General features: G+C 46.1%; 2 protein-coding genes across 3 annotated transcripts; one reads left to right on the forward strand and one right to left on the reverse strand.

The window, feature by feature from the left end:
• Positions 1–33851: 33851 nt before the first annotated feature.
• LOC127347502 (uncharacterized) lies at positions 33852–41075 on the forward strand. Of its 2 annotated transcripts, XM_071819158.1 has the most exons (11): positions 33853–34006; positions 34799–34969; positions 35112–35297; positions 35403–35514; positions 35644–35677; positions 37177–37211; positions 37306–37340; positions 37416–37568; positions 37780–40214; positions 40600–40674; positions 40764–41075. In XM_071819158.1, exons 2-11 carry the CDS (start codon positions 34899–34901, stop codon positions 40835–40837), a joined length of 3210 nt encoding a protein of 1069 aa, XP_071675259.1. In that variant the 5' UTR covers positions 33853–34006; positions 34799–34898; the 3' UTR covers positions 40838–41075. The 2 variants fall into 2 exon arrangements, with proteins under 2 accessions (XP_071675260.1, XP_071675259.1); XM_071819159.1 differs by lacking the exons at positions 40600–40674; positions 40764–41075 and having other exon boundaries at positions 33852–34006; positions 37780–39613; positions 39705–39871.
• A 336-nt stretch (positions 41076–41411) lies between these two features.
• LOC127323406 (2,3-bisphosphoglycerate-independent phosphoglycerate mutase) lies at positions 41412–45110 on the reverse strand. Its single transcript, XM_051351552.2, has 9 exons — positions 44838–45110; positions 44612–44739; positions 43414–43564; positions 43137–43340; positions 42603–43027; positions 42307–42499; positions 42073–42168; positions 41843–41998; positions 41412–41751 (listed from the first exon to the last, which is right to left on the reverse strand). The coding sequence occupies exons 1-9, from the start codon at positions 44988–44990 to the stop codon at positions 41554–41556; spliced, it is 1704 nt and encodes a 567-aa protein (XP_051207512.1). The 5' UTR covers positions 44991–45110; the 3' UTR covers positions 41412–41553.
• Between the last annotated feature and the right edge of the window lie 26979 nt (positions 45111–72089).

Here is a 72089-nt window from a genome sequence, read left to right on the forward strand (position 1 = left end):
AACACAAGCGTAACTTCAAGATTCTCAACATAAAGAGGGGAAACTTAATATTATTAAGATGCATATAACCATGTTTCCCTCTCTCATAATAACTTTCAGTAGAATCATGAACAAACTCAACAATATACCTATCACATAAAGCATTCTTATCATGAGTCTCATGCATAAAATAATTACTACTCCCAACATAAGCATAGTCATTTTTATTAATTGTAGTGGGAGCAAATTCAACAAAGTAGCTATCATTTATATTCTCATCACCATAATCATCAAATGTAGGAGGCATATTGTAATCATAATAAACTTTATCCTCCATAGTAGGTGGCACCAAAGTACCACTATCATCATAAATGGGAGGCAAAGTATCATCAAAGTAAATTTTCTCCTCCATGCTTGGGGGACTAAAAATATCATGCTCATCAAAACCAGCTTCCCCAAGCTTAAATTCTTCCATAGCATTAGCAATAATAGTGTTCAAAGAGTCCATGCTAATAACATTGCTACAACTATTTTGCAAACAAAGTTCCATGGGTTTTTTAATTTTTTCTTCAAACACCTCATGTCCTAACTCAAGATAAATACTATAAAGATCTCTAATATTTTTGTTGTTTTCCATTAAGCCTAACTAGTGAAATCACACAACTTAGTGTTCTCAGGAGTATTCATTTTAACAGTAGTAAATAAAGCAAACTAGATAAAGTAAATGCAAGCAACTAATTTTTTTGTGTTTTTAATATAGCAAACAAGATAGCAAGTAAAGTAAAACTAGCAACTAATTTTTTTGTATTTTGATTTAGTGCAGCAAACAAAGTAGTAAATAAAGTAAAGCAAGACAAAAACAAAGTAAAAAGATTGGATTGTGGAGACTCCCCTTGCAGCGTGTCTTGATCTCCCCGGCAACGGCGCCAGAAAAAGAGCTTGATACGCGTACAGCACGCGTCCGTTGGGAACCCCAAGAGGAAGGTGTGATGCGTACAGCGGCAAGTTTTCCCTCAGTATGAAACCAAGGTTTATCGAACCAGTAGGAGCCAAGAAGCACGTTGAAGGTTGATGGCGGCGAGATGTAGTGCGGCGCAACACCAGGGATTCCGGCGCCAACGTGGAACCTGCACAACACAACCAAAGTACTTTGCCCCAACGAAACAGTGAGGTTGTCAATCTCACCGGCTTGCTGTAACAAAGGATTAGATGTATAGTGTGGATGATGATTGTTTGCAGAAAACAGTAGAACAAGTATTGCAGTAGATTGTATTCGATTAAAAGAATGGACCGGGGTCCACAGTTCACTAGTGGTGTCTCTCCCATAAGATAAATAGCATGTTGGGTGAACAAATTACAGTTGGGCAATTGACAAATAGAGAGGGCATGACCATGCACATACATGATATGATGAGTATTGTGAGATTTAATTGGGCATTACGACAAAGTACATAGACCGCTATCCAGCATGCATCTATGCCTAAAAAGTCCACCTTCAGGTTATCATCCGAACCCCTTCCAGTATTAAGTTGAAAACAATAGACAAATGCATTAATTATGGTGCGTAATGTAATCAATAACTACATCCTCGGACATAGCATCAATGTTTTATCCCTAGTGGCAACAGCACATCCATAACCTTAGAGGTTTCTGTCACTCCCCCAGATTCACGGAGACATGAACCCACTATCGAGCATAAATACTCCCTCTTGGAGTTAAGAGTAAAAACTTGGCCAGAGCCTCTACTAATAATGGAGAGCATGCAAGATCATAAACAACACATAGATATAAATTGATAATCAACATAACATAGTATTCTCTATCCATCGGATCCCAACAAACACAACATATAGCATTACAGATAGATGATCTTGATCATGTTAGGCAGCTCACAAGATCCGACAATGAAGCATAATGAGGAGAAGACAACCATCTAGCTACTGCTATGGACCCATAGTCCAGGGGTGAACTACTCACTCATCACTCCGGAGGCGACCATGGCGGTGTAGAGTCCTCCGGGAGATGAATCCCCTCTCCGGCAGGGTGCCGGAGGCGATCTACAGAATCCCCCGAGATGGGATTGGCGGTGGCGGCGTCTCTGGAAGGTTTTCCGTATCGTGGCTCTCGGTACTGGGGGTTTCGCGACGAAGACTATATGTAGGCGGAAGGGCAGGTCAGGGGGCGTCACGAGGGGCCCAGACGACAGGGCCGCGCGGCCAGGACCTGGGTCGCGCCGTCCTGGTGTCTGGCCACCTCGTGGCCCCACTTCGTCTCCTCTTCGGTCTTCTAGAAGCTTCGTGGCAAAATAGGCCCCTGGGCGTTGATTTCGTCCAATTCCGAGAATATTTCCTTACTAGGATTTCTGAAACCAAAAACAGCAGAAAAACAAAGAACTGGCTCTTCGGCATCTCGTTAATAGGTTAGTGCCGGAAAATGCATAAATATGACATAAAGTATGCATAAAACATGTAGATATCATCAATAATGTGGCATGGAACATAAGAAATTATCGATACGTCGGAGACGTATCATCGGTATCACTCTATACCTTGTTCAACCTCGTCTCCTGACAAGTACTCTTTACTCGTACCGTGGTATGTGGTCTCTTATGAACTTATTCATATGCTTGCAAGACATTAGACGACATTCCACCGAGAGGGCCCAGAGTATATCTATCCGTCATCGGGATGGACAAATCCCACTGTTGATCCATATGCCTCAACTCATACTTTCCGGATACTTAATCCCACCTTTATAACCACCCATTTACGCAGTAGCGTTTGATGTAATCAAAGTACCTTTCCGGTATAAGTGATTTACATGATCTCATGGTCGAAAGGACTAGGTAACTATGTATCGAAAGCTTATAGCAAATAACTTAATGACGTAATCTTATGCTACGCTTAATTGGGTGTGTCCATTACTTCATTCATATAATGACATAACCTTGTTATTAATAACATCCAATGTTCATGATCACGAAACCATGATCATCTATCAATCAACAAGCTAGTTATACAAGAGGCTTACTAGGGACTCCTTGTTGTTCACATAACACACATGTATCAATGTTTCGGTTAATACAATTATAGCATGGTATGTAAACATTATCATAAACTTAAAGATATATTATAATAACCATTTTATTATTGCCTCTTGGGCATATCTCCAACAGGACCATGAGTCAAAATGCAAGGCATGGGCATTTGAGCATTTGAGTCATAATCACTTGATGGAGATGCATCCTTCCCCTTTGATGAGGTGTCAACATCCTCTAGATCCTTTTTCCGATGTGAATTTGTTGATTGCTCAACAATCTCAACACAAGGAAAAGAGTCGACTTGTGATGGGGAAATATTGACACCTCTATTAGTATCTATGATGGGGTTAGGTTTTGGAGTAATCAACTCCATCATCATAGCCTTCAATTGAGATACAATGGATGACTCCAATTTCTTGAGGTCATACAAAGTAGCCGGAGTATTATTGGCACTTGATGATGGAGACGATTGCTCACGGGGAAGAACTCCACTCACAACCACCTCTTGTTCGGCCATTTCTTAGGCGGTAAAGCCCGAGCAAGAAAACCTTGCTCTGATACCACTTGAATGGATCGTAGCGAACAAGAGGGGGGGTGAATGGCGCTACGACAAGTTTTAACCTTTTTCAATTTTAGCGCAACGGAAGGTAAAGGTGACAACTTTTGCAATAGCGGTGTTCCTACAATGATGCTAGAGCATGTGCAACAAGTAAAGGAATCAACAAGGTAGTAAGAGTAAGGAGCGAGACAACCGTAGGGCGCGGAGGCGAGGCGAGGTTTGTTTACCGCAGTTCCTTCCACAACAGGAAGTACGTCTGCGTTGAGGTGGTGCTAGTCTCACACAAGAGACTAGACGGCCACACCACGAAGGAAGGCCTCACCCTCTTCCTCAAGAGAGCTCCACGGAGGTGCTCTCCCTCTTCCACTAAGGCACCGGTCGAGGCGGTGATTCCTTCACAAGGTTGGGGCGAGCTCCACACACAAGGATGCTCCCAACACCCTATGGAGCTAGTACATCACCAAGCTAGACTCCATAGCTGCACATCTCCAATGCTCCACCATTGGAACCCATCTCCAATGCTCCACCATAGGAACCCTTCCAATACTCCACCAAGAAGCTCTTCCAGTGCTCCACCAAGAAGCTCTTCCAGTGCTCCACCAAGAAGCTCTTCCAGTGCTCCACCAAGAAGCTCTTCCACCAAGGAACCCTAACAACAAGATCCACTAAGGACTACCACGAATTGGTGAACTTTCTCTCGGTAGAATGGTAGATCGGGGTCTCCTCCACCACCTCACAAAGTATGAGCAAGATTGGTTGGGTGGATGAGGAGATCCCCTCAATTTTGAGCTCAGCAACAATGGAGGAGAGAGAGAGAAGAGCTAAGGCTGGCTGGAGAAGAAGGATCCTTTATATAGGTCCCTCCAAATCCAACCGTTACTCACTGTTTTTGCCTAAGCGGTACTACCGCTTCTGGAAGCGGTACTACCGCTCTGAGTTCGAATCCCCACTGAACTTGTCCACGTGGACACATTGCGGTACTACCGCTCGCGGTACCGCTTGCGGTACCGCAATAGGGTCCAGACCTTACTGGATCCCAAGCGGTACCCGAGCGGTACCAGAGCGGTACTACCGTAACGCGTTACGGTACTTAGCACGGTACCGTGGGCGGTACTACCGCCCTCAAGCGGTACTACCGCCCTCAAGCGGTACTACCGCTCAAGGTACCGTGAAGGTACCGCATCGTGTTCTGTGGGACGCTTCCATGTGCAAGCCTCAGAGCGGTATCACGGGCGGTACCAGTAGGGGGTAGCGGTACTACAGCTCCTGGTATCGGTAGTACCGCTATGGCTAAAACAGCTTTTCCTCTCTTCCTCTCCTACCAAGTTACCTCACGACACACACACAAAACCATAAACCCTAAGAACTACGCTTCGGTCTTCTGATCATAATGTGCTCAGCGAGGGTACCGTGCATCTTGCAAACCTATCAATGACAAACTTTGTGCACGGTTAGAATTGTTCGAGTGTTGTTATCAAACACACAAAACACGGGATATGGATCTTGCTCTTACAACTGTGTGGTGTGCTTCAGTCATAGAATGGCCATCCATACATATCGTTGATTTCCTTCCGATTGTGCCTTTTCCACTTAGTCTCCCCTCGTGCCGCGATCGAGGAAGACCAATCGGCTTAAGGTCAGGAACAAAGTCAACACAAAACTCAATTACCTCCTCATTTCCATAGCCCTTGGCGATGCTTCCTTCTGGCCTAGCACGGTTACGAACATATTTCTTTAATACTCCCATGAACCTCTCGAAGGGGAACATATTGTGTAGAAATACAGGACCGAGAATGGAAATCTCTTCGACTAGGTGAACCAGGAGGTGCGTCATAATATTGAAGAAGGATGGCGGGAACACCAACTCAAAACAGACAAGACATTGGACCACATCGTTCTGTAACCGTGGTAGAACTTCTGGATTGATTACCTTCTGAGAGATTGCATTGAGGAATGCACATAGCTTCACAATGGCTACTCGAACATTTTCCGGCAGGAGTCCCCTCAAAGCAATCGAAAGCAATTGCGTCATAATCACGTGGCAGTCGTGAGACTTCAGGTTTTGGAACTTTTTCTCCGCCATGTTTATTATTCCCTTTATATTGGACGAGAATCCAGACGGGACCTTCATATCGCTCGAGCATTCAAAAAAGATGACCTTCTCTTCTTTGGTCGTAGCGTAGGCGGCACGACCTTGAAACCATTCCGGATGCCGGTCATCAGGGTCTTTCAAACGTTGCTGGTCCTGCCGTGCTTCCTTTGTATCATTTGTCTTCCCATACACGCCCAAGAAGCTTAGGAGGTTCACGCAAATATTCTTCGTAACATGCATCACGTCGATTGCAGAGCGGACATCTAGGACTTTCCAATATTCTAGCTCCCAGAATATAGATTTCTTCTTCCACATGGCTGCGTGCCCGTCAGCTCCCTTCGGAATCGATTGTCCGCCGGGACCCTTTCCAAAGATGACTTTCAAATCCTTGACCATATCAAATACCTCAGCACCGGTGCGTTCCGCAGTGCTTCGGCCGGTGATATGCCTTGCCGTTGTAATGCTTGCCTTTCTTTCTTCTTTGGATGAAATTTCGGAAGAAATCGACGATGCCCAAGGTACACGTTCTTCTTACAATTTGGCAAATGTACACTTTCAGTCTCATGTAAGCAGTGCGTGCATGCATTGTATCCCTTATTTGACAGTCCCGAAAGGTTACTAAGAGCAGGCCAATCGTTGATGGTTACGAAAAGCAACGCTCGTAGGTCAAATTCCTCTTCTTTGTGCTCATCCCACACACGGACACCAGGTCTGCCCCACAACTGTAAAAGTTCATCAACTAATGGCCTTAGGTACACATCGATGTTGTTGCCGGGTTGCTTCGGACCTTGGATGAGCACTGGCATCATAATGAACTTCCGCTTCATGCACAACCAAGGAGGAAGGTTGTAGATGCATAGAGTCACGGGCCAGGTGCTATGGCTGGAGCTCTGCTCGCCAAAAGGATTCATGCCATCTGTACTTAGACCAAATCTTATGTTCCTTGCGTCAGCTGCAAAATCTTTGAACTCTCTGTCGATCTTTCTCCATTGCGTTCCATCTGCGGGGTGTCTCAACTCCCCGTCCGACTTACGGTCCTCTTTGTGCCATCGCAACAACTTGGCATGCTCTTTGTTCCTGAACAGACGTTTCAACCGTGGTATTATAGGAGCATACCACATCACCTTGGCGGGAACCCTCTTCCTGGGTTTCTCGCCCTCAACATCGTCACCAGGTCATCGCCTCTGATCTTATAACGCAATGCAGTGCATACCGGGCATTCATTCAAATTCTCGTATTTACCGCGGTAGAGGATGCAGTCGTTGATGCATGCATGTATCTTCAGAACCTCTAAACCTAGAGGGCAGACAACCTTCTTTGCTTCGTACGTACTGGTGGGCAACTCGTTATTCTTTGGAAACATATTCTTCAACATTTTCAGCAAGTTTTCAAATACCGAGTCATGCCTTCCATTTCAGCAAATCCAGTGTGTAGCCCAGCTTTTTCAGACCATTATCGCATCCGGGGTACAGCGACTTTCTGTGATCCTCTAACATGCGATCCAAATTCTCCCTCTCCTTTTCAGTTTCGCAGCGTCTCCGTGCATCAGCAATGGTCCGACCAAGATCATCAACGGGCTCATCACGTGCCTCTTCTTCACCTTCCCATTCACCTTCCCCTTCACCTTCAGCATCCTCCATGAAAGTATCACCGAAATGATCAAGATAGTTTTCATCGATGAAATCATCCCCTTCTTCATCTTCTTCCATTATAACCCCTCTTTCTCCATGCTTGGTCCAACAATTATAGCTTGGTATGAAACCGTGCCGAAGCAGGTGCAGGTGAACTTCTCTTGAGGAAGAGTAACCCTTCTGATTCTTACAGTCAACACATGGACAGATAACAAAACCCTTCTGCTTGTTCGCATTAGCCACTACGAGAAAATCTTTCAAACCCGTAGTGAACTCGCCGGAGAGTCGGTTACCGTACATCCATTGCCGATTCATCTGCATTATTATAATATAAAATATATAATTAACCATCATGCATTTGTTAAACTAACTAGCTATAAACAATAGAAATTAAACAATGAACTACACACATGCATATTTTATCAATGACACATATGAAAGGTTCAAGTCGCTAACCGCGATCGAGGAGGAAAAAATAAATGAGGAAGCTCAAGTGTGGCTCCGACACTTAATATCATGTTTGTTTCATGCTCTCGGGGCACTTCATCAAACACTGTGTGTGCATAAGAGGAGCCAAAAGCAAACCTAACACCCCCTTGTGAAGTTTGTGAAGAGAAGTGGCACCAAATGGCTAAGTGCAGTGGGCTGAACGGTATATATGGGGTTGGGCTTTAGTCGCGGTTGGCCTGGCCAACCGCGACTAAAGGCCTTCGGGCACCTTTAGTCGCGGTTGGCCTGGCCAACCGCGACTAAAGCCCCTCACGTGCACCAGCTGGCCACCGAGCGCCCTGGGCCCAGGCCTTTGGTCGCGGTTCGCCTCCAGAACCGCGACTAAAGACTCCATTAGTCGCGGTTCCTATAGTTTCGCGACTAATGGGGCTGGACGGAAGCCTCTTTTTCTACCAGTGATGGCTTTCAACGGTACCCATGTCCCAAATGTTTCATCTACGTACGTGATATGCACGCTAAACCTCTCAATGAGAGGGGTAGCTTCTGGGTCAGCGGGTAACAACAAAATGATGCTTCCTCCCCAGATATTAATTAAGCAAAACTAACGGTCATATTTATTTATGAATGGCATATAGAGTGGAGATTTCTGGCTCCAAGCTCCAAAAGAAAAAAAGTGAATTTCACTTTTTACCCTCTAGTGATGTATTTGTGACCGCAATTATTCCGCCGAGTGAAACTAAGAATACACGTTCTGAAATATTTGGATTCTTGTTTTCTGGTGCGTATCCATTTGGCAAGGCGTGTGGCGATGACTGACGTTCAAAAACGTCATTATGAGGACGAGGAAAGGAACAACTTGATAAGAGAAGTCTGGACATAATCGTCGATGACGCCCTCCGATTTTCACGCATTTTGTCACGTCACATCGACGAAACACGCCGGTCCTATCTTACAAAAACAAGAAAATGATAAACTCGGGTAAAATCATGTTCAGAATCTGCTATATGAGATGAGGTTCCACTAAATAGAGAAATATGCCATAACTGCACAGTTATAGGGTAAAAAGTGTAATTCACTCTTAGAAAAACGAATTAAAAATATTTTGAAAAAAATCCGAAGGTAGGCAATGATGTAACCCATAAGTCTGCCAAATGTACTCTATGCTACTCAATAATGCAAAAAAAAAACGTTGATCTAAGTACAGCGAACATGCACATTATTAAATCTTTAAAAAATGTATTCTATTATTTTTTTATAGTCCATAGTACAATGAATTTCGTATTCTACTTTTGCATACTTGAAAGATACATCGCTAATTACATCCAAAAATTGATTTACAAGATTTTTTGAAACATGTGAATTTGATTTTTTTATTTTCTAAAATAAAGGACCACTATAGCATTTTTTTACTTATATATACTCCTTCACGCTTACAACATTCCCATTGAGACTGCTTATAGTGGGAGTAACTTAGCTACTACTCCCTCCGTCCTCAAATAAGTGTACATCTAACTCTAAACTTTATCCACAAAAGAGTGTACTCCTACCTTTACAATGCCTTAATTGCTTCTCTCTTATCGCAAGAAAATCAAACCCAATAATACTAATCACATGTTTTTCTTGTTTTCTACATGCACTTAGCTCATTGAAGGTGAAAAAATTAAAGAGGAAAGATACATGTTTCCAATGTACTTTTCACTACACTTCATAATTTATCTTGGAAAATCCGCATGTACACTTATTTGTAGACGGAGGGAGTAACATCACACACTGCAAGGTATTTTGGTGACATGACATAACAATAAATAAAGGAAGAAAGAGAGGTGGTAACTATAGCTATGTTACATTAACATCACACACCTCAATATAAAATAAGTCTACAAATTAATAAATGAGATTTTGCATGATACCACATCTAAGTTTACTTTCCACTATAAAGATAGTAACATCGGAAAGTACCATGTGCACATGAGCACAAGTGCTCCTTGGACTTTTGGATTTTTGAAATTTTTCAAAACCTCGCTCTTTTATGTTTTTAAAAATTATGGCATTAAATATGTAGATAGATTTAGACACGAGGAGTGTAGTCAAAAAAGTCCCATTAAAAATACTTTGTATTTTGGAAAATACAAAAAGACAAATTTCTGACTATAAATAGTAGTACAATAGTACGTATATTTTGTCATTGTACTGTCAGAAATTTGTCTTTTTTGCAACTCCAAAAATATAACGTATTTTTTGACGAGACTTTTTTTGATTCCAATCCTCGTATACACATCTATCTACATATTTAATGTCATAATTCTTGAAAGCAGAGAAATATGAGAATCTGAAATTTTCAAAAATCCAAAAGTGAAGGGAGCACTGACTCCCATGTGCACAAAATCCTTGTCCTAGTAACATGGACTAATAACTTATGCATGACACCATTTTATGTTACTCTCCACTATAATTAGCCTAAAACTACAAGAAGAATACTTATGAGGCGCCCGTCCTCTTCCCACAACAGCCCCATATCCTCTTGTGTCCAAAAATATGCTACGTAGTAGTGTAGTACAATGCAATATGGAACACGTATCCGTTCGCCCTTTTGAGCGCACGTGCATGCATGAGTAGGACTCTTTTTTCGTGTGCGAGGAAATCTGATACGGTTTCATAATTTAGGTCGAATATATATTTAAGCCCTAGGCAAGACAAAGAGCATCTTACTAGTTTATGTAGCCGGGACCAAAGCAGTGGGGCCAATGCACCGTACGGGAGAAATAATGGGCGAGATAAAATCGATGCTGGACAGGCCAGTTTACTCGCTCCGGTTAATTAAGTCTGAAGTTTCGTTCAAAAAAGAAAAAGTCTGAAGAAAAAAGATTCATGTTGGCCGGCGGAAACGACAGCTTTTGTTTTCCCGATAAACCCTCCCCGGCTCCGGTGCGGATGCGTGCAAACAAAGGGCGGAACATGGCATGTGCGCACCGCGGCGCACGACCTACCCGATTCACGCTCGACTCCCAACCGGATTAATTTTTTGCTGTGTTTCCTTTGCAGAATTTTTTTTCACCCCTTCATTCCTTTCCACCGGCGTCCTCACACTCCTCGGAACATCTCCAGCCGCGTCCCCCCAAACCGCGCCAGATCGAGCGTTTAAGTAACGTGTTTTATTTGTGCCGCGTTTGGTGAACGTCGCTCCCCAGCTGTGTCCCCCAAACGCCCCCCAAATGAATATTGGTGCACGAAAATAAAGATTTTCATTCAATTTTAATTATATATTACAAAGTTTGAATGAAAACGGCTAGATTTTATCTAAACCTAGACTACTGACCGCCCGGCGGTGCGTTCTACGGCCCCGCCCCATCGTCGCCTCCTCTACGCCGCAGCTCCTCCTGCGCGCGACGGAACTCTTTGCGTTGGGGGTGGCCAGACGCCGCCGCTCCAGCCGCGCGTCCTCCTCCGCCCTCCCTGTTGCGTCGCCTGGAGAGAGAGCTCGACGGCGCAACGAATCTGCGCCTCTTCGCGGGCACGCCCTGGAGCTTCTTCTCCGACTCGAAGGACTCGACGAGCGCGCGTTACTGATCGGCCGTCTCGTCCGGGTGCGGCCTGTCGTCGTCGGACCACTCGAACTCGTCGTCGCGTCGTCCTCCACCTCGGCCTCCTCCTCCTCCATTGGCGCCTTCTCCTCCACATCTGTTGGCACCTCCATCATCGTCGCCGCCAACACGTCGGCCTCCGCAGTCAACTGGTCCGCCCGCCTCCCCCAGATCGCCGCCAGCGCCGCCTCCCGCTGCTAACGCTCCTCCGCCGCCAGCTGCTGCTGGCGCTCAATCGAGTCCCGCCGCCGACGCTCGATCGCCTCCCGCCGTTCACGGTACAACGCCTCCCGCTCATCGTGCTCGCGCCGGCGTTCATCAGCCCACCGCTGCTCCATATCCTCCGTCTGGCGCCGTCGCGCCTCTTCTCCCGCCGAGGCGTCGAACGCTGTCGAGGGTACTCCTCGCCAATGCCCTCCGATAGGGGCTTAGGGTTGATGGAATCCTGTAGGCTGACACGAGACATCGGTTCACAGACAAGCGGGGAGAGCGATTTACCTAGGTTCGGGGCCCTCGATGAGGTAAAACCCTTACGTCCTGCCTGTCTGTTCTTTTATTATGAAGACAATGGGTTACAATGGGGTGCCGAATAGTTCGGCTGAGATCTAGGCGAGATTGCTGTTGCTAGGGTTACCTAGCTCTAGGCTTTTCCTGGCTAAGATTGCTAAGATTGTTCGTGTCCTTCGGCAGCCCCTCTCCTGACCTTTATATAGGAGGCCAGGTCTCAAGAGGTCTAACCGAATACGACTAGATTTACAGTAGTTTAGATCCAATCTTTCCTTGTTTGTTCGCTTCCTTGTCTTGCCCGTCAAGGAATCTTCTGGTTCGCCGACCTAGTGGCCCATCTAGCCTTCGGGTGTCTTCATGGGCCTCCAGTTGGTCAATACAGGATAGGGCAACGTCGGTTACTCGAAGGGTAATTCCCACGTCAGTAGCCCCCGAGTGTCTAGCCGAAGATAATTCGGGTAGAGACTAATGCATGTCCTCTCATGATATTCTTCTCCTTCATTATTCTTGTTCATCTTGATTTTACTCCATCTTCTTTTTATCGGGTGCGCGTCAGCGCTCCCGATGGGAGTAGCCCCCGAGTCTAGGTACGGATGCTTGCAATCCGTGCATAGACTCAAGTTGTACTACTCGAATACTTTCCTCTGCCGAGTTTTTTTCCGCAAGTCTTCGTAGACCATCCGATACATTTTCTTTACGCAAAGGATAATGAGTAACGCGCCCAACTTTTGTTGGTTAACTGCCTGATGGCAAAACAACGTTACTCTACACAGAATCAAGTCCCCGGGCATGATCCTGGAGTGCAAAAAACTTTTATTGGATGTACATCATGCGCTCCCGATGGGAGTGTCTAGGTGTAATCACTTGTAATCAAGAGCAGACTCAGTCCTTTTTCCTTCGACTGCTTATTCTGTCGAGTCTTCCTTTTTATCGGATGCGCGTCAGCGCTCCCGATGGGAGTAGCCCCTGAGTCCAGGTTCGGATGCTTGCAATCCGTGCGTGGACTCAAATTCTTCATCCGATAACTTTTTATGTTTCCTTCGAATGCTTCCATTTTATGACGTCATTGCTGACGTGTAACTACTGCGGGCTGATTTGACGGGTCTCATCATGACGGGCTAGCCCTAGCTCTGTTCAATCAGTGTTTTAGGGCTTGACCACTATACGCGTAACGACCGAGGTGGCTCCTCAATTTTCGCGCAATCATGGGCGTAGTGGGCCATCAGTTCCTCCCCTTCCTCAAGCGCCACGTGCTTACTTAACTCTTAACTTCTTCTTAAAATCTCCAAAGGGCAAAAAATTCTCAATCTTCTCCACGGTTCCCGCAGCATCTCCTCATTCTCCCTCTTCTTCCTTCTTTCGCCATTGTCGCGCCGCCGCCACAGTTTCAATCTTCCCCAGATCTCGCGATGGTGAAGAAGAAAAATACCGCCGCCGCCGCTAGCTCCACCAGCGGAGGTGCCGCTGCCAAGTCCTCCTCTTCTCTTCCGAAGGGGAGCGCCCCGAGCGCCCCTCCCCCAGCTCCGGCGCCGCCAGCGCCGTCGAGCTCAATGGTCAAACCTGGGGACTGGGTAGCTTCAACCGTCACCAAGCGTGACGAAAAGAGGTCCCGAAGCTTAGGATTGATATCCTCCGACGCGGGAGATGTGATCCTTCCAGGTGCGATCTCTCGGCCTGATCCTCCTGCTGGATTTTCTGTGATTTTCTTATCCTTTCTTCACCGAGGCCTTTCGCTCCCCACTCATGGATTCCTCCTCCATCTCTTGCGGACGTACGAAATCCAATTATGGCAACTTACCCCCAACTCAATCCTCCATGTCGCTGTGTTCATCACCCTTTGCGAGGCGTTTTTGGGTATTGAACCTCATTTCGGGCTGTGGAAGAAGATCTTCTATGTGAAGAGATACAGCAGTAGTAATGGGTACTTTGTCACCGGAGGAGTAGGTTTTGTTGCTCGCTCAGAAGTTAATTACTTTAATTTCCCAATGAGAGAGTCCGTGCAAGGATGGAGGTTGAAATGGTTTTACGTCAAAGATTCCTCATCACCCGAGTGTCGACTCCCCTGCTATGCCGACGTTTCTGAAGCCAAGCCCAAGGACTCTTGGAAGAACATCCTCTCAGCCGATGAAAGGGCCTCAGCCGAAGAATTGTTCGCCAAATTCCTTCGAATCAAAGAGGCTGACGGCCAAACTATGATTGGTACGGAGGTGGCAGCAGTTTTCCTGAAGCGCCGAATCCAGCCAGTCATGGCCAGAGTTCACCCGATGTGGTTGTACTCGGGTCCAAAGGATGAGACCAGGATTAATGCTGCCGATCTATCAGAAAAAGAGTTGCTTGATGAAGTTCGTCGTCTTACTTCCTTCAACCAAGAAGATTCAATTCCGCTGATCTCTTCTTATGCTCCCCTTGACGTTGATCATCCACCACCAGGGGTATTTTCCTTTCTTCACATCTCTACTATACCTTCTTGTTTTAGTCGACATGATTACCTTTGTTCTTACTTGTCATTTTTCTTTGCCAGATCCCTATGGCTTCTGAAAATACACGTGATTCACCAGATGATACTTCTGAGGGGAGAGACTCCTCAATCCCCATAGATTTTCACACCACCGACCAAACAGGTCTAGAGGATGAATATAATGGTCCGATGAATCTTGAAGTTGCCCACGCTGATCTTCCTTCCTCAGCCGATAACACCTGTATCGCAGATGGATCAATGCGTAACGTCGACACTGATCGTGATACTTTTGTTGATGCAGCTGCGGAAGGGGCCAGAGCTTCTCCTGTGAAGAGATCAACCGGCGGCTTTGCCGATGAAGATGATCTCTTCGACATGTAAGTAGTTCTTTTCTGAAAGTTATACTGTGCCTTTTTCACCTTTCATACCCTTGTTATAATCACAATCGACTGTTTACTTTTGCAGTGACGAGGGCTTTATCGAGCCCCCTCCTAAAAAGGCCAAGTCTGATGCCGTTTCACCGGTCGTGGTGGCTTCCGAAGCTTCGGCTCCTAAGGCTGCCCCCATGGCTCAAGCATCGACTGCGTCTTCCCTTTCCAAAGGGAAGGATATTTCCCCAACTGCTGCTACTGCGGCTCCTTTTTCTGTAAGTCCTCTTCTGATCGCAATACAGATTTCTTGGAGCGTGCCTTGTTTAATCATTTTTCTTTCTCTCTTAAGGACCTGCGTGGCATTATCTCTTCTCTGGAGGTTTTCGCCTCCCGATTCACTTCCCTAGAGGCTGACAAAGTTCGGCTGCAAGAGGAAGTCGAATCTTCCTCCTCAAAACTCGATGACGCAGTCAAGATAGCTGCCGCGGCTCGCCAAGAGATTGATTCTCTAAAGGAGGAGCTGGCCAAACTGAAAGAGAAGCTGAAGGAGGAGGAAGCATCCAGGCTGGTGGCTGAGGCTCGTGCAGCCGAAAAGGATGAAGTCCTTCGTCAATCTTCTTTGGCCTTGCTTGGTAATCTCTAACATACTTCTGTCGAGTGACGTTCTTATGGATTAAACTTTTTGTCAATGACTGAATTTTTCCCTTCCTTTCTACTGCAGAGGCAGCAAACATCCCTGTTGATGCCCTGGAGAGAGTTCCAAATAACTCCCCAGCGAACGCTGTGTCAACGATTCTCGCTTCTCACCAGCTTACACAAGAGCTTCTTGTGAAGGGGAAGGGTGCTCTGGCGCGGATGCACTCGATGATCTTCCCCAAGATCAAGCAAGAGAAGACCCTGGGACAGCTGATCGATACATTCGCGGTTGACACCAAGGAGGTCATCGAGGTATTCAAGCGTACATCGCGCACTTTTGGTGCTGTCCTTGCCTTCCAGCTTATGATGGGTTACGACTTTAAGGGTGACATCAAGGAAATGACTAAGGGGCTTCCAAAAGAGCAAGACGGGTAGCCTGTTGATTTGAGCACCTTTAAGGCGTCTGCTCTTACTTGTGCCCGTCAGCTCCTTGAACTGGTTTCATCAAGGAAATCATCGACTGGCCCTAGTTCATCGACTCAAACTCAGCTCCCTTGATTCTTGTAACAAACTTGTGCCTTGGGCTGATGCGAAACATTGTTCTGCCGCAAAACTCATGCTTTGTAATAAACTCCGTGCTAGCATTGTTGTTAGCACACTTTTGTTATGATATCACTTTCTTGCACTTCTCCCGATAGGAGTTATTTTGGATATTCGGCTGTACCATATCCATCACTTCTTTATAACCAGTATTTTCTGCAGGTCTTCCCAGTACCGTCGTTTGCAGACGACTCGTCGGGTGCTCTTCCTGAAAGCGATCGGATCCAGCTCATGAAAGACCGGATCACGCAGATGGAAAAGGATTTACGCAGCACTTATGCCTTAGCTGCCATCATCAACAAAAAGAGCGAGATTGCAGCCGACGTGGAGCGGTACATTCTTGGCGAGCTGCATAAGGCTACCGAAAGTTTAAACTGTAAGTTTCCTGATCCTTTTGCCTGTTTGCTAGCATCTTCTTGTCTGAGTCTTTTACTAATTCTTTTTTGGCAGTCATAGCGTTGAACCATGCGGAAGAGAACAAACGGATACACGAGCGGGTGCATGCTTTGACTCAGCTTTCCTCATCCGAAGAAATTTTCTAGCGGGAACACTCGAAGGCCTCGGCTGTCGTCAAATTTCAAGATCGAGTGCAACAGGTCCACCAGTTCTTCGACAAGTGCTACAGGGCTATGAGGGTAGTTTGGAAAACAATGTTTCCTCTGAATGCAGTTCCCCCTACCCTTTTGACTTTGATGTCGGAATTTGGAAGCGCCAAGAAGGTTCGGGAGCTAGTAAGATCGCAAGTCTTTGCAGGGGCCAAGTGCACGCTTGCCCTTGTGCTTGCTTGTTATCCTTCAGCTTGCTTGTTGTCTATCGCCAATGCAACTGGCGATTTCGAGGAGCTGTACCCGAAGGTTTTAGCACCTGCCCATATAATTGTCGATAAGCTTGAGGAAATGTCAAAGGTACCTGAGGAAAAGGAAACTCCGCAAGGGTGATGTAAAGGTGTAAGATTACTTTTGTAAATTGTTTTGGTTAGTTCATCCGAGTGTTCGGATTTTTGAGCCGCAACTGTTTATCTGGTTGATACATGAATATGTATTTTTTACCATGCCGTTGGCAAATACTCAAAGGGGCGAAGCTTAATTGCCCGTTGGATGTATGTGTACTAGTTGGTTAGCAAATCATTATGAGTGATCAGCTCGTGTTGCAGGTTTTGCTAAACCTGTTGTATGCGCAACTTTGCTTTCAACCGTTTGTAAATTTCGACAGTCATTCCCGAATTTTTCGGGTGTAATGATTCTGCCGATGAGCCCGTTGCTCTCTGATATTTCCATAAGTGAAATATCGAGCTTGGGTTGTGTGTAAGTTTTCCAAACTCTTGCTTCGTACGACACTCGTAGAGGCATCTGAAGCAGAGGGGAGGATTAATGTCCTTGTTCTTCTTTGCAGTGCTCGTAGAGGTTTTTGCCCTGAGCGCTATCTTCTGCCGCGCGTTAAGTTATGCCGTTACTTGGCGGCAGCACGGTCATAGATGCTTTAAATTACTGCAATACTTTAACAAGAATCGAAACTTAAGTACTTATTGATAGGGTAAATATGAAACTAGAGGGCGAAAACAGGAGGCCCTATGTAAAGTAAAGGGGAAAAAATTAAAAACTAAGGGAGTGTTTTATCAAGGAAGGGGTTCTTCTCTTCTTCAGAGGCATCTTCCGATTTCTTCGTCATGCTGGTGGTTGCGACAGTGCTGTTGATTTCGCCAGATGCTTGGGCAGCGATTGTTAGCATCTTGCCGCCTCCTATCTCTTCTGCTTTGGCTACTGCCGAAACTTTTTCCGCTGATGCTTTTGCTGCTGGTGCTTCAGGAGTTGGCTTCTTCTTGATCTCCCTGTCGAGTTTTTCCTCCTTGATTTCTTGTATTGTCAACTTGGGCGGGGGGTCGACAGTCCCTTGCCGTAGCCCAAACTTTGCAGCAATCCTTTGAAAATCACGATCACAATTGTCCGAGCGCGAGAAGCTTCCGTAGACTGTGATGTTTGTCCCGTTGTTTCCTGGCATCTTCAGCTTGAGGTATGCATAGTGCGGTACGGCCATGAACTTGGCGTAAGCTGGTCTCCCGAGTATGGCGTGATACTGCGATTCCCAATTCACGACTTCAAACTCGATCTTCTCCTTTCTGAAGTTGTCGGGTTTGCCGAAAACGACGTTCAGGTATGCTTTGCCAAGAGAATACGCTGGTGAAGTGGGGAGTATCTGATACGTCTCCGACGTATCGATAATTTCTTATGTTCCATGCCACATTATTGATGTTATCTACATGTTTTATGCACACTTTATGTCATATTCGTGCATTTTCTGGAACTAACCTATTAACAAGATGCCGAAGTGCCAGTTGCTGTTTTCTGCTGTTTTTGGTTTCAGAAATCCTAGTAAGGAAATATTCTTGGAATTGGACGAAATCAAAGCCCAGGGGCCTATTTTCTCACGAAGCTTCCAGAAGTCCGAAGGAGAGACGAAGAGGGGCCACGGAGGGGCCACACCCTAGGGCGGCGCGGCCCCCCCCTTGGCCGCGCGGCCCTGTGGTGTGGGGCCCCCGTGCCGCCTCTTGACCTGCCCTTTCGCCTATAAAAAGTCTCCGTGACGAAAACCCCAGTACCGAGAACCACGATACGGAAAACCTTCCAGAGACGCCGCCGCCGATCCCATCTCGGGGGATCCAGGAGATCGCCTCCGGCACCCTGCCGGAGAGGGGAATCATCTCCCGGAGGACTCTACGCCGCCATGGTCGCCTCCGGTGTGATGTGTGAGTAGTCTACCCCTGGACTATGGGTCCATAGCAGTAGCTAGATGGTTGTCTTCTCCCCATTGTGCTATCATTGTCGGATCTTGTGAGCTGCCTAACATGATCAAGATCATCTATCTGTAATTCTATATGTTGCGTTTGTTGGGATCCGATGAATAGAGAATACTTGTTATGTTGATTATCAAAGCTATGCTTATGTGTTGTTTATGATCTTGCATGCTCTCCGTTATTAGTAGATGCTCTGGCCAAGTTGATGCTAGTAACTCCAAGAGGGAGTATTTATGCTCGATAGTGGGTTCATGCCTCTGTGAATCTGGAGGAGTGACAAGAACCACTAAGGTTATGGATGTGCTGTTGCCACTAGGGATAAAACATTAGTGCTATGTTCAAGGATGTAGTCACTAGTTACATTACGCGCAATACTTAATGCAATTGTCTGTTGTTAGCAACTTAATACTGGAGGGGTTCGGATGATAACTTTGAAGGTGGACATTTTAGGCATATAGGCAGTTGGCTGCCGGTCTATGTACTTTGTCGTAATGCCCAATTAAATCTCACTATACTCATCATGATATGTATGTGCATGGTCATGCTCTCTTTATTTGTCAATTGCCCAAGCGTAATTTGTTCACCCAACATGTCGTTCGTCTTATGGGAGAGACACCTCTAGTGAACCTGTGGACCCCGGTCCAATTCTCTTTCTTGAAATACAATCTACTGCACATCGTTCTACTGTTTTCGCAAACAATCATCTTCCACACAATACGGTTAATCCTTTGTTACAGCAAGCCGGTGAGATTGACAACCTCACTGTTTCGTTGGGGCAAAGTACTTTGGTTGTGTTGTGCAGGTTCCACGTTGGCGCCGGAATCTACGGTGTTGCGCCGCACTACATCCCGCCGCCATCAACCTTCAACGTGCTTCTTGGCTCCTCCTGGTTCGATAAACCTTGGTTTCTTTACGAGGGAAAACTTGCTGCTGTGCGCATCATACCTTCCTCTTGGGGTTCCCAACGAACGTGTGAGTTACACGCCATCAAGCATATTTTCCGGCGCCGTTGTCGGGAGATCAAGACACGCTGCAAGGGGAGTCTCCACTTCTCAATCTCTTTACTTTGTTTTTGTCTTGCTTAGTTTTATTTACTACTTTGTTTGCTGCACTAAATCAAAATACAAAAAAATTAGTTGCTAGTTTTACTTTATTTGTTATCTTGTTTGCTATATCAAAAACACAAAAAAATTAGTTTACTTGCATTTACTTTATCTAGTTTGCTTTATTTACTGTTGCTAAAATGGCCAACGCTGAAAACACTAAGTTGTGTGACTTCACAACCACAAATAATAATGATTTCTTATGCACACCTATTGCTCCACCTGCTACTACAGCAGAATTCTTTGAAATTAAACCTGCTTTATCGAATCTTGTTATGCGAGAGCAATTTTCTCAGTGTTAGTTACGATGATGCTGCTGCCCATCTTAATAATTTTGTTGAACTATGTGAAATGCAAAAATATAAAGATGTAGATGGTGATATTATTAAACTAAAATTGTTCCCTTTCTCATTAAGAGGAAGAGCTAAAGATTGGTTGCTATCTCTGCCTAAGAATAGTATCGATTCATGGACTAAATGCAAGGATGCTTTTATTGGTAGATATTATCCCCCTGCTAAAATTATATCTTTGAGGAGTAGCATAATGAATTTTAAACAATTAGATACTGAACATGTTGCTCAAGCTTGGGAGAGAATGAAATCTCTGGTTAAAAATTGCCCAACCCATGGACTGACTACTTGGATGATCATCCAAACCTTCTATGCAGGACTAAATTTTTCTTCACGGAATTTATTGGATTCAGCTGCTGGAGGTACCTTTATGTCCATCACTCTTGGTGAAGCAACAAAGCTTCTTGATAATATGATGATCAACTACTCTGAATGGCACACGGAAAGAGCTCCACAAGGTAAGAAGGTAAATTGGTCGAAGAAACCTCTTCCTTGAGTGATAAGATTGATGCTATTATGTCTATGCTTGTGAATGGTAGGCCTAATGTTAATTCTAATAATGTTCCGTTAGCGTCATTAGTTGATCAAAAAGAATATGTTGATGTGAATTTCATTAAAAATAACAATCACAATGATTCCGTGCCATACCTCGCTAATGGTAATTCTTATGGTAGATATGCTTCATCTAATGAAGAAAAGATGCTAGAAATTGAAAGATCCACTAAGAGCTTTATGCAATCACAACATGAGCAAAATAAACTATTTACTAAAACTATGAATGAGCAATCTACCTTGTTGAAGAATATAGGGAATCAACTTGAAAATTTGAATAGGGAGATCTCGGGGTTGCAAACTAAACTTGCTAATGCTGAAACCCGAATCTCATATATGTCTGCATCACAATCTTCTTTAATTAATAAATGGCTGCTAAATCTGAGGATTTAGATGATAAAATTACTACTACAGCAAATGCCATTCAAGTTAGAATTAATGAGAATATAAGATTAATGGCTGAACTGCGTGCTAGGTGGGATAGAGAAGAAAATGAAAAACTAGCTAAAGAGAAGAATATAGCTAAAGTTTGGACTATTACCACCACTAGTAATGCTAATGCTACACATGTTGCTGCACCTCCTACTCATACTAATAAAAGAATTGGTGTTAGCAATGTTTCCACTTCGAATGCAAAGCGCGAAAAACTGCTCGAAACTGCTAAAGCATTAAACTCGCTGTGATAAAGCTGCTGAAATTTTTTCCAACATTGGGGATGATGATCCCATTGCTTTAGATTATAATGGTTTGAATTTTGATGATTGCCACATCTCTGAAGTTATAAAGTTCTTGCAAAAACTTGCTAAAAGTCCTAATGCTAGTGCTATAAATTTGGCTTTCACGCATCATATTACAAATGCTCTCATAAAAGCTAGAGAAGAGAAACTAGAGCGTGAAGCCTCTATTCCTAAAAAGTTAGAGGATGGTTGGGAGCCCATCATTAAGATGAAGATTAAAGATTTTGATTGTAATGCTTTATGTGATCTTGGTGCAAGTATCTCTGTTATGCCTAAGAAAATTTATAATATGCTTGACTTGCCACCGCTGAAAAATTGTTATTTGGATGTTAATCTTGCTGATCATTCTACAAAGAAACCTTTGGGTAAAGTTGATAATGTTCGCATTACCATTAACAATAACCTGGTTCCGTTGATTTTGTTGTCTTGGATATTGAATACAATGCATCTTGCCCCATTATATTGGGAAGACCTTTTCTTCGAATCGTTGGTGCTATCATTGATATGAAGGAAGGTAATATAAAATATCAATTTCCTCTCAAGAAAGGTATGGAACACTTCCCTAGAAAGAGAATGAAGGTACCTTGTGATTCTATTATGAGAACAAATTATGATGTTGACACTTCATCTCTTGATAATACTTGATACACACTTTCTGCGCCTAGCTGAAAGGCGTTAAAGAAAAGCGCTTATGGGAGACAACCCATGTTTTTACCTACAGTACTTTGTTTTTATTTTGTGTCTTGGAAGTTGTTTACTACTGTAGCAACCTCTCCTTATCTTAGTTTTGTGTTTTGTTGTGCCAAGTTAAGCCGTTGATAGAAAAGTAAGTACTAGATTTGGATTACTGCACAGTTCCAGATTTCTTTGCTGTCACGAATCTGGGTCCACCTCCCTGTAGGTAACTCAGAAAATTAAGCCAATTTACGTGCATGATCCTCAGATATGTACGCAACTTTTATTCAATTTGAGAATTTTCATTTGAGCAAGTCTGGTGCCATTTTAAAATTCGTCAATACGAACTGTTCTGTTTTGACAGATTCTGCCTTTTATTTCGCATTGCCTCTTTCGCTATGTTGGATGAATTTCTTTGATCCACTAATGTCCAGTAGCATTATGCAATGTCCAGAAGTGTTAAGAATGATTGTGTCACCTCTGAATATGTCAATTTATAATGTGCACTAACCCTCTAATGAGTTGTTTCGAGTTTGGTGTGGAGGAAGTTTTCAAGGATCAAGAGAGGAGTATGATGCAACATGATCAAGGAGAGTGAAAGCTCTAAGCTTGGGGATGCACCCGGTGGTTCACCCCTGCATATATCAAGAAGACTCAAGCGTCTAAGCTTGGGGATGCCCAAGGCATCCCCTTCTTCATCGACAACATTATCAGGTTCCTCCCCTGAAACTATATTTTTATTCCATCACATCTTATGTGCTTTTTCTTGGAGCGTCGGTTTGTTTTTGTTTTTGTTTTGTTTGAATAAAATGGATCCTAGCATTCACTTTATGGGAGATATACACGCTCCGCTGTAGCATATGGACAAGTATGTCCTTGGTTTCTACTCATAGTATTCATGGCGAAGTTTCTCCTTCGTTAAATTGTTATATGGTTGGAATTGGAAAATGATACATGTAGTAATTGCTATAAATGTCTTGGGTAATGTGATACTTGGCAATTGTTGTGCTCATGATTAAGCTCTTGCATCATATGCTTTGCACCCATTAATGAAGAAATACATAGAGCATGCTAAAATTTGGTTTGCATATTTGGTTTCTCTAAGGTCTAGATAATTTCTAGTATTGAGTTTGAACAACAAGGAAGACGGTGTAGAGTCTTATAATGTTTTCAATATGTCTTTTATGTGAGTTTTGCTGCACCGGTTCATCCTTGTGTTTGTTTCAAATAAGCCTTGCTAGCCTAAACCTTGTATCGAGAGGGAATACTTCTCATGCATCCAAAATACTTGAGCCAACCACTATGCCATTTGTGTCCACCATACCTACCTACTACATGGTATTTTCCGCCATTCCAAAGTAAATTGCTTGAGTGCTACCTTTAAAATTCCATCATTCCCCTTTGCAATATATAGCTCATGGGACAAATAGCTTTAAACTATTGTGGTATTGAATATGTAATTATGCACTTTATCTCTTATTAAGTTGCTTGTTGTGCGATAACCATGTTTACTGGGGACGCCATCAACTACTCTTTGTTGAATTTCATGTGAGTTGCTATGCATGTTCGTCTTGTCTGAAGTAAGAGAGATCTACCACCATAGGGTTAAGCATGCATATGTTAGAGAAGAACATTGGGCCGCTAACTAAAGCCATGTTCCATGGTGGAAGTTTCAGTTTTGGACAACAATCCTCAAATCTCAAATGAGAAAATTATTAATTGTTGATATATGCTTATGCATAAAAGAGGAGTCCATTATCTGTTGTCTATGTTGTCCCGGTATGGATGTCTAAGTTGACGAATAATCAATAGCGAGAAATCCAATGCGAGCTTTCTCCTTAGACCTTTGTACAGGCGGCATAGAGGTACCCCTTTGTGACACTTGGTAAAAACAATGCATTGTGATGATCCGGTAGTCCAAGCTAATTAGGACAAGGTGCGGGCACTATTAGTACACTATGCATGAGGCTTGCAACTTATAAGATATAATTTACATGATGCATATGCTTTATTGCTACCGTTGACAAAATTGTTTCATGTTTTCAAAATCAAAGCTCTAGCACAAATATAGCAATCGATGCTTTTCCTCTATGGAGGACCATTCTTTTACTTTCAATGTTGAGTCAGTTTACCTATTTCTCTCCACCTCAAGAAGCAAACACTTGTGTGAACTATGCATTGATTCCTACATACTTGCTTATTGCACTTATTATATTACTCTATGTTGACAATATCCATGAGATATACATGTTACAAGTTGAAAGCAACCGCTGAAACTTAATCTTCTTTTGTGTTGCTTCAATACCTTTACTTTGAATTATTGCTTTATGAGTTAACTCTTATGCAAGACTTATTGATGCTTGTCTTGAAGTGCTATTCATGAAAAGTCTTTGCTTTATGATTCACTTGTTTACTCATGTCATATACATTGTTTTGATCGCTGCATTCACTACATATGCTTTACAAATAGTATGATCAAGATTATGATGGCATGTCACTCCAGAAATTATCTGTGTTATCGTTTTACCTGCTCGGGACGAGCAGAACTAAGCTTGGGGATGCTGATACGTCTCCGACGTATCGATAATTTCTTATGTTCCATGCCACATTATTGATGTTATCTACATGTTTTATGCACACTTTATGTCATATTCGTGCATTTTCTGGAACTAACCTATTAACAAGATGCCGAAGTGCCGATTCTTTGTTCTGCTGTTTTTGGTTTCAGAAATCCTAGTAAGGAAATATTCTCGGAATTGGACGAAATCAAAGCCCAGGGGCCTATTTTCTCACGAAGCTTCCCGAGAAGTCCGAAGGAGAGACGAAGAGGGGCCACGGAGGGGCCACACCCTAGGCGGCGCGGCCCCCCTTGGCCGCGCGGCCCTGTGGTGTGGGGCCCCGTGCCGCCTCTTGACCTGCCCTTTCGCCTATAAAAAGTCTCCGTGATGAAAACCCCAGCATCGAGAACCACGATACGGAAAACCTTCCAGAGACGCCGCCGCCGCCGATCCCATCTCGGGGATCCAGAGATCGCCTCCGGCACTGCCGGAGAGGGGAATCATCTCCGGAGGACTCTACGCCGCCATGGTCGCCTCCGGTGTGATGTGTGAGTAGTCTACCCCTGGACTATGGGTCCATAGCGGTAGCTAGATGGTTGTCTTCTCCCCATTGTGCTATCATTGTCGGATCTTGTGAGCTGCCTAACATGATCAAGATCATCTATCTGTAATTCTATATGTTGCGTTTGTTGGGATCCGATGAATAGAGAATACTTGTTATGTTGATTATCAAAGCTATGCTTATGTGTTGTTTATGATCTTGCATGCTCTCCGTTATTAGTAGATGCTCTGGCCAAGTTGATGCTAGTAACTCCAAGAGGGAGTATTTATGCTCGATAGTGGGTTCATGCCTCTGTGAATCTGGAGGAGTGACAAGAACCACTAAGGTTATGGATGTGCTGTTGCCACTAGGGATAAAACATTAGTGCTATGTTCAAGGATGTAGTCACTAGTTACATTACGCGCAATACTTAATGCAATTGTCTGTTGTTAGCAACTTAATACTGGAGGGGGTTCGGATGATAACCTGAAGGTGGACTTTTTAGGCATAGATGCAGTTGGATGACGGTCTATGTACTTTGTCGTAATGCCCAATTAAATCTCACTATACTCATCATGATATGTATGTGCATGGTCATGCTCTCTTTATTTGTCAATTGCCCAACTGTAATTTGTTCACCCAACATGCTGTTCGTCTTATGGGAGAGACACCTCTAGTGAACTGTGGACCCCGGTCCAATTCTCTTTACTGAAATACAATCATCGCACATCGTTTCTATCGTTTTCGCAAACAATCATCTTCCACACAATACGGTTAATCCTTTGTTACAGCAAGCCGGTGAGATTGACAACCTCACTGTTTCGTTGGGGCAAAGTACTTTGGTTGTGTTGTGCAGGTTCCACGTTGGCGCCGGAATCTCTGGTGTTGCGCCGCACTACATCCCGCCGCCATCAACCTTCAACGTGCTTCTTGGCTCCTCCTGGTTCGATAAACCTTGGTTTCTTTCTGAGGGAAAACTTGCTGCTGTGCGCATCATACCTTCCTCTTGGGGTTCCCAACGAACGTGTGAGTTACACGCCATCAGTATCCCATGGAAGCGGGTATCTGAGTCTTCCAACATTCTCATGGTGATCCCCATACTTTGAATTGTGTCAAGGAATATCAAGTTGAGTCCACTTCCTCCATCCATGAAGACTTTGCTCATCTTAAACCCTCCTATCTGTGCTTCGACCACTAGGGCGGCGTGCCCTGGCTTTGGAATTGTCATCGGGTGGTCTATTCGACTGAACGTGATTTCCTGAGATGACCATTCGACATATTCAGGAATGTTGGCCATGACGCTTTCTGCCAGGTTGATTTCTCGGGTGAGCTTCTTCATCTCTCTCCTTGAAACACCTGTCCTGTGGATCATATTCATTTGCCCACGTGGCGGTGGAAACGCCTCGTTGGGTTGGTGAGGTTGAGCTTGCTGGACCTGATGCTGTGACGGGGGTGGCGGTGGTGGTGGCGGTAGCTGTTTTCGGGCCTTTCTTTGGATGAGTTCATGCATATCGAGGAACTGCCGACAATCCCTGAGCAGGTGGCTAGACTTTACTTTTCCATCCTTAGAATCGGTATAAGAATGTAGGTAGCAAGGGGCATTGATCTGTTCAGCGTAAGGCAATTTGGGGGTTCTCTGAGGTCGTGGTTTATAGTTGCCACGGTTCCCAGAGTCGTTCCGATTACCATCCTGCCGATCGTCTCGCCTGTTGTCGTACCGATCATCCTTTCGATCAGAGTAACCTGCGGTCACCAAGTTGTTGTCATCGTAACTGCGGTTCTTCCTTCTCTTATTTCGATCCCTTCGACCACCCGAATCATTCTTCGGCTGATCATCCTCTTCGTCGTCGCTGCGCTGTCGTGGTTTTCGGACGTTGTCTTCACCATCGGCCCAGCTGTTGGCGATTTCCATTAGCTTGGTTATGGTCTTCGGCTTCTTGCGCCCAAGCTCTTCTATATAGCTTTCACATCGGATGCCATCGCTGAAAGCGTCAATTGCCCTGTCGACAGATACGTCTTCCGCAGCATTTAGGAGTTTGGTGAACCTCCCGATGTACGCACGTATCGACTCCTTCTGCTTCTGTTGGCAGTGCCGTAACTCCTCGATCCCGACGGGCCTTTTGTAGGTTGCTTGAAAGTTAGCGACAAAAGCTTCTACTAAGTCATCCCATGACTTGATGGAACCCTTCGGCAGTCCTCTGAGCCAGGCTCGTGCTGAGTCCTTTAGGTAAAGCTGCAGGCATTGCATTGCTGCTATCTGATTCCCTTTTTGCAGAATTACTGTCTGCAGATAGTCCTCTATCCAGGACCTCGGTTCCTGCTGCCCATCATATTTGGCGGCGTCGGTAGGTGTAGGTTTGAACTTCTTGGGTGGCATCGTCTCCCGAATTTTGTAACTCAAACAATCGGCTCCTCTAAGCTCGCCGTCGTTCTCCTGGGTCTCGTCTGAAGAATCACTGTCAAGTTCTTCTCTGATGGCGCATCGTCGCCTTGCTTTGTCGATCCTGCTCTGTGTGATTTCGTCCCGAGCATCTCTTGCGTGATGTTTTGACCCGCTGGCCTGCAGGGTCTTCTCTTTCGGTGGGACTAGATTATGTCCCAGTATCGCAAGACTCTCCAAAGCACCACGGTGGGCCTGAGCCATGGATCCTTCGGGACGCTGGTTAATGAGGTACGCTGCAAGATTGGCTGTTGCTCCTGCGATGGTTTTTGGCCGTGGCATGCCTGCGGTGTCCGTGGTCATGAAGGACTTGGTCAAGTTTGATGTTATCTCCCTTGCATCATCTTCCGAAAGCCTGGACATCCTCGATCGATGTTTGCCCCCTCCGTGAGTACTTCGGGAGGCACTCCCCTGCGAGGCCCTTCGCCGCTCGCTAGACCGGTCTGCCGCAGATAGACGTTTCTCGAGGGTGGCTTGCTCCTTAGACATGCGCTCCCGATTTTTCTCCAATATGGAGCGGTAAGCGTTGAGTGTGCCAACCGTGGTTCCCGCCGAAAGCGGTGTGTTGTTGAGCACGGCTGCCTTGGCTGCTGCCCACTCTTCTTCTGTAATGGTGTGGTCGCTATTGTCATTGCTGGCGCTATCCCCAAAACTAGCCCGCCTGCTGGAACGGGGGGTGCGTTCTCCGTCTCCCCTATTAGCGACGTAGACTTGAAGGGGCGCCGCTCTTCGGGTGTCTCCTCGGACGACGCTGTCGATGCTGTCCTCTCCCGACGAATAGTAGGCGTTGCAGATGAATGGCGTGTCGCTTGACCCTAGTCCATGCCTGGTGTCGCAGTTCATGCAGTAATACGAGGTCATCTCCGAGGGCACGGGGTCATCAGACCCAACCGTCATGGAGGATGCTGAACGTGGAGTCGATGGCGCGGACGCGCTCGACGGGTTTGCCTGGCCAGCCGAAAGGTCGGTTGTCGATGACGCACTTGGGCTTGTCGATCTGGAGATAGGAGATTCCAGCAGCCGGAGGATTCCTTCTGAGTTGACGTTGTAGTGGACGCTCCCAAACGCCATCTCCATGTTGCCTTGCAGACCAGAAAAGGTGGAGCGAGATGATTCGCTGTGCGGGGTGAATTCGTAGGAGCCAAAACGGATTGGGCTTCCCAGATGAGGCGATGATGGTGCGGATGAAGCTGCTGATGACATGACGGGTTCAGCCGATGTCCGATCTTGTGCCGACAGGGTTCCCACAGACGGCGCCAATTGTCGAGGGTACTCCTCGCCAATGCCCTCCGATAGGGGCTTAGGGTTGATGGAATCCTGTAGGCTGACACGAGACATCGGTTCACAGACAAGCGGGGAGAGCGATTTACCCAGGTTCGGGGCCCTCGATGAGGTAAAACCCTTACGTCCTGCCTGTCTGTTCTTTTATTATGAAGACAATGGGTTACAATAGGGTGCCGAATAGTTCGGCTGAGATCTAGGCGAGATTGCTGTTGCTAGGGTTACCTAGCTCTAGGCTTTTCCTGGCTAAGATTGCTAAGATTGTTCATGTCCTTCGGCAGCCCCTCTCCTGGCCTTTATATAGGAGGCCAGGTCTCAAGAGGTCTAACCGAATACGACTAGATTTATAGTAGTTAAGATCCAATCTTTCCTTGTTTGTTCGCTTCCTTGTCTTGCCCGTCAAGGAATCTTCTGGTTCGCCGACCTAGTGGCCCATCTAGCCTTCGGGTGTCTTCATGGGCCTCCAGTTGGTCAATACAGGATAGGGCAACGTCGGTTACTCGAAGGGTAATGCCCACGTCAAACGCCGCAACGGTCTCGCACTGCTGCTCGTGCCACGCTGCTGCCGCCGCGGCCTCGTCAGCAGCGGGGCCATGGGCGCAGAACGCCGCTAGATCCGCCACCTGCGCCGCCTGATGCTGCTGACGAGGCCGCTGCTGCTCCATTGCCTCCCGCCGCAGCTGACGGTGTGCACGCCAGTTCTGCATCCCTCGCCGCCGCCGCTCTTCCCGGGCCGCGGGGTCGGTGTCGACCTGCGATTCCGGGACTGCAAGTGGAGGAGACGGCGGGAATTGGCCAGCGCCGGGGCGGTTCGCCATTGCCACTGGTGGTGGAGGAGACGGCGGTGGAGCGACAAGGGCTGTGTTTGTTGCCGGCGGGTGTGGTGGCTACCATTGAGCCGGGAGACCTTTATAGACGCCGAAGTCGGGAAGAAATTGCGGGAACAAGCGAGAAGAGGCGGGAAGATCGCGCGGGAACGGCCGGTGGCGTGCGAACGCCGGATACGCGTGGAGGCTGCGCAACACCGACGAGACGTCTCGCCTGCCCCTCCGTCGCCATTAAGGCAAAGATGCCGCCGAGTGTCACTGCGCACGAATAACTTCCGTCCCGAGGTAGGCGACGGTTAGGTTAAAATTAACTATACCGCTGACGGGTCGGCCCCGCCACTTCCCGCCTCGCTTTTCGTTGTGTCCGGCGTGTCCGGAGCGTCTCCTGTGGGACGGGGACGGGCTCGGGGCGCCAGACACCGTATCGAAACGCGCCGGACAAAAATGGGCTTTGAGGGACTAGCTGGAACGATTATTTTATCCAGCGCATCCAAATTGCTTTGAGGATGTTTTGGAGGACGCGGCTGGAGTTGTTCTCAGGGTGGCCTGCCCGTGGTGGTAGCGCGTGAGTCAGCGTGTACGTGACCGACGATCAAACGAGGTCGGTCGAACTCGAACCGTAGTAGTAGTACTGTACTATAATTCTGTTTGTAGTGCGCCTGCGAAAACGTCAAGGAGGCCATGACGCCGTTGATGTACACCGCACAGCGCACAGGTCACTGCCGCAGCTCGTCAGCTCCGCGTTACTAAGGGCATCTCCAACGGCGAGCCGGACAAAATCCCGGCCCAACACGGGGATGCACCGCATAAGCGGATGGTCGTGGAGTCCGGAACGACGCAAACCCGGCCCAAATCTGGGCAGGGTTTGCGTGGCCGCAGATGGCACGCGGCGTTCTCGCGTGTCCGCCTCGTCCGCGTGGCTGGCCCACATGTCGGTGCCCCAGTCCTATTAAATGTGGACTGGGGAAGGGGATTGTCCCTATCCAGTCCCCACTCTCCACTCCGACCGCACGCGCGAGTTCGAAGCTTCCGCGCAGCCATGGCCCCGAAGCGCGAGTTCCAGCCGTCCGCCAACGACCACGAGGTCGGCAGCAGCCGGCCAGTCGCGCCGGCGCCGTTCGCCATGGGCCCACCGGCGACGCCCAGACGCGAGCGGATTTACGTCACCGTAGCGGTGGCGCAGATGTTCTGGGACGCCGGCGTCCCAATGCGGTGGGGACGTGCACCTCCCCCACGGGCCGGCACCCGAGCGAGATCGGGTTCCGGTGCCGCCCATCCCGGTCTCGGCCGCGCCGCGCGTCGCGGAGATCCGGAGGCGCCACGCGCAGCTGCGGCGGACCTCCAGCGGGACCCCGCTTACGGCGACGCAAGTCCCAATTGGGACTTGTGGTTCGAGGTGGAGCACGATGCGCGCCGGCACACGTGCTTCACCTCCGCGACGGCGCGGCCTCGCGCGCAGCCCACGCACACGTGCAAGGCGGGCTGGCCGCCGCCCGGCGGCCTCTACGTCGGCGAGCAGCCCCGGGCCCCGCACCAGCCCTGTGCCCAGCGGAGGAGGACGACCGGAGGCTGCGGGCGGCGCTCGCGGCGTCCCGCGAGCGAGAGCGATCTCGACGAGCCGGCCAAATGGCCGCACCTCGCCGAGAGACGCTGCGCGCCTCCGCGGCTGGAGGAGGCGGCCAGAAGGCCCAGGAGGACGCCTGTGCGGAGGCGTGGGCCTTCCTCGAGCCGGCGCGCCGTCAGAGGAGGCAACACGTCGGGCGGTGCTCCGGGAGGAGGAGGAGCGCCGGCCGCGCGCTCGGCGGAGGAGGAGCGCTGGCCACGCTCCGGCTACGAGGCGGAGCCGCAGCCGCAGCCGAGGAGGAGCAGCTCCGGCAGGAGTCCGCGCGGAGGGCACGATCGCGCAGCCGGCGAGCCCGCCGAACCCGCACTCCGCCCGGGAAAGGACGCAGTGGTCGCCCGGCCGAGTCCCCGGTGCCCTCCGGCTGCCGAGCCGAACAGCGCGTCGCCGCCGGGGGGCGTCGTCGTCATCGACGCCGACGACGACGAGTACTACTGGGGGTAGTACTGCCGGCGGCCACCGTGTGCTCGCAAACCCTGTCTAGGTTTTTTTTTTAAGTTTAAAGCCCATATAGGGCTTTCTTTTGTGTAAAAATTGCCCAAAATAGGGCTAAGTTTAACTAACCAGTAGTTTAAATTTATTTTTTGTTGTTTTTATTTTTCATTTTCATTTATGTTTTTTTATTACATATGCGGTGCGTCCGCGCGTTGGGCGCACCGTGCGACCCAAACGGACACGCGGACGCGGGCCGCTGTCCGGATGTCCGCTTGGCCACCCAAACGACCAAAACGGACGGCCCAGCGCGTCCGTTTGGGTCAACCGGTTGGAGATGCCCTAACTGCGCGCTGTTGGGTGTTGACTTCGCGCTGGCAGAGGAAACTAACCCGGCTCCGACACGTAATTAGTAGACACGGCTGGAGCCGCGGGCCCAGGGCAATTAAGCACGCAATGACTGTGAGCGGTGGGAGAGGCCGCGCGCACGGACCGGAAAAGAATTTCTCCGGCCAGGACCGACAGCGACTTTTTGGTGGCGTGGCTCCGTAGACCGTAGGGAAGTGGCGATGGCGGGTGGCACGTGGGCCGGGGAGCGGTCGTGGCACAGTGGCTACGGGAGCGTAGCTGAGGTGGCGGAGACCGGAGACCGGGGTGGGGAGCGTGGCACGTCGTCCTGGAGCGACGCTGCGCTGGCACCTGCCTGCGCGTACCGTTACGATGGCCCGAGTGACGACGGTGGCGCAGGTCAGGTCTTTCTCCGGAGGAGCCCCCACGCATCATGGCAGCCAGACACGGCTTTTCTTTCTTTCTTTCTTTCTTTTACCCACCGCCTCATCTAGAATCTTCGCTGCTGGGATGGCGTAAACTGCACAATAGTCGAATAGTACCACCCGCCGGTGTCATTTCGCAACTTTTTTCGCTTTTAGTAGATCACACCAACGTAAGGCCAAATCTCGCGGTCGATCTCTTCTTGTCACTTTCCTTCAGTTTTTGCATACTCATTTACAGGTACCATTATACATGCCAATTATAACATTTTCATCATCATCGTCTAAGCATACGAGGCTGCTTCATTGATATATAGACCAGCTTCGGGTCTTCATTGATAGGCTGCATCAAGATTGTTCGTAGTACAACTTGTTAGACATACAATAAACCAAACCGTCGTGTTAAGATCTCAGAAAACCAGCGCACCCGCCATCACCAATGATGACAAACTGTGAATGAGAAGAGACTGACATGATACCACACTAACAAACACAAAAGCCGACCATATCCCAAAAGATCCACCAGATACATGACTCCACGCGCCCTCCACAGTGCTAGACGTACCGCCGCAGCAAGGGTAGGTCTGGGAGGAACTTATTCCAACTTCACAATATAGTCGCCACCGACTCACCATCCCGCAGAAGACACCAAAAATAATCCAAAAAAGGAATCGAAGCTCCCTATCGGCGATGAACCATGGTTCGCCACATCTCCAAGGGCCCAATTCCATCGGAGACGACGCGAATTGATGACGTCGCCGATGAGGAGAATGAAACGCTAGACGGATTTGTGGCCACCGCCTCCTGGTGGCTTCTGAGCTGCTCTCACTTACCTGTTTAATGCGTTGCATGATCAAGCATTTTTTGAAGAATCGTATTTCTAGGCCTATTATATTTTAAATTAGCGGATATCCTTGTCCCATGTGTTTTAAAATTGAAAAGTGTAACCCTCAATAATACCACTATTTTATGTGACCCGCTTATAAATTTCCTAGGATTTGCCAATCAGATTTAATACAAGAACGCATAATAAAGGCGTAAAGAAAATTCCTCTGTGATTGTGAGGGCATTCTGGTCAATTGCCCTTTACGTTTCCCACCGACCGACGGCCTCCTTTCCTGCCAAGCATTCAAACCCCAGGCGCACTCCACGGGTACACAAAACACCAGGCCAGTGGCAGGACAGTAAATACCTGCAAACCACAGTGTCATTTCCCCGTCTCGCTCCCCGGTCATTTAAACCCCGCATTCCCCACTTGTCCCTTTTCCTCCCGTCCATTTCCTGCACTCGCTGCTTGCAACTGCCCCACGGAAGAAAAAAAAGTATTCGCAGAACAAAAATTCTCCGTTGTTTCCGAATTTTCGATCCAGTCCGCGCGCCGCCGGATCGGATGCCGGAAGCGGAGGCCGCCGCCGCCGTATCCGGTAAGGCATTCGCTCGCCGCGAGTTTTTTTCCCGGTTGTTTTTCGGTGCGGTCGCCGGGTGGTAGCTTGCTTCAGCTCTAAGCGTCAGGGCGGAAGGGGCCGGTGAGCGGGCGCTGTCGCCTCTGGTTCTTCTGGAATCTGGATCCGCGCCCTGTCGCTTCGGTTTTCTGCGAACCGTGGGGGAGTTGCGTTGCCTGGATCTCTCTCGGGCTCTGAGTTTCTGTTTTTGCCGAGGATTGGGGTTTTGGATCCGGGGGCACCCGTAGTTCGGTTAGAAACTTCGCATTTCTGATTTAGCGCCCTCAGTGCTAGGTCTGGTAGCCAGGGTGGAAGATCTGTTCTGATGGTACTCGAATTTCGGTTGAACTTGTTTCAGCGTTTTGATCTCTCATCTGCGATTCCGGTTGCGTGACTGGCAGTGGATGCAGTCATTTAGTGTTTGGTCAAGCTCGTCGCACGCGATGCAGGTGTATTTGTTAACTTGATGTTTTAGTGCTAGAAGGCCATAAGTTTGTATCTGATTTGGGAACATGATGAAGCGGAATGAATGCCTTTTAATAAGTGTGTGGTGGGTTGGGCAATGCATCCAGCATCTGCTTGCCCTACACTTGGTTGCTTCCTTGACGCTGAAAGTGACATACCTGTGTATTGGTGGCATGGAACAGATAATTTGTTATGGATATTGGCATGTTGGCGTTTACGTCCTTGGCATTAGCATGTTCGTTCTTCTTTGTGATCTGTCCCCTTTTGCAAGGTTGGTGATGCTTGTGCTGATTTTCCTGTTGTTTCCAGGTCTTTGAAGTGCACGAGGAGCTGACCCCATCTGGAGAAATCCTAGTGTAGGAGTCGGTGCCTATTTGAGTGTTTTGTCGCCTCCGTAGTTGTAGGCAAAATGGACGGGGAAGTTGCTAGCAACGTGGCGCTTGATTCTGCTGTGTTCCATGTGAACTTAACCAAAAACAGGTGAAACACTGTTTTGCCATTCACCAGATTTTCCTTGCTGCATTGAGCTGAAAACTGCATTTCATGGATACGCCATACTGAGCCTTTCAATCTGATATATATCTTGACTCAATACTGTTTTGTGAAACTTTTCTGTCTCCAGGTATGAGGCAATTGCTTGTAGCGAAGAGAGTGCTGAATCGGTAGCATCTGGTCCTTTTGATCAACTAGTACTGCACTTGGAAGATGCCAAAAACTTCCAATCTCGTTCATCAAGTGGCTCATTTAAGCTGTTATTGGCTGGAGATGCAAGACGCTCTACCTGGTTCACAAAATCCACCTTAGAGAGGTATTGCACCTGGACCTTGTTCTAGTTCCAGTCTACCTGGTTCACAAAGTCCAAATGTTACAGTTATAATATTTACTAAATTGAGCATCCGTACCACTCTACCAGATTCCTTCATATCATAAATTCGCCCGATGCACCAAAAACAGCGAATGGAATTTTACAGGAGATGTCTCAGCTGGAGGAAACCAGAAAATTTCATGATTCTCTTTACTCCAAGGTATCACTAGTTAGCCCGAAAATAAGTAAACCATGTACCTTAGCTAAGTTTGATTGCATATTTAAGTCCAGATTGTATCTAAAAGAAGCAGCAGATGCCGTAAATAATAAAATGTATCTGTTTATGTAGGAGCAACAAAGTCTTATGGGTGGTGCTCTTACAGGTATGTTTAAAGAAACTTTTGCTTTTCCATTGTTATTTGTACATGAAAACCGTCACAACCTTTCAGTTTGTATGCACTATGGCTTCTGTCCCCATTTTATGAAGTTTATCTAATTTGATATTTGGTTTGTTTTTCATGCCATCTTTAGTGATGCAGAGTGGACATTTCAAGAACAACTTAGCTGTATTCTTAGAGGCCCATTAGTCATTCCCTTGTTAAAAAATGATTCCTGGTGGTGATGGATTTGTGTCAGTGTTTACTTGGTGACTTCAATTCCTTCACTATAGTTGGTGACATTAGTTCCTTGAGTATTATGTTGGTAATTTTAGCGAACATTTGCGATTTGATACCAATAGCAATAAGCTAGCAAACCACTACTTTGTTGGCGCATTGAGCCAATTGCCATATTTTCCTGAATCTGTCCTTGTTTCTTGCTAGTTGCCATACACAACCAGCTCTTAAATTGTACCCATGATTCTTATGCTTATCACTGAAATAAATACAGTTGGCAGCTCAAATTCTACTCCCTCCGGTCTGAAAAAACTGTCGACCAAGAGATTTTGCAAAAAGACCCTCAAAGTTTGTTGTTCTTAACCCTCACTCCACCTTCTCCCTCCTCCTGCACCAAATTCTGGCTCGCACGGACGCGACCTATGGTCCTCCGCCGCGCTCCCGCCGTCCTGACACCAGCACCTTCTCCTCGACCGTGCTCGCCACCAGAACCTCTGCCGCGCTCCCGCCGTCCCGACACCAGCACCTCCTCCTCGGCCGCTTATATGGCGCATAACCCCCAAAACGGCGCCCCCATAGCGAACCCTAGATCCCAAGATCCCGGCAAGCGGGCGCCGCCGCATGCTTCCCTCCTGCTCCAGCAGGTACTCCTCCTCCAGCCCCATCTCCGGCTGACCGTCCTCCGACACCCCACCTCCAAGGCCGGCCTCCCTTGCCATCCACAGCTACAGATCGAGGAGTTGCAGCATGTATGTGCAACCGAGAGACGTGTTCGTATCCACGGCCATCGATTAATCATTAACGTAAGGGCTTAATTGCAAAACATAATTGTACTAGGCTCCCGACATTTTTTTATGATCGGAGGGAGTAATAATAATCCATTGTACGCAGCCAGTTCTTCCAAAGATTCGTCTACACCTTCTATTGGGAATCTGCTTGTTTATACTCATTTTCTCCTTCTTGGCACAATATACCAAACCCTAGCCTGTGGCATTTGGCCTGGAACAAAAAAAATTCTCAAATATTATATCGGGGCTGTTGAAAAGTTTCACACCAACTTTTTGCATGCTTGCTAATGCACATGAAAGTACTGTATTAATAAAGATAGGCACTGAAAATTATAGGGAACTATATCATCAGGGATATTTAGTTATAATTTACAAGAAAATTCTGCACATTGCAAGGGGCGCATATCTTCCTCACTGAATGTCTTATTCTAGCTTATATTGGTACAGTGCGTAATTTATGACGACATTTTATCTTTGCAGGAGGTCTCTTCAGTACCATTGGCATACCACAACAGGTGATTTCCTTTTGTGAAAAGCTTCCAATTATTTTATATGTATGCATTTTTATGTTTCATTTGCTTACATTTTAGTTCTTAAAATTACTTTCAGGGAAATGTTGGCCCAAACTCCTCCGTGGCTACAAAGTAAAGCCTTTTCCTTTTCCGGCTACTCAATTTCGCCCTTCCTTTAATTGACATTTTTATAATTGAATGCGCAAGGAATGAATTACTTCGAGCACTGGATTTGAGGCTGTCAGCACTGAAAGAAGAGATCCTGGTCTTATTGAGTCGAGCAGTTGGCTCTAATTTGTCAAATAAAGAAATATCAAATTTGTCTACTTTTGTTCAGCATTTCGGGACATCAGAGTTTAGGTATGACACAAGATTATTATAGATTTGTATCCTTGTTTTTGTATGTACAATCAGAAAGTGCATATCATTCTACTATCTGATCCTCTGTGACACTCATAAAGCTGCCCAACTTCTTTTCTTGTAATTAGCTTGCTTTTGAGAACATCTTTTTCATAGCTTTTCCATTATGTGATACAAGAAGCTAATGGTTGGTGTTTGTCCTTTTTCTTAGTTGGTTGATGCGTTGCCTACTGTTGATCCGGGATTGCCAGCCCTCTGTGCTCGCTCAACAGAAAGATTCCACTGCTGAGCGACATGATGATGCACTTGAGGTTCGCGATATCAGCTCCCACACCAATATCCAGAGACCTATTACCAATAATGTCTCTCCAGCAAAGCTTGCACAAGTTGAACGTAAAATGTCAATGGAAAGCGATGATTCCTCCGAGTCCAGTGATGAAGAGGAGCCTGTTGTTGAAAGAAGCCGGCCTCTTATGAGATCTGCCTCTCCTAGGAGGTCTGCTTCTCCAATGAGAAGGGTTCAAATTGGGAGATCGGGATCTCGTCGGTCAACGCCAATTGCCATCAAGAGCCTCAGCTACTTCCCTCCTAGCCAGAGAGTTGCTTTGGACAAAGATGACGAAAGCAGCTGCAATGGTGAAACGGACCAGCCGCCAAGGAGATCTGACAACAACATAAGAAGGATGAGCGTGCAAGACGCAATTAGCCTTTTTGAGAACAAGCAAAAGGGTCCGAATCCGGATTCTGAAAGTAAGAAAGCTGGCTTGGTTGCTACCAAATCAGTACTACGCAGGTGGAGTTCAGGAATGGGTGACTCTTTGAATAGTAGTATGTCAGAAGAAAAAACCTCAGATTCTACATCTCAAACTAAATCCAACAGTATGGCTCCTAACGAAGAGAAGAATGAAGCGGAATTACAGGTCGAGACAGATGCAGCGCCAAGCAGTGTTGTCGCACCCGAGGTAGGAAGTTACGATGGCGATGGTCATGGCATCGCAGGGTCAGAAATGGAAAATATGGTGTCACACCATACAAATATTTCTTCTGAGCATTCTGGACAGGAGTCAAACAGTGACAGGGCAATGGCCTCTGCTGAGTGGAACCGTCAGAAGGAAGCCGAACTTAACCAAATGTTAATGAAAATGATGGAGGTCATGCCTGGAAAATTCGCAGGAGCCAATGTCACTGCTGCTGGGCTCATTTCTGCAAATGAGAAGAAAGGTGGACAGCAAAGAGAGAAGCGAGACACAAAAGTTCGCACCGAGAAAGGTGGAAAGCGACCAGCAAAGGAGGCGAACACCAAGCTCTTAAAGGAATCAGTTGGCCAGAACACCAAGCCCCTCAAGGAACAGAACAAAGCAGCAGTTACCCCGAAAGCCAGCACCATAACAGAGAAACGTAATTCACCTGTTCCTCAAAGGCCCCGGAGAAATTCGTCACCTCCAGTCTTGCCAAAGGAAGTGGCATCAAAGACACCAGCCAAAAGGAGTTCCCCAAAACCATCACCTGCACCAGCTACCCGTAGTTCATGGTCTGGGTCTCTTACTAAAGCAACTACTAGTACTGCACAGAAAACTAAGAGCTCTCCTGGAGCGGCTTCAACATTGACGCCAACTAGCCGGAGAAGGGCCGTGACAACACCACCATCATCTCAGCCGGTGTCAAAGGTGGAAAAAACCCTTCATCCAGTGAAGAACAAGAAAGAACCCGTGACTGCCGCAAAGCCAGCCATTAAGGTGCATGAAGAGAAGAAGACAAGGACATCAACAAAGCCGAGCAGAGTGCCTAAAAGTTCACCTGCTTCAGAAGAAAAATCAAGTGCAACAACAAAGTCAAGCTTGTACAACAAGGTCCCCAAAAAAAGCAGTGTTGTACCACTAGAATCCAAACCTGTGAAGAAAGCCACTGGGATTAGTCAGGGTGTTGGTTCTGTTGCTGTTAAGACTAAGGTGCTGCAGCTATGTGACTCTCCGAAGGACATTGGAAGTGTTACCCAAGTAGAAGATAAGGAGGAATCTCCTGTGACAACCGAGCCAACTACCAAGGTACCCGAGGCTGTTCTTGCTCAACCAGCACATGATGTTGATGAAAATATAGAAATTTCCCTCGATAATGACTTGAATATTGAAAAAACAGAAAACACGGGCTCGAGTGTAACTGCGCCAGAAACGGGCTCCAGTGACAAGGTTGAGCCCTCTGTCATTGAGGTCAAACCTCTTGACGAGGACATGGACATCTCATCAGCTGCCTGGGTAGAAGTAGAACATCAAGAAGTTACTGATGTGGGTGAAAGTGTGACAGGCGAGGATGTCACCTCACCAGCAATCGAACCATTGCCATCATCAAGCCCAAAAATCCGACATTCATTGTCACAAATGTTGCAAGCAGATAGCAACGAACCAGAAATTATTGAGTGGGGAAATGCTGAAAACCCACCTGCAATAGTTTTTCATAAAGATTCTCCAAAGGGATTCAAGAGACTTCTAAAATTTGCTCGGAAAAACAAAGGAGACAACACTAATGGCTGGGCAAGCTCATCGGTAGTTTCTGACGGAGAAGATGAACAAGAAGAATCTGGTGCTAGTGATGGTGCAAATTCGAGCAGGAGAACTTTTGATGGTTCCAAGACTAATAGCATCTTGTCAGGTACCTTTTCCAGATATAATCCAGCTGGGGTTTTACATTGTACATAATGCATTTTTTTGCAGAAAGAATCTCAATACCAAGATTGCTTTGGCGCCTAAACCAGTTTTGCATTCTTGGTTCCTTCCAAAATGGTTATTCACATCACAACTTTGCCATGGCAAAATGTAGCATCTTTTGAAGACAGTATAATTCTGGAAATGCAAATGCACATAAAAGGAACAATAATGCATTTCTGTGTATAAATAAATAATAGAGTACCTGTTGCCAGAAACCTGTCCCTCTATATTTGTCGTGTGCATTTTCCTATGCTCACCTTACCTATTTTTTAGGTTTTACATTTTTCAGTTTCAGCATTCGCATAAACCTAAACCTTATATTTTTCCAGCTCAATCAACCACCAGCAGCTTCAATGCCACCAGCTCAGATAGGCTACGAGACAGGCCTGCAGCCGCGCCATCAACTAAAGGCTAGTTCCTTTTACCCAAAACTATCTACGGTCACTTTCATCTACCGTTAATATACCTCTAATACATTTGTGCCTCTCTGTACCTACAGCATCAAGATCATTCTTCTCCCTCTCAAACTTCCGGAGCAGCAAGACCAATGAGTCAAAGCTTCGATAGCATGCCTTGTTATACATTGATAGTTGACCCCTCCCAAGTAGATGTACAAATGGTTTGAGGTGATTGATTGTTTGGACGGAGCCAGGTTGTTGTGTCTCGTTCTGTTTTCCTGCTGTTTGATATAGCCTCTTACTAGTCATCCCCATATCATTACTTTCCTGATTGTCTTTCTGTACATCGTTTAAGTATTCTTTTTTCTTTTCCTGTTGTTTGAGATGACGGGTATGTTTCCTTGTTATCATGACTGATAACTGCCTCTAAGTGAAAGATGTAACTGGATTGAGTTTGATGTATGCCTATCAGGCAGCTTGTGTTGAACTGATGATCTTACCTCCCAGCCATTGGTGCTGGGAACCAATGAGCCTGAGATACATCCTTTCGTGCTGGGAAACAATGAATCTGAGATAAACCCAGAACTCACAGGCATATCTCACTTAACTTTTGAGCATGTTAAGCATCAGCCTGAAAACTTTCGGTTTGTTTCACTCGATTACCATGAAAGCCTTCCAAAGAAATGAACCTGTCAAAAAGAGGTTCGAAATAAGGGCAGGCGACCTTACCATGGACGAGCAGATTGTCAGATATAGAGGTGGACGTTTATTTACTAGTACACACAAGCATGTCACCGATTACTGGAATCGGTTCGGTCCATAAGATAACTTGGACATCTATGTAGCAGCGACTAGCAGAAAGGGAAATCAAATTCACTCATATTCCTATGTACGATCTGCAGATGAAGCACTAAGATATGGGGCCGCCGAGACTTCGATGAGAGTTTGCTCATAGTGATCAGGGGCCTCAAAACCATGGAGGTTCATGACTGTTGCCGCAACGTTAGCGAGCCCAGCATCCGTAAGGTCTTTCCGGAATCGAGCCCCTGACGCAAGCCCTGGACCTCCAATGGCGATGGGGACCTGCAGGCGGTAACAGTGAAAATGAGAACCCTGCACTTCTGCTGTTCTGCATCCTGGACAGGGCGTCTGAGGAAACAAGCAGTGTACTTACTGGATTCAGGGTATGTGAAGTAAGTGGCTGAACATTTCCATCTTTGTCGCGAATTGGTTTCCCATATTTATCTCTTTTCGCCATGTCCTCGGCATTGCCATGGTCAGCGGTGACCACGAAGATGCCACCCTCTTGCTCGATGGCGTCAAGAATAATCTGAATGAAAGAAATTTGTGTCAATCATAAGCACATCATTTCATACAGTGGCATGGACTGTGAAGATGATATACCTTGACGGCTTCATCAGCGGCCTTGCAACCAATGATGGTAGCTTCAAGGTCACCCGTGTGGCCAACCATATCTCCATTGGGGATGTTTACCCTCACCTACAAGACGACCACATCAGTGTTTGAGCTGTTACTCTTCAGTACCACTCCTTAGTTGCTACTAGCAGTTAGCGCAGAGTGTTTTTCTGTGTTGTACATATGCATAATTATGCTTAAGGATCTCATTTCGCCCAGTACCTGATCAAATTTTCCACTTAGGATGGCATCCTTTGCCTTCTCTGCAACTTCCATGGCCTTCATTTTTGGCTGTTCATTGAAGGGTATGCCACTGTCACTTGGAATTTCTTCGTATTTTTCCAAGTTTGGGTTGAAGTAGCCAGACCGATTCCCATTCCAGAAAAAGGTGACATGACCAAATTTGACAGTCTCGCTGAAGATCAAAATGAAAATAGTTGCTCAGGTGCCAGAATATTCAAAGCTTGAAGAATATTCAGAAATAGAGGGTATTGATAGGACAAAGTACAATAGCGCACCTGCAAGCATATGTGCGTATGCCATTGTGGGCTAAGTACTCACCGGACGTCCTCTCTATCTCCGGTGGAGCAACAAGGTAATGGCTTGGAAGTTTCAGTTCGCCATCATACTGAAGCATACCAGCATAGCGGATCTTGGGGAACCTAACACGGTCAAATTGGTCGAAAGTCTCGTACTCTAGAGCCTTCGCAAGCATCACCATGCGATCAGCTCTGAAGTTGAATGTCACAACTGCATCTCCATCCATTATAGGCCCGACCGGCTTTCCACTTTCATCAACGACAACAAAAGGGGGTAAATACTGATCGTTGGCCTTTGGAACCTCCCTGAGCGTTTTCACAGCGTCAAGGGCATTTTGAAACTTATGGGGGGCTTCACCAAGAACCTGCGCATCCCAACCACGCTTCACAACTTGCCAATCATTCTGCATAAAAAATAGGGGCACATTTGCAAGAACTTAGGCATGGGCAGGAAGTGGTGAAGAAAGTCACATTTTGGAGACCATCAAAAAACAAAAAGGCTGAGGGTTTTACCTCATAACGGTCCATGGTAACATACATCCTGCCTCCACCAGATGCAACTCTTGCATCAACTCCCTTCTCTCGTAACTTAGCTAGATCATTCTCAAGCGCTTCCACGAATGCGACACTGCTGCCATCCAATACATCACGCCCATCGGTAAGGATATGAACCCGTATCCTTTTTGCACCATGTTCACTAGCACCTTTCAGAAGCAACTGCTAGAGCCAAAGCATTATCAACAGCGTCGGAATGATGAACTCTGTTGAGTGAAAAGCAATGGTGTTTTACCTGCAGCTGGTCAATCCTTGAGTGTACTCCTCCATCGCTTAGCAAACCAATGAGGTGCAGTGTGCCCGTCTCAAAGGACTGCTGGATGTACTTGAACCCTTCCCCCTCGTATATCTTCCCAGAGGCGAGCGCCAGATCTACCAGTTTTGCACTGCACGTTGTGGCCAAGTGATCAGTAACTCGGCTTAAGTACTTCTCAGAAGTGCCCCTAACTTTAATTTATCCAGGCACTTTTCAAAAGACCCTAGAAAAATCAACCGTGACCGTCAGAAGCTGCACACCATTTGTATGCCATTGAAATGTGTTTAGAAAGCATCCTAATTAGTAGTACTTCCTAGTTGTGCTGGAATCATACATGATCTTTATGCGCGCACACACGGCAGAAAGCATCCTAATTAGTATTTCCTAGTATTGCTGAAATCATACATGATCTTTATGCGCCCACACGGCATCGCACATTCACATTCACACACACACGACTGCGCGTCTTCTACATACGCTAGAAAAAATGTCGTTGATGAAAGTGGAAAGCCGGTCAGGCCTATAATGGATGATTTTATTCATTATGGCATGTCGCATTCCAAGACTTAAGGCTTATATTATGGCATGTCAAAGCTTGAGGCATTTTGCCTGTACTATGGCATGTCACATCAATCCTAGCTAGTACCTCCATCCCAAAGCTTAAGGATTTTTTTAAAGTCAAACCAAGTAAAGTTTGACCAAAGTTTTAGAATAATCTATCAACAAACATGATATTTTGTAGATACAATATGAAAATATATTTCATTATCTATCTAGTGATATTGAATTTATATTTTACATGATAATAATTTTTGGTAAAAACTTAGTCAAACTTGACATAGTTTGATTTTCTAAAAATAATACAAGCCTTATGCTTTGGAATGGAGGTAGTAGGAATTAAACCAAGGTGGACAAGACATCCACATGCCCATCCGTTTGGTCATACTCCCGTGTCCAAGAAAATTGACGTATTGGTGTTCTGATTTTATTTTCATATTAGTAATGAAGTGTCAATGTGTTACTTTTGGCATCCAAAACTTAGATTGCCACCTTATAACCATATAAATGAACAAGCCCCTTGCATGGTTTCATCAATTTTTCAGGATAAACTGCAAATCTGATTATTCTTTCTAGATAGACAACAGACACGAAGCAGATCAGTGGATAGTGGTGTTACCCCTGGGCGTATATCTGGCCGGCTCCGAGGGCGTTGTGGCCGACCTCGCTGTTGCCCATGTCATCGTCCGTAGGCAGCCCCACCGCCGTCCCGTGAGCTTTGATCAGCCTCCACCGCTCCGGAGCACCCTGCGGCGCGGCGCGAACGCAAGCAGAAGAGACATAGTTAACCAGTAGGATCACACGCACGCACATGAGCCGGTGAACTGGTCAGGTCACGCACGCACCTTCTTGAGGGCGTCCATGGTGGGGGTGTCGGCGACGTGGATGCAGTTGAAAGGGTCCGGCGGCGCCTCGCCCCAGCCGTCCAGCACCACCACGCCCACCACTTTCCCTTTCCCCATCCTCGGGTGGTCCGCCAGCTTCCACGGCATCGCCATGGTGCGTCGGGGAGCTGTCTGATCAGAAGTCAGTTCCTGAAGCAGGAGCAGAGCGCCGAAACAGGGGAAGTGTTTTGCTGGGTCTTGGCCTTCTGGGAGAGGGGCTGGAGAGATTGCCAAGTTTCCTACTAGTACATGCTCGCTTCCTCTCGAACAGTCTGGGCGCGACGAGGCTGCAGGGAGAGGTACAAGTGTCAAGCTAGGTGTTCTTTGTTTAGTTCTTTCTTGTGACGTGCTGGTCCGCCGCTGAACTACTACGTGACAGTATGACGCGAACACATGGCGAATGGAGTAAATTCCACGACGCAAACCAAGCAGCCCTACCTGAACTTCCGTATCAATTTCGCAATTTCGTTCGACGGTCGAAATCGTCATGAGGTACTATGTGTTGCCATTTTCATCCAAACATTCATGCGTATCCCAATTCAAATAGTCCAAAACAGTCTAGCTGACTCTCAGCGTGCACCCGTTAGTTGTTGCCATCGTCTTCTGTGAACCCATCTTTAGAATGATGATCTACACACTGATCTTGTTAGATCTTTCGTTGATGCCACCACAATGCCAGATAGTGCGCGGATCCAATATCACGCGTCCACGGATGAGACCCCGCACCCGCAGCACCATATCGCCAAACTCGTCGTTGTCGATGCGCTAGAAACAACACTACTCCACCGCAAAACCAGCTACTGGTCCCTCGGGGCGGTGCACATCTCCAAGAATGATGCCCCCAAGGGGGAATGGCGTAGGAGGACTACCATCATACGATCTATGGATCTAAGGTTTTTCCCGGAGGGTAGCGGAAGGAACTGGGGGCTTCACATCAATGATGCCTTCAAGAACGCAAGACATCGCCATCACCAGCTTCAGCCAAGTGTCGAAACCAAGATTTTCACCATGACATGCCACACCAGAATCCATGCACCAGCCTGTGCATCGTTCCGACCACCCTCAGAACCTCGTCATCAACCAAGGACGCACCAGACCCGCTGGGCAAGCTAGCGGCACCTTGCGGCAGCCGTAGCAACACCAGTAGGAGGGCAAGGCAGTGCCTCAACACCGGAGACTTGGCGAAGAGAACGCCGCATGTAACGTCGTTGGATGGGCGCTCACCACAGGCATGGTAACGCACACCGCACCTGGAACGCAGTCCATCCACGAGGAAGTGCACTGCCGCGCTGCCAGGAACTCGCAAGCACCGCAGGGATCTGCCACACCGCAGGTTGGTGGCCACCGCGAGCAAAAGCTCCAATTTTTTCATGCTATTTCTATTTGCATTTTACATCATCTCAAACTTGTCAGGTATTCTCACATTTCCCCCCCTCTTCATTCGTTTATTTCAGATTGAAAGGACGATATGTCACCTAGGGGGGGGGGGGGGTGAATAGACGTTTTTAAAAACTATTACAGATTTGGCTTGTAAGAATGTGAAATTAAACTAATGTTTATTTTACAAGCACAATACCTAAATATGCTAGGCTCCACTAAGTGCAACAATAATAACTTAGATAAGTAAGATAGGCACAAGATATAAGTAACACAAGTGATAGCAAGGTATATGTAGTTCAAGCACGATGGCTATCACAAGGAAAGTAAACTTGGGTATAGAAATAACCGAGGCACGCGAAGACGAAAATGTATTCCCGTGTTCCCCCACACAAGGTGAGGTACGTCACGTTGGAGAGAAGCGGGCTATCACGAAGGTCTCTCGAATGCCAGGAAGGCTCACCTTCTTCTCCAAGCCAATACCACGAAGGGCAAAGGCGTTTCCCTTATGGATAGCTTTTCTCCACTCTGTAGATGGCAAGCTCCACAACCACTTCACAAGATCCACGAAGGAGAAGCCCGGTCCACTTCACAATCTTCCACGAAGAGGTCACCGGAGCACCAACCGCCAAGCCAACTAGGATGTGACGCCCTGGAACCGGTACCATGAGGATTTCAGCGATCCCGCCGAAAATCCGCACGATATCGATTCAGAGACGCCCTCCGACACGACGTGCGCGACGAAGCACACACGTGATGCTAGAGGAATTACCACGAGAAGTAACATTACAACAGGTTTACAATAGAGCCCACAAGAAACATTTATTACAACGACGAATGCAACGAGTCAAGATACAAATATACAATACAAAAATCCAAATCATACAGAAGATCAAATACGTTCGAGTACGGACAAGATACAAATTGGACTAAGATTTCTGAAGATAACAAGTGGCGTCTATAACCCTGCCCAGGCCAAGCCGGAAGATTAACCTCGCTAGCGTCGTTCTTCATCGTACCGATCTTCATACCTGCCCGGTTATGTCCCAAAGTAGCAATAAGTACGGGTTTATACTTAACAAGACTTCAAGACGTATAAGAAGTCATCAACCAGTCGTCCTTTGAACTTGAGGCACGCAGGGAACTTTGAGGACGTAAGAGGAATGTCATAGGCAATATGGTGGGGTTAAGCAGCAGCGCGCAAGCACTAAAAAACCTATAGAGACACTCTACAACATTCGTCTATCAGAGAAGGTGAGGGAGCGTATAAACTAACAGTTCTATACTCTGCAAACATAACCCGACCGATGTGTTCCCCCCTTCGCAAAGGAAGTACTTACAAAGGCACTCACACGGTGGACATGTTTTATTAAGTAACCGTTGTAGTAATGCTAAATTACTATGCAAGTTATTAATATCAACATAAGGGTGTAAGTTGTTCTATGATCAAGCCATACAACTCCAAGTTGTCCATAATCGCGGATACGGCTTATCGATAAGATGTGCACCCTCTAGGGGTTGCCCAATTGTAACCATATGCATGCTCGAACCCACTTACTATAGGTGGAGTCTCACAACAAGACTGTTCCCAATGCAAGAGAAAGTTTAATGGGAGCCACCCAACTAAGCTAGCCATGACGAAGTTCGACCGTACTCCGATACGGACCCAGAGGTTTGCGAGGAGGGCTATGCTGGTGAATGGATCGTAGCGAACAAGGGGGGGGGGGGGTGAATGGGCGCTACACAATTTTTATGTCTTTTTCAGTTTTTATGCGATGCGGAAGTAAAGGTGATAGCTTTGGTGATAGGTATGATCCTAGTATGATCCTAGGCTAGTGCAACAAGAAAAGGAACCAAGCAAGATAGTAAAGTTAGGGAGCGGGACAACCGGGGGGCGCGGAGACGAGGCGAGGTTTGTTTCCCGCAGTTCCTCCCACAAAAGGGAGTACGTCTGCGTTGAGGAGGTGCTAGCCACGAAGGCTAGACGACCACACCACGAAGGAAGGCCTCACCTTCTTCCTCGAGAAACCCCACGAAGGTGCTTCCTCTTATCCACTAAGTAGCCGGTCGAGGCGGCGGTTCCTTCACAAGGTTGGGGCGAGCTCCACAACACCGGAGGCTCCCAACACCCTATGGGGCTAGCACAACTCCAAGCTAGCCTCCATATGAGCACTTCCTCCAAGATCCCACCATAGGAACCCTAACTCCAACATCCACTAAGGACTAGCTGGTATTGGTGAATTCCCTCTTGGTTGAACTATAGATCGGGGCCTCCTCCACCACTCAACAAAGTTTGGGCAAGATTGGTTGGGGGGGATGGGGAGATCCTCAAGGTTTGAGCTCAGCAACAATGGAGGAGAGAGGAGGAGAAGAGATGAAATCGAGCTGGAGAAGAAGGGGCCTTTTTATAGGTCCCTCCAAATCCAACCGTTATGTGCAGATCCCGCACAACCGGTACTACCGCTTTGGGAAGCGGCAGTACCGCTCTGAGTTTGAAATAAACCCACAGATTCGCCACGTGGGCTCACAGAGGTAGTACCGCTAGTGGTACCGCTGATGGTACCGCTAGGGCTTATGTGAGCTCTGGACTCCATCTGGTATCTCAGTGGTACCGGAGCGGTAGTGCCGTAACTCGTCTTACGGTACCTAAGCGGTACCATGCCGGAACTACCACTTGCGAGCGGTAGTTTCGCTCATGGTACCGTAGAGGTACCATAACATGCTCTGTGGGACTTTTCAGTGCAAACACTCAGAGCGGTACCTCAGGGCGGTACCAGTAGGGTAGCGGTACTACCGCTACTGGTACCGGTAGTACCGGTCAGGCAGAATCTGTTGTTTTTCTCTTTCCCTCTTCAACCACGTCACCTCGCGACAAACACACAAAACCAGAAAACCTATAAGCTACGCTTCAGTCTTCCGATCATGAAGTGTTCAGGGAGGGCACCGTGCACCTGCAAATCTATCGAAGACGATTGATGCACACCGTTAAATTCATTCAAGTGTTGTTATCAAACATACAAAACACGGGGTATAGACCTTGCTCTTTCAATCTCCCCCTTTTTGGTGTTTGATGACAACACAAGAATTTGCAATATAGCATAAGATATTATAATACGGTTTTAGATTTGCAAAAGCTAGACAAAGCTCCCCCTAGACGTGTGCATAATTGGAATATGCATTTGAATACATCTACACACATCCTAGAGGTTTACACATGCACATATGCAACAAGGATAAATGACATCTTCATATAGAATATGCACACTATGGAGGCAACACACGATAATGCAAAGAGGTTTGGTTGAATTTTTCATACCTTTGCCTTGAGAAAACCCAAACTCCCAACAAATGCCTCCATAGAATTGATGTAGCCAACAATAGATAAACAACGAAGACCAATAACGGCTACCACGAATAGGTCTTATTACAAACCGGGGGGAGATCCACGAATAGAGTAGCATACGAATAAGTTCTCTAATAACTAGAGGTAAAACATGATGCCAAGGCCAAAGAACCAAACAGAAACACCGAGCCCTTGGCATCCCCATGCAAATACCCGTCCTAATAGATCAACTTCTCCCCCTTTGGCATCGGAACACCAAAAAGGGAGAAGAGGAATGCTAACGTCCCAAAGAGATCACTTGTAATCATCATCCTCGTCTTCATCCTCTTCGTCCTCCTCGTCGTCCTTGTCATCATCACCTTGCATGTCCTCGTCCTCCCCATCTTTGTCTTCATGTTCAGCTTGGCCCTTGCCATGAGGTGGTGGAGAGGGGCGAATGATGCGCTTGGGGATGGAGTCCTCGGAGCTCGACCAAGTGTGCTTGGACTTCCACTCACCGGGAGGTGTGATGTTGTCCTCGGAGCCCTGGGAGATGGGGAGGCCCATGTGTCTCATCATCGCCTTTTGGCATTGACGAATCTTCTTGTTGTTATGGTGGGCTTGGTACATCTTGTCTTGGAGGTCCTCCTTGAAGCAAAAGGACTTCTTGAGGCGAGCAGTGAGCTTGGCGAAGAGGCCTTTGGTCTTGACGGAGCAGGGCACAAAGTCGGAGTCATCACTATCGGCTTCCTCCTCCTCCTTGTCCTTGGGGCCATTCTTGCCAAACCTTGGTAGAGAGTGATTCTTGACGGCGGGGCTTCGCTCCTTGTGAATGGTGATGGGGTAGCATTGTGCTAGGAGGTCTCCACGGCCGTCTGCATACCACTTGAGACAAATGAGCCTCATGATGTACGGTGCATATTGGGGAAGCTTGCGGAGGAATGCACAATCTTGCATCTCATGCCAAATGTAGTCCATGACATCCAATTGCTTGCCCCGGCCCTTCATCTCTTGAGTGTGCACAAGGAGGTTCACAAGAAAGCCATGCACTTCATCGTGGTTGGTGTGCTTGGGGTTGATGGTGTTGCGGTAGATGCGATGCATGATATCATAGGTGGGTAGGAGGTCATACGCACTTCCACACATCACTCGCCCGGGGAGGTAGAGGTTGACCATCCTGTCCTTGCTCATGGGCTTGTGTTGAAAATGGATTCGGAAGAATTTGGTGTCGTTGCTGGGAAGTTCATAGCCAAGTCCCCTTACAAACTCATCCCAAGTGGCCTCCATCACATGTTCCTTGGTCATCCACTTGATAGACCGGGCACCGGACTCCTCTTGGAGGAACACCACGGTGGCATAGAATTGGCATATCACCTCCTTGGAGTAGTTGTGTGTGAAGGTCATCAAGGGGACAAGTCCTTGTTCTTCGCATATCTCAAGAGCCTCCCCAAAGTATTCGGGCTTGGAGTTGAGCTTGTCCATGTTGATAGAGAATTGGGGGCAACAATTGAACTCCTTGGCCCCATAGACTTCATTGTAGATCCTCTCTTGGTTGGAGTGGTAGAAGAGGTTGTTGGGGCATAACCGAGGGTTCCTTGGCACCAAATAATGGTTGACTCTCCATATCTCCAAGAATTCTGACTTGTTGATGAAGGAGATATGCCCTAGAGGCAATAATAAAGTGGTTATTATTTATATCTTTATGTTTATGATAAATGTTTATATATCATGCTAGAATTGTATTAACCGAAACATTAGTACATGTGTGATATGTAGACAAACAAGAAGTCCCTAGTATGCCTCTTAAACTAGCTTGTTGATTAATGGATGATTAGTTTCATAATCATGAACATTGGATGTTATTAATAACAAGGTTATGTCATTGTGTGAATGATATAATGGACACACCCAATTAAGCGTAGCATAAGATCTCGTCATTAAGTTATTTGCTATAAGCTTTCGATACATAGTTACCTAGTCCTTATGACCATGAGATCATGTAAATCACTTATACCGGAAAGGTACTTTGATTACACCAAACACCACTGCGTAAATGGGTGGCTATAAAGGTGGGATTAAGTATCCGGAAAGTATGAGTTGAGGCATATGGATCAACAGTGGGATTTGTCCATCCCGATGACGGATAGATATACTCTGGGCCCTCTCGGTGGAATGTCGTCTAATGTCTTGCAAGCATATGAAAGAGTTCATAAGAGACCACATACCACGGTACGAGTAAAGAGTACTTGTCAGGAGACGAGGTTGAACAAGGTATAGAGTGATACCGAAGATCAAACCTCGGACAAGTAAAATATCGTGAGACAAAGGGAATTGGTAATATATGTGTATGGTTCATTCGATCACTAAAGTCATCGTTGAATATGTGGGAGCCATTATGGATCTCCAGATCCCGCTATTGGTTATTGGTCGGAGTGAGTACTCAACCATGTCCGCATAGTTCTCGAACCGTAGGGTGACACACTTAAAGTTGGATGTTGAAATGGTAGTTCTTGAATTATGGAATGGAGTTCGAATATTTGTTCGGAGTCCCGGATGAGATCCCGGACATCACGAGGAGTTCCGGAATGGTCCGGAGAATAAGATTCATATATAGGATGTCATTTTATGTAAAATAAAATGTCGCGGAAGGTTCTATGGAAGGTTCTAGAAGGTTCTAGAAAAGTCCGGAAGAAACCACCAAGGAAGGTGGAGTCCACAAGGGACTCCACATCCATGGCCGGCCAGCCCTAGTGGGGGTGGAGTCCCAAGTGGACTCCACCATAGGGGGCCGGCCACCCCCCACATGGGAGGTGGGAATCCCACCTTTGGGTGGGAGTCCTAGTTGGGCTAGGTTTGCCCCCTCCTATGGAAGGTTTTGGTTTCGGGTCTTATTCGAAGACTTGGACACCAACACTTGGGATCCACCTATATAATGAGGGGCCAAGGGAGGGGGCCGGCCACCCCCAAGACCATAAGCTGGCCGCCCCCCATAGAGTGGCCGGCCACCCCTCCCAAACCCTAGCCAAGCTCCTCTCCTCCATATTGCCCGCATAGCTTAGCGAAGCTCCGCCGGACTTCTACACCGCCACCGACACCACGCCGTCGTGCTGTCGGATTCAAGAGGAGCTACTACTTCCGCTGCCCGCTGGAACGGGGAGGTGGACGTCGTCTTCATCAACAACCGAACGTGTGACCGAGTACGGAGGTGCTGCCCGTTCGTGGCGCCGGAACCGATCGTGATCAAGATCTTCTACGCGCTTTTGCAAGCGGCAAGTGATCGTCTACCGCAGCAACAAGAGCCTCATCTTGTAGGCTTTGGAATCTCTTCAAGGGTGAGACTCGATACCCCCTCGTTGCTACCGTCTTCTAGATTGCATCTTGGCTTGGATTGCGTGTTCGCGGTAGGAAAATTTTTGTTTTCTATGCAACGTCATCCTACAGTGGTATCCGAGCCGTATCTATGCATAGATGGTTGCACGAGTAGAACACAATGGTTTGTGGGCGTTGATGCTCTTGTTATCTTTAGTTTGAGTACTTTGCATCTTTGTGGCATAGTGGGATGAAGCGGCTCGGACTAACTTTACATGACCGCATTCATGAGACTTGTTCCTCGTTTGACATGCAACTTGTATTGCATAAGAGGCTTTGCGGGTGTCTGTCTCTCCTACTATAGTGAAGATTCAATTTACTCTTCTATTGAAAACATTAGTATCAACGTTGTGGTTCATGTTCGTAGGTAGATTAGATCTCTCTCGAAAACCCTAAACCACGTAAAATATGCAAACCAAATTAGAGACGTCTAACTTGTTTTTGCAGGGTTTGGTGATGTGATATGGCCATGATATGATGATGAATATGTATGAGATGATCATTATTGTATTGTGGCAACCGGCAGGAGCCTTATGGTTGTCTTTAATTTTCATGTTGAGTAGTATTTCAAAGTAGTTGTTATAGTTGCTACATGAGGTGAACAACCATGAAGACGGCGCCATGAACCTTGACGCTACACCGACGATGATGGAGATCATGCCCGAAGATGATGGAGATCATATCCGTGCTTTGGAGATGAAGATCAAAGGCGCAAAGACAAAAGGGCCATATCATATCACATATGAACTGCATGTGATGTTAATCCTTTTATGCATCTTATTTTGCTTAGATCGCGACGGTAGCATTATAAGATGATCCCTCACATTAATATCAAGATAATAAAGTGTTCTTCCCTCGTATGCACCGTTGCATTGTTCGACGTTTTGAAGCATCTCGTGATGATCGGGTGTGATAAACTTGACATACAACGGGTGTAAGCCATGTTGCACACGCAGCGGAATACTTGGGTTTGCTTGACGAGCCTAGCATGTACAGACATGGCCTCGGGACAACGGAAACCGAAAGGTTGAACACGAGTCATATGGATGATATGATCAACATGTTGATGTTCACCATTGAAGCTACATCATCTCACGTGATGATCGGTTTTGGTGTAGTGGATTTGGATCGTGTACCACTTAACAACTATGAGGGATGTTGTATTAAGTGGGAGTTCATTAGTAATTAGATTAAAACATGAACTAATTATCATAAACATAGTCTGAGTAGTATTTTGAATTAATTTTGTAGTATTGGCATCCGTTTACTACTATGCGCTAGTCTTGTTATTGAGATAGAAATACTGTTAAAATCTGACAAGAAACTTTACGGATTGGTACCGTATTGTTAAAGAATCAAGAATTGATTAAGTCCTATTGCAAACTTTTAGTAAACCTCACATTGTTGATTCAAAGAGCTATGGTTTCAATTAGTACCTAAAGTTATCTTGTCTCCATGAAACTTGAAAGTTCAAATATGTTTGAAAAATAAGGAGCTGAAAATTTAGTTTTCAGAAATAATCAAGGTATGAGATATATGTGATATCTAAGACCTTATTGCAAGATGATAGAATATAATTTGGTGAGACTACATAAACTCATAAGTTTTATGGGAATGTATGAAGGTTGAAGACGCAAGACGTCACAATCCTCCAGCTATTGGGGCACTAATGATATTCGCATATCCATGAAGTTATCATCCTTAGTATGCACCATTGCTAAGACTCGTCGTTTCGAAGCATCACGTGATGATCGGGTGTTATAGATTCTACGTGTGCTTACAATGGGTGCAAGCCTGATTTGCACATGCGAATACTAAGGTTAAACTTTATGAGCCTAGCATGTACAGACATGGTCTCAAAAAGTTGTCATGAATTGATGGATAAAATTATGAGTGAAATTGTTCATCATAGTTACTAATATGTGAAATCTAGAACACTTGTCATATGATGATCAACTTCAAAGTAAGAACCTCAAGGTTATTGGTATTTGACCAACAAACCTAGAAGTTATTGATGTTGAAATGTTTTTCTGAATAATGAGGAAAGCTAAAAGAGAAAGCGCAAAAGATATTTTGGCAACGAAAAGAAAAGACTAGAAAGTCTAGCTCAGGTGTATATAAATGATATACATGTTATGGTTGTATTCCTAGTTAAGTCACACAATGAAATTCTTGGGTATTAATACCATATTGGTTGGTATGAAGTGTCATACAAAACAACGCAATTCAAGAATACAATGGCCTAAGTGATCGACAAGGAATATGATAAGAATGTTCGCTGGAACAAAAATAAAGTGTTATTATGTTCGTCGTTGGCATTCTATCTAGCCCTTAGAATTTATAATAAAGAGCTTAATAAATTGTTATTTTGCTCTGGTCAAATGAAAACAATGAGTTGTTCAAATTATGACATTACTCCATGTATGATGGATAAGTTATTATAAATCTTAAATGGTGAAACACACATACATAACAACGACGCTAAAAATGCCATAAGGCAAATGATTTGAATTCCACTTATTTGTGGAACCGCAATTTAGGTCATGTTAGAAAGGATCGCATGAAGGAACTCCATGCAAATGGATTTTTGGAGTCATTCGATTTGTTGAATCGTTTGGCACTTGCAAAATATTTTCTAAAAGGTAATGACTGAAATACCGTTCATAGGCCGAAGAGTTGAACGGGCAACTAACTTAGTGAAAACATACATAATGATATATGTGGTTCACTGGGCATAGTTGTGTAAAGTGCGGAAGAGTCTTCTACGTCATGAAAACTTTCAAACAATGAATTGAGTATATATGTGGATATATTCAATAAGGAAAAGTTTGAAACATTTGAATAGGATTCAAATAAATTTCAGCATGAAGTGGAAATCATCGTAATAGAAATCAAATATCTATGACTGGATCATGGTGGAAATATTTGAATTACGAGTTTTAGCGAACATCTAAGAGAGTTATGAAATTGTTCTACAACTTACGTTTCTTGGAGTATCATAGTGATGATGAAGTATCCAAGAGATATATCCAAACTTTGTTGGATCAATGATGAGATAAAATATTGATGCCATTATATTTTTGTGGATTATGCTTTAGTGACTACCGCTTTTACACTTTGAATAGAGCATCATCATGATCCGTTGAAATGACACCATACAAGTTATGGCATGGGTATAAACCCTAATAGTCAACCAAAATCGGATGAATGTCTTTGTTGGTTATCCCAGAGATTTGATTGGGAATTCTTCCCACGAGACAAAGAAAAAAATGTTTGTCAATGTTTCTTATTTCCGAGAAATTGTTTCTAGTGAAGTATTTGAGTGGGAGGACAATATATTTTGATAAGGTTTATGAACCTGAGCATAATGATCAGAGTAGCGCAGCATCGGAATTGGTTTCGAAAGCGGCCACAACGATCATGGCTCCCATGACTACAAAGTGTTTTAGCCATGGAGATCGAAGTACATATTGAACCTTGTAGGTATGGTTTACTTTGTGATCAAATAAATGATTTGTGGACAAAGGATTGATTTTGAACAATGATAAACCAACTACAAAACAAAGAAGTTATGATGGGCCACGACTCAGTTAAAATGGCCATACGCCATGAAATCCAAGATAGATGAATACTTTTTGAAAGAAAATAGATCTATAAAATTGATGGACTTGGATGAAATATCCTTGAAGAAGCTTAACTTGTCGAAAAGTTGTTTACGACAAAGTTCAAAGAGTTGACTACGACAAGATTAGATCTTCCGTAGCAATGCTTAAAGTCTATGTGGATTATTCTAGTAATCACTACATATTTCCTTTATGAGATATGTTAGTAGGATGGCAAAATACATTACTTATCAGAAGTGTGTATTAAAGGTGTATACAAGATACAACCAAGAGTTTTGCTGATCCGTGGAATACTAGATAGGTATACAAACTTCAATTTGATGAAGTAAGTATAGCGGAGTTTGAATCTTCACTAGATGAAATAGTCAAAGAGTTTTTGATTTCATCGAAACAATGAAGAGGCTTGCATTTGCAAGAAATTAAGTGGGAGCGCTAAGACACATTTATAATACTTTATGTAGGTGACATATAGTTGGTTATAAATGATGTAATTATATACTTGATTAAAAGGTTTCATTGAGAATTAACTTCAATGAAAGGATATGGACTGAAACAAATTTAGTGTCAAGATCTATGAAGATAGATTGAAACACATAAATAAGTTTAAGTCAAAGTGCATATGATGGATATTGAAGTAGTTCAATATAGAAATATTAAGAAAATGTTCTTGTCATGTGAAGGTTTAACAAGACTTGAGTGTATACGACACTCAATGATTAAAAACACATGAGTGATTATAGATCACGAATAATATGTACACAATCAGATATCATGTGCTATAAAGTGTTATGAGCATATACCAGAATGATTCATATGATGATCATTGGACGACGATAAGAATATCCTTGAGTACTTTAGAAGAACTAAGGATATATATATATATTTTTGTATGAAGAAATGACAAACAAATCGATGTAAGGTGTTACACCGATATTGGTTTTATCACATATAAAATATAAATTCAATCTCAAATTAGACGAAGTGTTGTTTAAAAGGTAGCACAATGAGCTAGAAGTTGTCTATGCTAGATTTAGAAGGGTTCTAAATATGGTGACGGATTCTACAAAAGAAGGCGAGTATGTCATTGTTTTGACAATGACAAAGGATGTTAAGTCAAGAGGTTCTTTGAGAACTTGGTGTAGTTAAAATGAGTCGAGAACTTTGAAGCTATATTGTGTGTGACAATATTAGTGACATATTTCAGACAATGGAATTAAGGTTCCACCAGAAGATCAAACATATTTAATGCCAGCTCATTTGGAAATGAGTGATGCGTTGAGACGCAAATGAATTACAAAATACATACGTTTACGAGCGTGTCGATCCGATGACTAAAAACCTCTCCCGTGAGCAATACATGATAAAGCACCGAAGGCCAAGGTGTTATATCTTTACAAATGTAAACTAGATTATTGACTCTAGTGCAAGTGGGAGGCTTGAAGGAGATATGCCCTAGAGTCAATAATAAAGTGGTTATTATTTATATCTTTATGTTTATGATAAATGTTTATATATCATGCTAGAATTGTATTAACCGAAACATTAGTACATGTGTGATATGTAGACAAACAAGAAGTCCCTAGTATGCCTCTTAAACTAGCTTGTTGATTAATGGATGATTAGTTTCATAATCATGAACATTGGATGTTATTAATAACAAGGTTATGTCATTGTGTGAATGATATAATGGACACACCCAATTAAGCGTAGCATAAGATCTCGTCATTAAGTTATTTGCTATAAGCTTTCGATACATAGTTACCTAGTCCTTATGACCATGAGATCATGTAAATCACTTATACCGGAAAGGTACTTTGATTACACCAAACACCACCGCGTAAATGGGTGGCTATAAAGGTGGGATTAAGTATCAGGAAAGTATGAGTTGAGGCATATGGATCAACGGTGGGATTTGTCCATCCCGATGACGGATAGATATACTCTGGGCCCTCTCGGTGGAATGTCGTCTAATGTCTTGCAAGCATATGAAAGAGTTCATAAGAGACCACATACCACGGTGCGAGTAAAGAGTACTTGTCAGGAGACGAGGTTGAACAAGGTATAGAGTGATACCGAAGATCAAACCTCGGACAAGTAAAATATCGTGAGACAAAGGGAATTGGTAATATATGTGTATGGTTCATTCGATCACTAAAGTCATCGTTGAATATGTGGGAGCCATTATGGATCTCCAGGATCCCGCTATTGGTTATTGGTCGGAGTGAGTACTCAACCATGTCCGCATAGTTCTCGAACCGTAGGGTGACACACTTAAAGTTGGATGTTGAAATGGTAGTTCTTGAATTATGGAATGGAGTTCGAATATTTGTTCGGAGTCCCGGATGAGATCCCGGACATCACGAGGAGTTAGGAATGGTCCGGAGAATAAGATTCATATATAGGATGTCATTTTATGTAAAATAAAATGTCGCGGAAGGTTCTATGGAAGGTTCTAGAAGGTTCTAGAAAAGTCCGGAAGAAACCACCAAGGAAGGTGGAGTCCACAAGGGACTCCACATCCATGGCCGGCCAGCCCTAGTGGGGGTGGAGTCCCAAGTGGACTCCACCATAGGGGGCCGGCCACCCCCCACATGGGAGGTGGGAATCCCACCTTTGGGTGGGAGTCCTAGTTGGGCTAGGTTTGCCCCCTCCTATGGAAGGTTTTGGTTTCGGGTCTTATTCGAAGACTTGGACACCAACACTTGGGATCCACCTATATAATGAGGGGCCAAGGGAGGGGGCCGGCCACCCCCAAGACCATAAGCTGGCCGCCCCCCATAGAGTGGCCGGCCACCCCTCCCAAACCCTAGCCAAGCTCCTCTCCTCCATATTGCCCGCATAGCTTAGCGAAGCTCCGCCGGACTTCTACACCGCCACCGACACCACGCCGTCGTGCTGTCGGATTCAAGAGGAGCTACTACTTCCGCTGCCCGCTGGAACGGGGAGGTGGACGTCGTCTTCATCAACAACCGAACGTGTGACCGAGTACGGAGGTGCTGCCCGTTCGTGGCGCCGGAACCGATCGTGATCAAGATCTTCTACGCGCTTTTGCAAGCGGCAAGTGATCGTCTACCGCAGCAACAAGAGCCTCATCTTGTAGGCTTTGGAATCTCTTCAAGGGTGAGACTCGATACCCCCTCGTTGCTACCGTCTTCTAGATTGCATCTTGGCTTGGATTGCGTGTTCGCGGTAGGAAAATTTTTGTTTTCTATGCAACGTCATCCTACAGTTGAGAGCACTCATAAGCTTTTGGGGACCCGAGGTTGTCCTCTTGCTAGTTGCCGCTGCTGCTGCCCTTTGACGCTTGGTGGTCCTTGGCGAGATAATATTCTCTTGCTCTTCTTGCTCTTGGGCACGGGGACAAAGAGAAGAGAGTTTCTTGCCCTTTCTTGCGCCGCTAGAGAGATTGGATGGACTTGTGAAACAGCATAGGTTGAGGAGGGAATAAGAGGTAAGTGCACAAGCCTTGGAATTATAGATCAAAAAGGACACTAACAAGCAACAAGAGTGAAACAATACATAGCGGTAGTACCGCGACATATACCGGTAGTACCGCTTGAACCGGTAGTACCGCTCATGTTCGAGCGGTAGTACCGCTCGAGCTCAGCACCACTAGATCTATGTCGAGATTCATGCCATTGATGTTCATAGTTTCACATAGTGTTGCTAGCTAGTATCCCTCTTCATGGAGAGGCTTCCTAGGAGGGTTCTCCACCAAAAACTCCAAAAAAAACCCTAACCTATGTATCTAGGGAATTCAACAAACCCTAGAGAGAGAGAGGTTCGAGCTCATACCGGAGGACATGGTGGAGAAGAAGGTGGGGAAGCTTCTCCACAGAGGAGATTTGGCCGGGGATGGCCGGAGGAGGAGATCGGGGCCGGTCTCCTCAGGGTCTTCGAGCTTGGAGGCACCTTTGACTTGTGGTGGGTGGGGGAAAAGTGGAGGATTGGATAGAATTCGTCCCACTCGGTACCATAAGTCAAGTGCGAAAGCAGTAGTACCGCTCGTATAAGCGGTAGTACCGCTTTCCGGTACATACCCGGTACCACTGGCTGTAGTACCGCTCCAGGGCAAAATCCTAACTGTCGTCAGGACACTGCACTGGGGCGGTAGTACCGGCCCGAGGACCGGTAGTACCGGGCTCCAATGCTCAGAAAATCCCAGATTATGGTGTAGACTTGTGCTTTTAGACAGAAATGGCTCAAGAGGTGGGTATTGGCTTAGGATTAGATGGCGAAACTGTTAAGGTACTACTCAACCAAGCTTGTAAGAATCAACATGAAAAGCCAAGCTTGGGTGAATCTCCCACAAAGAACATGGAAAATGGAAAAACCAAAACCAAATAGAAAAGAAAACAAAAGAAAATCAAATAGAATCAAGAAGAACAAAACGAAATCAAAAACTCCTCAAGGAGGAGGTTGGTGGCCGAGGCCACCGTGTAAGAGTATAGTAGGGTGAGGTCGTGTAGATGTATCTAGGACTCACGCCTACAACTCAACATGAAGCTCATTAGTCACTTAGTTGACAAATAGAGTATGTTTTGGGTTCCTTTATGCATTATGGGGGGAGGGATAGCTCAATAAGTTTAAACCGCACTCCCCCCTATGTTCATGCATGCTTCTCATCAAGACATTTAGCTAAAGAGTGGTATGTGCGCACGACGGTCAAGCGAAATTTGACGGATCAATGATATTTAGCTCATGCCTCAACTCAATGAAACGCTTCTCATCCAAGGGCTTCATGAAGATGTCCGCCAATTGCTCCTTGGTGCCAATGAAGGATAGGACAATATCTCCGCGAGCAACGTGATCCCGAATGAAGTGATTCCTTATCTCAATGTGCTTCGTCTTGCCATGGAGAACCGGATTGTAGGCAATCTTGATGGCACTCTCATTGTCGCACAAGAGAGGGACCTTGCTATACTCAAGTCCATAATCCCGCAAGGTTTGCCTCATCCATAAGATTTGAGCACAACTACTCGCCACGGCAACATACTCGGCTTCCGCGGTAGAGACGGAGACACAATTTTGCTTCTTCGAGGACCAACGCACCAAAGATCTTCCAAGGAAGTGACAAGCTCCGGATGTAGAATTCCTATCAACCTTGTCTCCCGCCCAATCGGAGTCGGTGGAGCCAACCAGTGAGAAGTCTGTGTCCCTTGGGTACCATAGTCCAAAATTTGGGGTATCAACTAAATATCGAAAGATCCTCTTCACCGCCATGATGTGGCTTTCCTTCGGATTCGCTTGAAACTGTGCGCACATACCAACACTCAACATAATATCCGGACGAGAAGCACAAAGGTAAAGAAGCGAACCTATCATCGAACGGTAGAGCTTGGGGTCCACCGCCTTGCCGGTCTCATCAAGGGAGAGTTGACACTTTAGGTGCATTGGGGTTCCTATACCGTTGGCTCCCTTCATCTCGAAGCGCTTGAGCATGTCTTGAAGGTACTTTGCTTGATTGATGAAGGTTCCTTGTCGCATTTGCTTGATCTCGAATCCAAGAAAGTACTTGAGTTCCCCCATCATTGACATCTCAAACCTATTAGTCATCAACTTTGCAAACTCATCATTAAACTTTGTGTTAGTTGAGCCAAATATGATGTCATCTACATAAAGTTTGCATATGAAGAGCTCCCCATTGACTTTCTTAGTAAAAAGAGTGGGATCGATTTTCCCCACTTCGAAACCACGGTCTTCAAGCAATTCCCTTAGGTGCTCATACCAAGCTCTAGGAGCTTGTTTGAGACCATATAGAGCATTTTTGGGCTGGAAGACATGGTCCGGGAAATGGGGGTCCTTGAACCCCGGGGGTTGCTTTACATACACCTCCTCATGCAAAGGACCATTAAGAAAAGCACTCTTTATGTCCATTTGTTGTAGCTTGAAACCATGATGAGCGACAAAGGCCAAAAGGATACGAACGGACTCAAGCCTTGCAACGGGTGCAAAGGTTTCGCCAAAGTCCACGCCTTCTACTTGAGAATAGCCTTGCGCCACCAATCTTGCTTTGTTGCGGATGACGATGCCGTGTTCATTTTGCTTGTTCTTGAAGACCCATTTGGTGCCGATAACATTGCGGCAATGAACGGGTCGCTTCATCAGAGTCCACACATCATTCCTCTTGAAGTTGTTGAGTTCCTCTTGCATTGCTATCAACCAATCAGGATCTTCAAGTGCATCGTTGATCTTGAGTGGTTCCACCATAGAGACAAAGGCATGGTGCTCACAAAGTTTGCTAGTTGCCTTCGGGTAGTGACCTTGCTCTTTAGATCTCCAATGACATTGCGCAAGGAATGAGAATTGAGGCGCAAATGTCTTGTGGTAGTGTCTTCACGACGAGTATCGGCCATTGGAATAGGTTCTTGTGGGGCCTCTTGATCTTTATCATGGTTTAGGTCCTCGCCTTGACCATCATTGTTGTTGTATGGGGCATCATCATCATCATGAGAGCCGGATGACTCGGAGGAATTGGGAAAGGTGTTATTCGGAACATTTGTTCCCGAGCCGCCCGGTGTAGAACTTGAAGCTTGGCCTTGATCACTTGGTGGTGGTTGTTGCTGTTGTAGATGAGCTTGCGATTGTTGTGGTTGTTGATGTCGAACTTGAGGTTGTTGTAGTGGTTGGCTTGCACTTGTTTGATCAATGGAGGAAGCTTGGCCTTGTGGTGTAGATGGCTCCACTTGGGTGGAACTTGGTCCTTCCCCGGTACTCATAGAAGGTAGCTCTTGAGGTCGGCGAATGCCAACACCCATCCTTCCTACGACATCCGGGGGAATTGCATCTCCTTTCTCACAATAAGTACTTCGCTCCTCCAAAGAACTATCATCTTCATCGAATGTCACATCACAAGATTCCACAACTCGCCCATTTGACTTGTTGAAGACTATAGGCGTGAGAGTCCGTTGCATAGCCAACAAAGATTCCTTCTTGCGCTCTTGAATCAAACTTGGATAGACGTGTGTCCTTGACAAGCACATATCATTTGCATCCGAAGACCTTGAAGTATGAAACATTGGGCTTGTTACCGGTAAGGATCTCATATGGTGTCTTCTCCAGACCCTTGCGAAAGTAGAGGCGATTAGTAGCATGGCAAGCGGTAGAGATAGATTCCGCCCAAAAGTTATAGTTGGACTTGTACTCCATCATCATTGTTCGAGTGACTTAAATCAAGGTTCGATTCTTCCTTTCGGCGACCCCATTTTGTTGGGGAGTGTATGGCGAGGAGTATTGATGTTGGATTCCTTCTTCACCGAGGAAGTCATCCAAGGTGTAGTTCTTGAACTCCATTCTATTGTCGCTCCTTATTGCGAGGATTGTGGTGTCGTACTTGCCTTGAACTTGGTTGGCAAACTCCATCATGGTTCGTTGAGTCTCACTCTTGTACTTGAAGAAGAATACCCGACAATAGCGAGAATAGTCATCAACGATGACGAGGCAATATTTCTTCCCTCCAAGACTTTCATGAGACGGTGGACCGAAGAGATCAACATGTAGGAGCTCCAAGCATCTTGTGGTAGAGATGGTTGTCTTGACCTTATGAGGAGCTCCATGCATCTTCCCTTGTACGCATGCCCCACAAACACGATCTTTGCAAAAGGAAACATCTTCTTTTAGTCCGACAATGTGGCCCCCCTTGTGGAGACTTTGCAAAGTCCTCATGTTGACATGGGCTAGTCGATGATGCCATAACCAACCCTTGTCACTTTTAGCGAATAGGCAAAGAGCGGAAGATATCGTCTTTCTGGAGAAGTCAACAACATACAACCCGCTCTCCACATATCCAACAAAGGCTACACGGAGTGTCTTGCTCCACAAGAGGACCACCATATGTTCATCGAAAAAGGTACAAAGACCCATATGTGCAATTTGATGAATGGAAGTAAATTGTAACCAAGAGTCTCGACAAGGAGTACATTCACAAGTGATATGTCGGGTGTTACCACCACCTTGCCGAGACCCAATACCTTTGAGATTGTGTTGTCACCATAAGAAACGGTAGAATGAGATGGTTCGAGGTCAACAACAATTTCCTTGTTTCCGGTCATATGACTTGTGGCTCCACTATCAACCACCCATTTAGCACCACCGGAAGCATAGTCCTACAATAAATCAACTCTTGGATTTAGGTACCCATATTTCAATGGGTCCTATCATGTTAGTAACAAGGGGTTTGGGAACCCAAATAGTCCAATTAACATTGTCCTCTTGAGGACCAATAAAGAGAGCACGAATATGTCCATAGGAATCAACAAAAAGAACATGAGAAGGGTTATTAGAACCAGCGAAGCCCCTTGTGGTGGAATCGGGAACTCCACCCCTCCTTAGGTGAGGGTTGCCTCCCTCATGGTTGATCCTCATGTTCTCCTTGTTCTTCTTCTTCTTGGTCCTCCTTCTTCTCTTCCTCTTTGGCTTCGAAGAAACTCCTCCTTCATTGCAAGAGCCCTCATTGGCTCCATCTTTAGCTTCAACAACTCCCTCTAAGTATTGGACTTGGATTTGGAGTCTATCAATCTTGGACTTCAAGCGATTGACTTCATCTTCATGCTCCGGGTGGGGGTGAGTGATATCGAACACTTGGACCTCCTTTGCCTTGTTCACCCGGAAATGTTCCATCAATGCTTCTTATTGGAGAGAGTTCATCTTCATGAGTAGGCACTTGTGAAACTCCAACTTGGCAATGTCACCTTCATGGTTGCAACATTCAAGGTCCTTGCTCAAAGGAAAGTACTCCTTCAAGGCTTATTCTTGCATTGAGTTGATATCCATGAGCTTTGCTTTGCTCCTCTTCAAAGAGGCAATTTCTTCCTCATGGTCGCAACAAGTATCCTTCTCTTTGCTCATGCGGAGGCACTCCATCAAGGACTCTTCTTGCATACAATTCAAACTTAATATCTTGGCCTTGGTCTTCTCAAGAGCGGCAATCTCTTCTTCATGATTGCAACATGAAGTCTTTTCCTTGCACAAGCGGTAATACTCATCCAAGGCTTCTTCTTGAAGGGCATTGACCTTCAAGAGCAATGCATTATGCTTCTTCAAAGACACAACTTGATCAACAAGCTCTCACAACATGAGTTAGGGCCTTCATCTACTTTCTCCTTAGGAGCTTCCTCTTGAGGATGATCACACATCTCGGAGAGAAGTACATACTTACTCTCCAAGGACTTGAAATCCTTGGTGAGAGTTGCAACTTCCTCGAGCAATAATTCGTGGTCATCCTCAAGAAAAAGCTTATTCTTCTTGAGCTCACCCACCAAGCCAAGAGCATGATCTCGCTCCTTGGCGAGTTGGGAGATGATAACATTGTTGGAGTCTTCAAGGGTAATGACACTTGCCTCAAGAGACATGCGCAAGTTTTGCTCCTACTCACATGCTTGAGTGAGAGAGGCAATCTCATTTGCCGCCTCCCTCTCAAGTCTCTCCTTCTCCTCTATAAGGTCTTGATCCGCACCAAGTTGAGCCATGAGGGCCTCAACATGGGTCTTGGTATCCCCTTGCATGTTAATGAGAAAAGCATCCAAACCCACAATCTCACGCTTAATGATGAGACTAGTGGCATCATCAATAGATATAGCATTAGAGGAGGATGTAGGTTTGGAAGGGGATTCTACCTCCGAAGATACCTTTGCCATCAGGCAATGGAAGTTGTTGGTGACAAGGTTCTGATTAGGAGATTCGAAGAGGGAGGTGGAGGAAGTGGAGATGGCGATGGCGGCCACTCCCTCCTCTTCCTTGTTCGAGCTCTTGTCTTCACGCTCTTCACCTTCATCGGAGGAATACTCCTCACGGATAATGAAAGCTCTAGGCTTCTTGGTGAAGGAGACCTTAGCGTCACCGGGCTTGGAGGAGAACTTGGAGAAACCTTTGGAGAGGGATTTGAACTTGTCCTTGCGGACTAGCCTTCCACCATTATCTTCCCTTCTCTCATAGACACAATCCGCGACGAAGTGACTTTTGTCGCCGCAATTGTAGCACGTTCTCCCTCTTTGCCCCTCCCATGGGATCTTGGAGAAGTTCCTTGGAGATTCACGAGGCGAGTATCTTCTTGGTCTTGAGCTTCGAGTCTTGTTCCCATCCCAAAAGCTCTTGGCGGCAAGAGCCATGTGTTCATGATAGTTGGTCTTGAGATCATCCGGACCCCACTCAATGGGATCCTCATCTCTTTCACTAGGTTCATGCTCCTTCATCTTCAACGCGAGGTTGGGCTTGTGGGTGTTGTGAGCGCGAGCAACAAGATCCTCTGCATTCTTCTTGGAGATGTCCAAAGCGATGACTTCACTAAGGACTTCATCGGATGTCATAGCGCGAAAGGAGGCATTTTGGCGGATGGCCGTCAACTTCACTTCCTCATATGGGAGGAGAGCGTTGTATAACTTTCTTTTGATCCAATGGTCATCCACGCACGTTGCTCCAAGATCTTGCATTTGTACGGCAAGAGCGATGAGGCGACGGTACATCTCTTCCGGAGATTCTCCTTCATTCATGACGAAGTTGTCGGCCATGTTGTTCACATCATCAAAGTGTGAGCTTTGAATGCTCTCATTTCCGAGGAAGAGCTTGTCGAGTTTATCCCATGCTTCCTTGGCGGTCTTGAGAGAGCAGATGTGAGCACGGTCCTTGGGTGTGACGGCCATGTGAATCATGTTGATGGCGGTGGCGTTGAGTTGGTCATCCACCACTTCTCTTCTAGTCAATTTCTTCGGGTCTCGTGGTGAATAGCCTTCCTCGATGATGCGCCAAAGCTCGGTAGAAGCACTACGCACATGAGAATGCATTAAGAATTGCCAATTTTCAAAGCTATTGGATTCAATTAGCGGCGGTGAACCATGAGACAAAATTTGAGGCATGGGTATTGGAACATTTATGGTGTAATCACTTGGTGGTGGCACCGCATGATTACCTCCTAATTGTTCCGCAACCGGTGGTTCATCCTTCCCTTTTGATGAAGTGCCGGCCTCCCCAAGCCCTTCCTCTTGCGGGTTTTTTTGTTGATTGAGCGACAAAACCGATAAGAGGAAATGGATTAGCTTTTGGTGGGGGAACATCAGCACTTGCCTTAGGATCTATGGTGGGGGTTGGTTTTGGAGCTATCAACTCCATCATCATAAACATAATTAGGTTTACAATGGATGACTCCAATTTCTTGAGGTCATCCAAAGTAGCCATTGTGCTATCGGCGTTTGATGGTGGAGGTGGTTGCTCACCGGGAAGGGAACCATTCACAACCTTCCCTTGTTCGGCCATTTCTTAGGTGGTAAAGCCCGAGCAAGAAAACCTTGCTTTGATACCAATTGAATGGATCGTAGCGAACAAGGGGGGGGGGGGTGAATGGGCGCTACACAATTTTTATGTCTTTTTCAGTTTTTATGCGATACGGAAGTAAATGTGATAGCTTTGTTGATAGGTATGATCCTAGTATGATGCTAGGCTAGTGCAACAAGCAAAGGAACCAAGCAAGATAGTAAAGTTAGGGAGCGGGACAACCGGGGGGCGCGGAGACGAGGCGAGGTTTGTTTCCCGCAGTTCCTCTCACAAAAGGGAGTACGTCTGTGTTGAGGAGGTACTAGCCATGAAGGCTAGACGTCCGCACCATGAAGTAAGGCCTCACCTTCTTCCTCGAGAAACCCCACGAAGGATCTTCCCCTTCTCCACTAAGTAGCCGGTCGAGACGGCGGTTCCTTCACAAGGTTGGGGCGAGCTCCACAACACCGGCGGCTCCCAACACCCTATGGGGCTAGAACAACTCCAAGCTAGCCTCCATAGGAGCACTTCCTCCAAGATCCCACCATAGGAACCCTAACTCCAAGATCCACTAAGGACTAGCTGGTATTGGTGAATTCCCTCTTGGTTGAACTATAGATCGGGGCCTCCTCCACCACTCCACAAAGTTTGGGCAAGATTGGTTGGGGGATGGGGAGATCCTCAAGGTTTGAGCTCAGCAACAATGGAGGATAGAGGAGGAGAAGAGATGAAATCGAGCTGGAGAAGAAGAGGTCTTTTTATAGGTCCCTCCAAATCCAACAGTTATGTGCAGATCCCGCACAACCACCGCTTTGGGAAGCGGTAGTACCCCTCTGGGTTTGAATAACACCACAGATTCGCCACGTGGGCTCACAACGGTATACCGCTGATGGTACCGCTAGGGCCTCTATGAGCTCTGGACTCCATCCGGTATCTCAGTGGTACCGGAGCGATAGTGCCGTAACTCGTCTTACGGTACCTAAGCGGTACCATGCCGGAACTACCGCTTGCGAGTGGTACTTCCGCTCATGGTACCGTAGAGGTACCGTAACATGCTCTGTGGGACTTTTCAGTGCAAACACTCAGAGCGGTACCTAAGGGCGGTACCATTAGGGTAGAGGTACTACCTCAGTGAGAACGAAGGAGAAAAGAGAGGGAGAGGCTAAAGGGGTACGGGCCAGCTTGCTGGGCCGGGCTGGAAGGCGAGGATGGTGGCCAGGCTCGGGCGGAAAAGCAGAAAAGGAAAAAGGGCCACCGGGAGGGAGAAAAAAGGCCAGAGGGGAGAAGAGAGGGCCTAGGGAAGAAGGATTGGGTTTTTCTTTTAAAAATGTATTTTCTCTTTGGTTTTAAAAACTGGTTTTATAAATCCTTTTCAAATCTATCTATTCTTAATAGGTGATCCCATTTTCCTGCACATGCAAGGTATCCACCTCATCATGTATATACAAGCAATCATAGATTGCCACCTCAGCTGTCTTGCCACGTCATCAATTATTTTCTATTTTTCCCCGGAGAGCGTTACATCTGTTTCAAGGGCTTCTTCAATTCACCCGCATACCACGTCCCACCTTCTACCAGCCAAGTTGGGCTCTTCTTAAATCCCCAATTACTCCCCAGTTGATTAGTCATTACCCTCTCCCTTTTCACGTTCAACATCCAGATCCAATTCATCTCCCATCCGATCTCAAAAAAAGAAAATTCATCTCCCATCCCACTATTTTTCAGAAGGGAAACTGACGGATTTAAATCCCTCATCTTAATTTCCCACCAAAGAACTCCTGGCCCAGGAGTAACCGATGAGTAGCTCGCCAATTTAAGCAATACAGCTCCTCTGTTCCCGTCCTACCCACACATGGTGTTCTCGCCCATGCTCGAGATCCTTTCCGTTCCCATCCTCCCGATTCATGAAACCAGTGCCCCTGCTTCAGATTTCGCTGCCCACGAGACAACAAAGCGTTCTTGACTGGACAAAACTGAAGCACCTACTTTGATCATCGCCTGTTGGCCGGTAAGCACCTCCAATCCTACCTCACAGCTGCGACCCGTGTCAATCACTATGTGTAACAGGTTCCCATGGACTGTTCCCTTGATTGATGGAAGATTTTTTATGCAGGGTTCATTGATTGGAATTGATCTTTCTCCATCTCTGAATGTATGTGTCTTATTATACAGTTGGTATGCTCATATTTTCTCCATTCCTTCAGGATGAGTAGCACAAACCTGTATGTGCTAGATGAAGAATTTCAGTAGAAATATTGCCACGCCACAGAAGTTCATCTATGGAGAACCGAAGCAGCAGGTACTACTACTGAAATCGGTTTTCCTTTTTTTAGTTTGTATCTCATTGTATCTCTTCTCCAGAATGTACCTAATTATTCACACAATGTGTTGTCGCCTTCTTTTCTTCCTGCAGTAAGAGAAACTCACAAGAAATATATTGATACAACGATCAAGACCACCACAGAAGGCACCATTACTAAAACGATCAGATAGATTCTGCTAAAGGTGTAACACAAATAAAATACCAGCCTATGTATGAAGATCCGTCATATAGTTGATTCAAATTTTCATCTTATGTGCTACATTGGGCTACTTCGAAAAACAACAACAAATGCTCGCAGCAACACGCAGGGTAGTATCTAGTAAAACCTAGACAGAGGGGAGTTTAATTTGGAATTTAAAACATTTGAAATATTTAATAGTTTTGGTCTTAGGGTTTTGTTAATGAAAAGACATAGAGGAGGTTTATTATATAAACCATATGAGAGGGGAAAAGAAATAGTTTATATTTAAAATAATTTTATTTGATAAGAACATGTGGATGACATGATGCATATGCCATGATGATGCATAAAAGAAAAATAACAAACAAGTCTATTAGGGGTACTATCCCGGGCCGTTACATAGGAGGTCACCCCTCCAAGAGTAACAAGCTCACACTACAAGAAAAGTTCTGATACTCAACGTCCCATTTTCGTCGCCTATGGGCCTAACCCGACGATATGGGTTTTGTGGTCGAAACTGCGTCAGACAAAGTCCTACCACGTTTTTTTCGATTCGTCGCGTTCGGGCTCCCTTCTGCCAAGGAAAATCGGACCGTTGCAGAAGTGTTTTCGGGAGCCCGTTGACTGCTGACGTCATGCAAACTGACACGTGGCAGACGCCGTTAACTGTCAGTTAACGCCGTTAACCGGCTAAAACCCTGTGGTAGGTGGTAGGCCCACACAAGGCCTGCCAAGTCTTAAGCGGGCCGGCCCATTTAGTTTGCGGGCCAGGCCAGCTGACTTAGTTTGACCGATCAACTACATAGCTGGGCTGGTCCATTAGGTACGTGGGCCGGGCCTAACTTCCAAGGTTGACTGGTCAAAACTTAAACGAGCCGGCCCACTAAGCACGTGGGCCGGGCCGAATGCCTTCGTTTGACCGGTCAACAGGCAAACGGGCCGGCCCACTAAGCATGTGGGGCCCACTTCTCTGTTATCGGGTCGACCCATTTCATAAGTGGGGTCCACCATAAAGCAAGTGGGCTGGCCCAAGAAGTTAGTGGGCCAGCCTAATTATCGTGTAGGCCCCACATTCCTGTTATCGGGCCGACCCATTTAGAAAGTGGGGTCCACCATAGAGCAAGTGGGCTGGCCCAAAAAGTTAGTGGGCCGGCCCAATAAGCGTGTGGGTCCCGCTTTCATGTTATTGGGCTGGCCCATTTAGTAAGTGGGGTCCACCATATAGCAAGTGGGTTGGCCCAACAAGTTAGTGTGCCGGCCCAATAAGCATGCGGGTCCCACTTTCCTGTTACCGGGCCGGCGCACTTAGGAAGTGGGGACCACCATAAAGCAAGTGGGCTGGCCCAACATGTTAGTGGGCCAGCTCAATAATAAAAGTGGGCCCACTATCCTGTTAACGGGCCGACCCAAGTAGCCAGTGGGGCCCACCTTGAAGCCATTTGGATGGCCCAATAAGCACGTGGGTCCCACTTTCCTGTTACCGGGCCGACCCAGTTAGTGAGTAGGGTCCACCTTAAAGCAATTGGGCTGGCCCAATAAGTAAGTGGGCCGGCCCAAAATAAAAATGGGTCCCACACTACAGTAAGTGGGCCGACCCACTAAGTTGTAGGGCCCCTGGTCGTTTGACTAGTCAACTTGCATTCTAGGTCAGCCAAGTTAGGCTTATGAGAAGGCACATTAAATTTCATGAGCCTAAAATCTGATATCAATGATATAAACAATTACATACACAAATTAAATAACTAAGAAAATTACAAGGAAATTAATGTGCCCA

The sequence above is a fragment of the Lolium perenne genome, chromosome 4 (assembly GCF_019359855.2).
Source record: "Lolium perenne isolate Kyuss_39 chromosome 4, Kyuss_2.0, whole genome shotgun sequence".
NCBI lineage: Eukaryota > Viridiplantae > Streptophyta > Magnoliopsida > Poales > Poaceae > Lolium > Lolium perenne.

Coding starts and splice junctions, on each gene's coding strand:
- LOC127347502 (XM_071819158.1), top strand. CDS start 34,899: ATGGACGGGGAAGTTGCTAGCAACGTGGCGCTTGATTCTGCTGTGTTC. Junction 35,298..35,402: donor ACAAAATCCACCTTAGAGAG/GTATTGCACCTG, acceptor CCACTCTACCAG/ATTCCTTCATATCATAAATT. Junction 40,215..40,599: donor GACTAATAGCATCTTGTCAG/GTACCTTTTCCA, acceptor ATATTTTTCCAG/CTCAATCAACCACCAGCAGC.
- LOC127323406 (XM_051351552.2), bottom strand. CDS start 44,990: ATGGCGATGCCGTGGAAGCTGGCGGACCACCCGAGGATGGGGAAAGGG. Junction 43,028..43,136: donor TTACCATGGACCGTTATGAG/GTAAAACCCTCA, acceptor TTTTTTATGCAG/AATGATTGGCAAGTTGTGAA. Junction 41,752..41,842: donor CTTCACATACCCTGAATCCA/GTAAGTACACTG, acceptor TACCGCCTGCAG/GTCCCCATCGCCATTGGAGG.